Raw genomic sequence first — 70,312 nt, forward strand, 5'->3', positions numbered from 1 at the left:
GAGGCGTGGTCATTGATCAGCAGGTCTTTCACTTGAGTTAGAATAGCAAATTTCCAGTTGTCCAGCACCTGCGTCAGATTGGAACAAGTCTTGCCATTGCTGTGTTCTGCAGAGGACAGACATTTACAGTAGAAGTAGAGCTAAGTATTTACCCCGAACCGTAGAAACGAGAACTGGATTCAAGTGCTTTAAAAAATGAAACCTTTTTCTAATCATTTACAGATTGTGGAAAATTGAGAGTGACAATGCAGCATCCCTGACCTTTAGGGACCCAACGTGAGGTTTCCTCTTTCCACTTCTGAGCTCTGCATGTTAAGATCATGCAGAAAAGTACCAGAATCCCCTTCATCATCATCTTCCTCACCTGAGAAAAACAGAAATTATAGACGTGGGTGCTGCTGAGAAACAGGGGCACTCCTAAGGGGAGGGCGAAGGGGGCCATGACCCCAGTGACACAATTGCTTCCCCAACTCGGTGAAAATAATCAGAGATAGACATTACTGTCTTTAAGAGGCTGTTAGACACTTATTTTTTCAGCTAGCACAAAGGTAGTGGTGTCTCGGGAAACTAGACAACCTAAGGCATCAGTTGGAGGCAAACGCATCACCCTATTTTGTGGAGAAGGCGACTACATAATGCTCCAAATTTAGGCTAAAATTTGGCAAGGGAGCAACTGGCATGACCATTTTCAAAGGGGTCCCTTTAACTCTCATCTCAAGACATCTGAATGAAAATGGGCTCTATGGGTACAAGTCTCCCCTAAACTTGGGAAAAGTTATTCCCAGTAAATGTTTTGCTCCTTACAATCAACATACTCCTTCAAATTAAAGCTGCATGTTTGTGTTTCTCAGATAATTAGTCATTTTAACTTTGACAAAAGGAATCCAAGTGTATTTGCAAGCAATTTCTCAACTCTCATACTGCCATAATTTCGAACTAGCCTATATTCAACAGCACAATGGCTTTTGGTTTTGATGTGCCACCCCAAGATTTTCAGCGGCCCCATCTGGCCACCCCTGTGAAAAATTTCTAGGGGCACCACTGCTGAGAAACAAGTGCACAGGGAAGCAGTAATGTAATAATTAGATATAATTAGATATTTTTTACATACAACAAACCCATGATAGGCTTATATGATATGATACAGTACTATTACACTACTCAATAAGTATCTAAAATTTGCTGCACACTGACAAACTTTAACATGAAAATGCTCCTACATGCCCTTGTTAGAATAATCTATAACACTATTACACTGTGAAAGTAACCATTCAGCACAATAAGTAATTTTACTTTTGATACTTTTACTTAACTGATGTTTTAATTCAAGACTTTAACTTGTAATGGAGTATTTTTCAACAGTGGTATTTCTACTTTTAGCTAATTAAAGCATCTGAATATGGAAAGTGGAAGATACATGTAAGTGATGCCAGGAAAACTTGTTTAAAACATTTTCACATAAAGAAAACCTCTTATGCTTGATAACAAAGTTAGAATTTTACTTACAATAAATTCAACTGAATCTGCAAGTTATTAATCTACATTTTTAATTCAAATAAATAGGAAACAAAGGTTTTTCATGTAGATCCTGAGCACTGCACTTTATTCTACTGTCACTTAAATTTACTGCTCTTTGAGTTTTACTCTACCTGTCTGTGAAGTAGTGTCAGTAGTGTCTTTCCAGGTCACAGCGGCCAAACACACTCTGTGGTACGATCCCTCAACAGTGACACACTGAGGAAACATGACCTGGGCAGCACTCTCTTATAACAGCCTCCCTCATTTCCCAGAGCCATTCCCCCACCTGCTCCCACCCACTTCAGTGATGCAGTGGAGACACACTCTGTTCCTTAAGCATGCACGTGCACAAAGCTGCACACATAACATGGCACTATCAAGGCAAAGCTCCCTGTAACACATGCTTTCCACTACGGTCTCTGATGTGTCTTGCAGACTGTGGATCTGCTGCAGTGATAAATATCCCACAGACCCTGAATGGGAGGTCCTGATAATCCCCTGTCTCTGCTCCATCTATCCCCCCACATGTCTTTTAGCTGCTGTGAGTGGTGTAGGGCAACTGCGCTCGCTATGGGCTCTAATCCAGAGGAGGTGTTTGATGTAGCAGCGTGGCTCCGACATAGCATTCTTACCGCCTACTGTAATAAAATCTGCTCAACATCTGGGCTACGACAGTCAGACGCAGCCGGCAGTGGTCCCTTTAGCTGTCAGAGATGATCAAAACCTGGAGACACACACACTTGATGAAGCTGAAAGTAAGAGGATGAAAACACTCTGATTATTTTTAATCATTTAAATAAAAAAATGAATGAATAATAAACAGCTGTTGTACAGTAATGAGAAAAATATACAGCCCCCGGGGGATTTCCTCAGCACTAAACTCCCCAACTCAGATAAGCTGCTGTCTGATTTGCTCCATCAGTTCTCTCAGTGTGACATTAACCCACCCCTGATGGGTCGAGATCATTTATGTGGAAATAATCTGACTGCCAGTGGAGGACAGATCTGTAATCTGGACAGTTTTGGGCTGGCAAATGCAGCTGGACCCAAACGCAGCAGAAAAATGTCCATCACCGAAGCATATTTTCCTACTTTTTTTAAATACCGGGCAAAAGGAATGCTTTTACTTGACAGCTCTGAAATGAAATACCTTTTGTCACAAGAAATTCCAGCTCTGATCTACTCCAGATAGGAGCTCCTTGTTCCATTTGAAAGACGGTGAATGCTGCTGCATCCTGTGCTGATGACTGCAGACAGTATTGATATATGGCACGAGGCGAGCCTATCACGGCTGGAAAGGAATCTGACTTGGCGATGGTCCCTGCCATCTGCACCAACTTTACATCCACAGACACAACACACTGCACTGTGTGCTGAAGGATGGATATCATATGTACCATACATCTTCAGTGCTGACAATATTACAGAACCAGTTGGATTCTATTCAGAGAGTGGGAACTAAGTGCTCTTTCTATTCCATCTTGATTTATAAACAACAAGGAAACAGCAGGATTCGTGAGATTTGTTAAAGAAATCAGACACTCAGTTGATAATCTACTCTGTTAGTAACCAGTCACAGTAAATTGGTTGGCTTATAAATCTGGAATAGTCATACCCAGATGTTGCCTTTATTTCTAAATGTATATATGCAGAGTGTCTGCAGGTGTCAGACACTTAAATTAAATGCCTTTAAAGTCCTTTTTGAGATCATTTCTAACCAAATTTAACAATAATTTCTGGACAAAACTTTTATCTATTTTTCATTCAAGCATTGCAGGTGAGTATAGGTAAGTAGTATAAATGTAGTCCCTTGCAGAGGTAGGTTTTATTTAGGAAGAACACAGTATTAGGTTCATTGGAAGGTTTAAAGATTCAGAATTTTTATGCAGAAGAGCATGACTCCTTTTGACAGAAATAAATTAAAAGATGGATAAATGAAATCAGATAATATATTTGTCGCAATTAAGACCTCAAAAATTCAAATTTAGGACTACCTTATGACTTTTAAGGTCTAAGGTTGGGTTACATTTGTCTTTTTAATATGACTTTTGTGATTGGATGACAAAAGCTGCATTGAAAAAACATGGCCCAATGCCTCTGACACTGAATTTAAGACATTTCTATGCTTCCAAGGACCTACAGACACCCTGATATGTATTTTACCTTTTGATTATCATAATTCATTGTTCCCCAAGCTTATTATTTTTCTTTACATTAGTGGAAAGGCGCAGTAACAGCAGAATAGTGGAGAGTAGATACCTGAAGGTACAAATACTCCACTACAAGTTCAAGTTGTGCATTCGAAACAATCAAAAGTAAAAGAACACATTATTCTCCTCCGACCCCACTCCATCATTGTCTTACTGTATTTTTATTTTATTTTATGTTATTTCATTTGGTTTTGTTTTGTTTTGTTTTGTTTTGTTTTGTTTTATTTTATTCTTTTTTATTATTTTTTTTATTGTTTTAATGATTTATATGTTGGGTAGTTTAGAACAATGCATCATAGTTTTAAAAATAAAACCTTAATCTCCACAGTAAATAGTAAAACTACAGCTGCCAGATAAATGTAGTGGCGTATAATATTTGCTATGAAATGTAGTGAAATACAAGCATAAAGCAGCATAAAATGGACATATACAAATGTACCAGTGGTCCAAGTAAATGTACATAATATATGATTTCCATCTGTGTGTCTTTGTAAAACACTGAATACATGTGTATATATCCACCTACAGGCACTCCACCACACACTTTCTTGAAAGCTACTTGTGTGAAAACCATGACAAACTATAAAAATAAAGTCCTCTGGAAGCTCAGTGTGACAACTCACAGTTTGTTTTTCCGTTAATACCTATAAATATGGAAACACATTTACAGCAGCACTAATGTCCAGCCTCATAAGCCTTACAGCCCCATCTGGAGTCCACCACTAGTCAGCTTCAGGCTTTGTCTGCAGCAGCGGACAGCGGACTTCCTTCCAGCTCCGTGCAGCTCAGTCCAGCACAGGCAGAGGAAAGAATGACTGCAGCTGACCTGCAGAGCCAGAGAGTGAGATAACCAGGCCTTTGCCTGCATTGTTTTTTAACTCACTGTCACACTTGGTTGCTCACATGCTGCTTCTTACTGACACACAGCAGCACATCGCTTCATAATGACTTTATCAGAGGACGGTATAAGTGAAATACATCAGCTCTTATACTCAAAGACTGATGACAAACAGAAGGTGCACCACGAGGATTCTCATGTTTCATACTGAGTCACATGCAGAGGTTGTCACATGACTGTCAGTGTTTATATAAGGCCAGAGACCAATCTAACTGCTGTTCATACCAGCTTCAAAGCAAACGTGATCATTCCTGGTGAATACTTTCTAAATACAACAATGAGCTAACAGGAATAATTTTGTTGAGTGTAATGGCCTCATATGACTACATACTATAGTATGGAAACACAGCATAGTAGGAAAATAACACTATGTGCGAGAGTGTTGCATAGTCATTTTTGTTTCTGCCAAAACACAGTGATAGCCAAGCAGGAGCCAGCACCTACTATGCAACTTTAACAAGCCTGGATCGTCTTCTCTCACTCCCATAAAAGAAAGGTGCTCTTTATGATGGAGCTGCAGCTGTGAGTTGGATGGACCGAGCAGATTTGCTCACTGTGTTATGAGAGAAGTATTTCACTGCTGGAACGATGGTCTTTTCATAAAACTTGGCTGTCTATGAAGTGGAAATACTTTTGACATTGGTGCCACATGACCAGAGAAAACAAAGAAAAAGGGACTGTGGCATTTGTTTTTGCTTAAGAAGTAGAAAACCTACAACCATCAGAATGCACTGTGCAGCACCGGACCAATAAATGCTCCTCCTCGTGGGTGATGTAATGAGAGCTTGTCTGTTTTGACCATGGATGTACAAAGAGAACTGGATATAGTGTTAGAGGACAGAATACAGTTTATTCTTACGAAAGCTGCTCAGTGATGCATGAAGCCAAAAAAGGTCAACTGCCTGGAGCAGCAGTAGCTCTATCCATAGGGACTTGGGTTGGGTTGCCTGCTTGAGTCCTTGTCCAGACCAGTCCGTTTTTTCCGGATGCGTTTTTTTTTTAACCCGTCATCCAAAAAAAATTGCTACACACATAAGCCTTGCACTCCGATGCCTTTAATTGTTCCATTAGTCACGAACAAAATGTAAGGACACATTTCCTCCTTTGCCTCTCTTCACTGAAGCTGCATGAAGGGTCGGAGCTGTCCTCCCTCTGAACATTACTTTCTGACCTGTTGAACGTGAGCCATCTGAGTTATGAAATGATTCTGTGCGCCCCGTTCCTCCGACTTGTCCTGGCTGTGTCCCGTTGCCACATCTTCTTCACTGATTCTTAGTCAAACGTCTCTAAAGGCCTCTGACAGATGCAAAAAAACACAGAATATTGACCCTGTTCCAAAAATTTTAATTATTGACCAAAGTTTCGGACTCAGTGAGGTCGTATTTATTTTTAGACATGCGACAATTTCAGACAAAAAAAAAAAACGACTCAGTGTGCAAATGCCTTAAGTCTATGGGAAAGTCTTGTGTGATGAACCCGGCAGTTGTATTTCCACTGTTTGGCCACTACAATAAATTGGCTTCAAAGCCCAGTGCATTTCCTGGTGGCCTAGTTTTGACACAGGAAACAATATGGCCACCGGCCGGTAACACACAATCTTGAATTACAGTTAAACAGTAAGCTAAAATATGTTTCTGAAAACATTTTATGTAAGAAATAGGCAACACAGTAATTGAATCTTGATTTATATTTTTATCAGCAGTGTTTATTTTTATTGTTTGATCTGAGTTTTTGTCAGCCTCTGTTTACATAATACAGGAAACAGTATGGCGTCCACTTTCTATTCACCAATTCTCATATTACAGCCAAACAGTGCACTAAAATATGTTTCTGAAGTTATACTGTTTGGGACTCTCATGATCCGCTTTTATAGTCTTCTAGTCTATGGTAGCAAGCATACAAAATTTAGGAGCTCCAACCTGTAGTCCAAGCAACAGACCTAGAGCAAACAAAAATCTGCCTGCGTCATCCAAGCTGGGAGATGCGCAAGGAGATCTGGCCACTGGGAAGATGAAGAACAAAGCATTGTTTTAATGCGAAAATGTCTTTTTCTTTAAATTACTTCGTGTCACAAAATTCAGTTTCATTAGGCTATAAGATGTTTTTTGAAGATCTGCACATATTTGATTTTTTTTCATTGCTTGCTTTAAGTAACAGTCAGCAGGGTAAAACAGTGTGGTGTAGGAGCCCAGCCACTGTTTTAGTTTTTGAGTTTAGCCTTGCACTTTCTTTTAACAACCCACTTTATTTTTTAATAACTATCAAATTATTACATAACACCATGACATCTTAGCGGTTTACGTGAGTGAACCAAAATCAAAAGTCTCTTGTGTTAGTCAGAGTCCCACTCGTGTGTGTGTGTGTGAGACTCTCACACATGCTTTGATAGCCGTCTAATCCCCTCACTGTGACTCTCACATGATGAAGAAATCCCACGGCTCGCAGCAGCCCAAGGCTAAACACTGCATGGTTTCTCCACTTCAGCTCACATGCTCCTCTGTTCGTACTGTAGCGAATGCTCCCTCCATGTCCCACTTTAGCTTGTGTGTTTCTGACCAGCTAAAAGCACAGAGAGAAACGTCTCCAACATGAGGCGATATTTGATGCTAAAAAGGATTCCTCTGCCGTGGTCGAGGAGGGATACCACGCAGAATGAGTTCAGTCCACTCATACCGAAGGTAAGAGGTCACTTTTGAACTTCTGTTTTAGGTCCTTTCTGAGTACTGAGTACCTCTCTGTTTAGTTAAAAGTTTAAGGTGGTGTTACTCCTCAAAAACTTTGGTATTTTGTTTCATTCCTGCGTGTCCAAAGGCGAGTTCTGCTAAAGAGGATGCTGAGGAGCTTGGCAATGTCACCGCTGATTTTCAACAAGCAGGGCCAAACAATGGACTGGACAACAGCTCTGTGTTCACCAGCTTTCCACCCCACTACAGATCTTCTTGGATGGACTATTTCTTAAAATACTTTCTGGTCCTATGCAATCTGGTGTTCACAGTTCTGGGCCTGGTGGTCCTTGGTGTGGGGATGTGGGGCCTCATCAGCAAAGAGTCGTTTGCTCAGGAGAAGATCGGCAATATCGGGACTGACCCAATGCTGGTCCTTGTGATTTCAGGCTTTGTGCTGACTGTGCTCTGCCTGTCAGGCTGCGTGGGCGCCTTAAGAGAGAACTGCTCTTTACTGAAGCTGTTTTCTGCCGCTGTGCTGGTGCTCATCACCGCCCAGGTGCTGGCCGCTATTATGGCCTACAGTCTGCAAGATCAGATTGGAAACTACATGCGGTCAGGGATGTTAGCTGCCATGGTGCGGTACCAGGACGATCTGGATCTGAGGTTCATTACGGACGAGATCCAGTCAAACCTGCAGTGCTGTGGGGCAGATAACTACCGCGACTGGGAGCTCAACATGTGAGTAGAGGGTGACTAACTAAAGAAGCACATCATGACTTGATGTAGGAATGCCTTGAAAGGGTGATATCAGATATTTTTCTCCTTTGTGCAGATATTACAACTGCTCAGCTCCAGGAGTGCTGGCCTGTGGCGTCCCTGCGACATGCTGTGTGGACCCTTTGGAGAACGGCACAGTGTGGAACTCTCAGTGTGGTGTAGGAGCCCAGCAGCTGGATGAGTTTAGTGCACAAAGTGTGATCTTCCTGGGCGGTTGTCTGGGGGGAATCTCACGCTGGGTCGAGCAGCATGAAGGCCTGATCGGGACAGTTATAATCATTGTACTGGGCGTCCAGATTCTGACTCTGTTTATCTCTACACGGCTATTAGAAAGCATCCAGTGGCATAGAGTTAACATGTAATATGGGGTGATGAATTGTGTGCTGACACTTCATGTATTAACTGCTGTTGGATATCTACCTTGTTTGTGACTTGAAGTAAACAAACTGTACCCCCCTCATAGAAATAAAATGCATCATTTTATTTCTATGCTACCCCCGAGACCATAAGAACAAAAACACTCAGATGACTGTGTCTGTCCTGCCAGCGTAAATAAAAAATAACTACTTACTCTAATGAAGCAAATTTCAGCGTAAAACGTCAAGGTGACGGACTGAAGTGCATTATTTGGCTGGCAAAAATCTATACTTTACATATCACAAGTCATTTTCAATGGAAGTTGGTGACACGTAGCTACAAACTGATGCCTGACATTTCATGTTGTGGACAGGCGTGAAGCATGCAAGTATGCTTTCCTTTGTTTAGGTTAAAATGCTATTAATAAGCTGATGGCACACTAAAATGTAAGTGAATTCCACCAGAGATAACAACTCAGAATTGTACCATTCTCATATGGTTCTAAGAAAACTTCGACCAATCACTGCATTCGGTCAATTGTCCTGTCTGTCTTCCCCATGTGGAGGCCTCCAACTGACGTAACTGCTTGCGTAACATCCCCCGTTTGACTGTGCAGGACAGGTAACGTTAAGTTAAGTTTACTTCTAATACATTCTCGGAAGCCATCAGCTGTATTCGGCGTCTGACTTCTGGCAGACGGTGATACAGCCTCTGGGGGCAGACCCCCGATTTTTTGTTTGATTTGGGTGGAGGAGGCGAATTTCCATTTCCGACTTCCATTTATATATAAGTAAATATGCTGAACCATTGCGATGGATTCGGAGTTTGCAGTGATGCCAATTATGTTCCGCCTCGTTAGTTCACCGCACGGACCGTTTAACCTGGCAACGACTGCAGCCGGCTCAAACGTGGTTGGTCAATATCACACGGACTACAAATAGCCTACAACTGGAAACCAGGGCTCTTCCACTCTTCTTCCAGAGGCAAGATCTCCGGGGCTTGCCTACAGACTCTACATTCACTGAATGCAGAGTCTGTATATAGAGACTACTTCTAATATAACACAGCATTCAGTTGCTAATGGCTAACGTTAGCCTACTGTAGCTTAGCCTCTGAAACATTAACGTTATCTTCTTTGTGCGTTTCCACTTACTAGTAACGTTAACACTACTATCTAACGTAACTGTAACCTTATTCTAAAACTCATCAGTCATCACTGACTCCGGTTGAGTTTTAAAACTCTGGGGTTGCGTTTGAGTGTCTTTGTTGTGAACGTTACACTCGCTCTCCTCTTCCATGTATGTAATGTTACCTTGCCAACGCCTACGTCTATCATAGACGTAATGAGGACGTAATGGAGGAGGGGGGAGTAGGCCTTTGGAGGGAGGTGGAGTTGCAGGCGGAGGGGTGCTGTGTGAAATGCAAGAAAGCTAAGAGTAGCTTTAACTTAACAAACTTTTTTTTTTAAGGGACAAACATCATAATGGGAATGATGAAACACTTTTAACACAGAAGCATGGTTTAATAACCGGCAAAGTTTGGCAGAGAAGAAAAGAAAGAAAAACAAGTATTGTTAAAAAAACAAGCTTTATTCTGTTTGTTCTGTTTAATTAAACATGATGCTGACAATTGAAGCCAGTGACCGCGTTCATATTAACCCACAGCTCAGACACATTCAGGTGATGGACATTAAAATGACAGCTTGAAATTCTTATGAAAATACATTTGATATATAAAACAACTTAGGAAAAAAATAGAAATGCAGACATATTTTTACATGTTAGTTCTGACTACATGGGTTACCATTATACAGTAGAAGAGCCAATATTGATGATGCAGTTCCACTTGTTGAATCTGCCTCATCAGTTCCCTTTGGTAGGTATAAATATAATTTCTCATCAAAGGGACTCAGATTATACCATACTGAGCCAGTTCATGTAGCTCTAGATGGCTGTATGCTTCCCATGGGCAGATTACAGTGATATCTGCAAAAGAAAGAAAACAGCGAGTAAGAAAAAGGAAAAGTTGAGTTGTTTGTGTGTACTTTTTCATATTGCAGTAGCCTAACTGTGGCACTCCGGCTTACCAGTGCCAAGCCCCTCCATTCCTGGGATCTCCTCTCCAAAGCTTAGGAAGATAAAAAAAAAAATCAGAATCACAAGTTTTATTGTGGGGCAATGTTTAAGAGACAAATTTTCTAGATCATGTAAATGTAGACCTACCCAATGACGCCCCTCTTGGGAGGCTTGCTCTTGAACTGGCGGGTGCTCCTCTGTTTGAACTTGGGTGCGCTGGCTCCAGGGCCGGAGGCTCTGATGGGAGCTTTGTTGCCAGTCTTTGCTTCAGGTTTGGCCACATCCAAATTCACGCTTTTGTTGCTTGAACTATAACGAGACAGTCAAATTGTCATTAAATATATGTAATGTAATGCATGGAAAAATATTAAGAAATGTAGTTTATTGTGGCTACATCTGAATACATTGCATACAAGACAAACATCTGTATTTTGCTATCGCACTAAACCAGTGGTTCTCAACCTTTTTTGGGCCCCTATCTATTACGTGACAGGTGGAATATCATTATCATTTGTTTCTCAGAGAGACAGTCAAACTAGACAGTCAAACTTAATAAATTCTTGCTATTAAGCACAAACAGCAGCCAATTAAATAGCAGTAATCTGGCACCAGTGCCACATAAAAAGCATTCTTAATAGCTGTTTTAACAGAAAACAAGAGCAGCAAGGAAAAATCTGAGGCAACTGGGGAAAAAAGCAGAAGGATAGGCTATCCTATGTTATCGGCCTTCTTATCTGAAAAGTCTTGTGTCTAGGATCTAGGGGGATATATTGGCAGGAATGGAATATACAGCACATTTTCTCTCTGATCTCGTCACATATCGACGTTTGGTCGTGGACTTTCCATGTCCAGATACGATGTGAAAGGTACTCGCTGACGTTCTGGGATGCCGTGTCAAGTTCTGCCTGTTACATGCAATGTCTTCTTTCAAAATAAACTCCCGTTTTTAGAGGAAATTTACCATTTACATACAGTCTCTTTCAGAATAAACCCACTACATCAGTACAACAATGCAAAGTGGATTTGTTTTTCCTCCAACAACTAACACACGTGGTTAGGTTTAGGAAAAAAAGAACAGGGTTTGGCTTTAGAATCTAACAGGACGTGAACACCGCTGTCTTGGGTGAAAGTCAGTGTTCGTTGGACCCATCCACCACACCTCCAACCAACCCTACTTGGACTTTCTTTCTTGTCCTGCCTAAGCACCAGATTTCGACGACTTTCACGTGAGACCAGGTTAGAATATAATATAATACAATAAGTATGTTTTCTTTAGTGAATAATCACCTGAAAATAAGAATCGTTGTGTTCTTATTACTTCAGGATGAGCCGTTTATATCTACGTAGGAAACAGGTCCTAGTCCAAGGAGATCAGCATCTTGCACTGCTGTGTTTCTACAGTAGCCCAGAATGGACAAACCATAACACTGGCTCTAGATGGGGCCATTCGTTTGCTCACATTTTTGCACTGGTCACCATAGTCAGTCTGCAATCCTCACAGCTAGATGCCACTAAATCCCCCTGAATCTTACACACTGTTCCTTTAGCTTCTGATGGAAACAAGCTAAATTGCTTTGAAAGTTAGTGTGAGCCCTGCACATTTGGTGATTCTCTGCCAGTTTCTTTAATGCAGGTTGCAGACAAGTTAGTTTCAGCCATTGCGGCCTACTTGTAACAGGGGTGCACCTTTCATATCAGCGTATGAAACGGGGCTTTGGAGGTTTCAGCAAGATTTCTGCTCATGTTCAAAACTTTCTGCACATTGTCATTATCTTTGAAAAAGATAGCAATGACTGGTTGCTACTTATAATCAAACGTAGATCAGAAGCTTGTGTTGGGTGCTTGTAGAGAACGGCAAACAACAGGATCAACAGGAAGGCAATCCAGGCCCTCCAAAAAATATACAAAATGAGAAAATTAATATTAAAAGGCCTTTATCATAGTGAGTAAATCATTGTAGTTTTGACCACTGCAAGTCTTCGTCAGGGCTTGAAAAAACACACAACACATATGGCCCCACCTGTATAGTTACAGGGAGCAACAGGAGGCCATCACATGACCCGGATAATGACATAACCACAGAATTAAGTGCCTCTGTTTTTTTTTATTTCTTATAATTTGTTATTCTTTCATTATTTTCTATCTGTCGTGTCAATGTCAAAGCAACATGTTGGCTCTTTTTAAGATTCAGCCACTACAATAAAGGCTTCTTAATATTCCCTTTCTAGTTTCCTATATTTTTTGCAGTGTCTGGATTACCTGCTCGTGTAACGAAGTCATAATATTTTGAGGGACAAAGCCAAAGTCGAAACAATTCAAAGCTGTGTGCAAGCGATTCAGAAAAAAGCCTCGTCTTTAGCGACGGTGGTGATGATGGTGGCAAAAGCAAGTCTAATGATAAATGGGGGAAAGTGCATTAGGATGTAGGACTAAACTGGCATTAGAAACACACACAAACACCCCTCAGGAACACCTCAAATACATCTTAATTACTTAAGGAATGCAGACTCGATTACAGACAGCTCCTGTAATCCCTCACTCACGTTACTAATAAACCATCCATGATGCCTTTAAGGTACGCAGCACCGTCATAATCAGATTACTGTGAGGACATCCTGAATGTGCTCGTGGTCCCAACCTGAGAATAGCTTATTAATTATTCATCCGACAGTCTGCCGGTGACAGGAGTCCACAAAACTGCAGCATCATTACACGGACATAACATTCTGCGATGTGTGATGTGGTGAATACTGCTGAGAACGACTCAAAAAATACATCCTCGGTGGCCATTTTGTTAGGTACACCTAGACAATGTCACACAACTCAGTGCAAAAGATAATGCTCAGTTTGGTTGACACTGTCAGAGACATGCTGATCCAATGATATGTCTCTTATAAGGATAATTACAGGAGGTGTTGCATTGGACTACATTTCACTGAGAGGCGTTTCTAATATTCTGACCGCCTCCAAATATAGTCCAGTAACACCACCACTAGCTATGACAGCGTAAAAAAAAAAACCTTATCTAGCCTTATATAGGCATCATAAAAGTAGATTTTATGGCTAAACAGTTGCATTAGACTGGACAGGTGTACCTAATAAAGTGGCCACTGAGTCTATGTCTCTTCTTGGACACATTCAGGTGTCCCATTTTCCAACATTTTAACCTGTGAGTGATTTTTTAATCCTGTAAACTGATATCTAAACTTGAAATAAATAACACAAATGTACTTTTTTGTACGTTATTGTAGGAAAATTGCAAAATACAGCACGAGGAAATTGTTATTTATATGAATATTGCATGTAATAAATGGACAATATGTCCATCTAAATGATCTGAGTCATTGCTGATACTCACCTCTTGTGTTGCTGTGTTATCTCTGTCGGTAGTGTCATGGTGGTCCGGGCTGCTGTTACATGAGTTGTGCTTAATGAATCCCTCTTATACACCTCTGACTCTGAGAAGATTATGAGGCTCCTAACCAATAAACTGCAGGCCCTTCATCACTTGTACACACACACACAGAGGTGCATACGTAAATATGGAGCAGCACATGCATTAGGGGATTGGCTGACAGGCAGTTTGGGGGATGTCCCTGCTGCTGAGACTGACCTGAGCAGACACATGACACTGGGAAACAAATACAGATGTGTTATTAGAATAACAATGAAGATGTGTGCCGGGACGTCCATCAGGACTCATCTGCGTGTTTCCTGTGGGATTTCCTCACATTATGTCCTCAGTATCTCCCCACCACCTGCAATATTATGCAACGTCTGCAGCCCAGAGAACACACGAGCACGGACAGGGGCAGCATTCTCCTTTCATCAGCAGTCTCTCAGATTGAGTTGCATTATGTCTCAGTGGTAATCCCCACACCTCTCACACACACACACACACACACACACACACACACACACACACACACACACACACACACACACACACACCTGGTCCATTCATCTGATGGTTCGCCAGTGCTTCTCTCTGTAATCTATTCCACTGATACACATGCACATGAGACACGTGTATGAGACACACGCTCTCACTTCCTGGGGTTTATTGACTCTCAGTGTCTCTGTCTCAGACTCGAACACTCTCCCACAGAAACCTCTCTCAGCATCACTGGCTGCAATTTATACCAATATGCCTGACTTGCAGTGGTGAGTTTTTGATGAGGCTGTTTGTTTATGAACATCACACTGTGCCACATGTCTGATTGTACATGCTGAATGAGCTATATGATGCACACAACTCATTGTAGGTCTGCAAGTAATGATTGCCTTGCTCGGTGATCTGTTGATTTCAGTTTTTTAATAATTGTAAAATAATTTTATGCCTGAATCATAGTTAAAAATTATAAAAACGTCACAATTCCTGAAACATGAAGGTGACGTCTGAAAAGTACAAGTACTGTACCTAAGTACAGTTTTGAGCTCTCATACTTGACTGTAGCATTTCCATTTTATACAACTTTAAACTTTTTCTCTCCACTATATTCATCAGAAAACGATATTATAATGTTGCATATGTATGAATGTACCATTAACAATATGTCGAGAATATAATATATATTATAAAGTCATTGCTCCCTATGTGCTATGGTACAAGAGAACATTTATTAAATGTACAGAGGCTTTTTATTAGTTGTTTTTTCCTGCCTTCCATATTTTAATACCAAATGTGTAAATTAAAAAAAAAGAAAAAATAGAGATGCAAGTTTAAAAATGTTCTTGTACCATTAATGTAAAGAAAAATACACAAAAGTCACAAAAAAATATATATTTTTATTGTCTTTTTTTCCCTCCTTTTTATGTTTTAGTTCTTCAGGTTTAGGTTTACAAAGTGTCAGCTGATGTGCACTATAAATACAATTTGGGAATATTAAGCAGCTACACTGTGGCTGATGCAGATTGTCTGCCAATCAATTCAATTTTCAATTCAAATAGCTTTATTGGCATGAACAAAGATATGTTAAATAATAATAAATAGTAAAAAAAAAAAAAAAAGAAAAGAAATAACGAAATAAAAACTAAATAATAAATGAAACAAAATAAATAAATACAAGTGAAAATAAAAGTAGTCCTATTTTACACGTCACACACGGTGAATACATTATATATACATATTCAATACACTGGTGCCACAAACAGGCTCTATATTATACCCCTGCAGTCCATTTTGCTCTTTTTTTATCTTTTATTTTATTTCTTTTTTAAGATTAATACATATTAGTTGTTAGGCAGATACACACTTAGCTGCCAAAGGAGGTGGTGTGCCTTCACCCAGGAGAACTGCCAGTTTCTGCTGCGCGGTTAACGTCAGGAAGTTTGCAATTTCCTTGGTTATTTGTCCAAAATGAAAATCTCTGACTGAGGAGAGCTTTTCACAGCGGAGGACGAAATGCTGTCGGATGTAACAATGATTGTTCATCAGTTTCATTGTCTGAGACAGTTTCAGTATCAAAACTAGTTTAAAACTACAGTTTATTATTATTTAATAATAATAATAATAAAGATTCACTGCACTATTTTATTATCATTAGTCCTATTTTCAAACCCAGAATCAGATCATTGATCAGATTATGACAGTAGCCTGACCTATCACCTTTGTTTGACTTCTTTTAATTTGGAATTGGCTTGTTCCTTCCTACTGTCTCTGAATAAGATAAACAGCAAACGGTATACATGTTAACATAAGGAATTTAAGGGCAGCCTAGTGAATCCCTTTGTCCACATCTGGCTTTATAGTAGTTTACTGGAGTGATGTTTTTGTGGTGCATGCTGACTGCAGCCATATTTTAAGTTATGACTGCTTTAGATAAAGTAGAAGTAAAAAAAAAAAAAAAAAAAAACAGTTTCTGGATGGTCAAATGAACAGCATCTGTCAACATCATTACTGGAGTTAAAACTTCTGGGGCCCTGTAGTATGTGTGAGGGGAACAAACTGAGACAACGCCGCCATCTAGTGGTGACAGATGGAAGCACCTACGTTTATTTCCCAGCAAAGATCGTATGTGTATCACTCTGGGTGATATTAATCAATCATGCGGAATTTCTGCCTCATTTGATACACAATTTAGTGAAGGAAAAACAGAAGTTGCCGTCAACGGACTGTTTGACCTACCTTTATTCAACAAAAACAGGGTCATTTTTTTCTTAAAACGTTTTTCTCTATGCCTCTTTGATGTCAAAGAAACCTCTACGGTATCCGAAAAAAGACACAGAGTGAGAGCTCTTTACTTCCTGTTTCCCTGTCGCTTGAGGTGAAGGTTCGTAGGTTAAAGGCTCAACACGCTGCTCCACATGTGTTATGTTTTGTTGCTATAATTTGTAATGTATTAAAATAAAGTGCAGTAACATGGGGAAGAATACGAAGAACAAAACTAACGAGTCGGGAAAACAAGCTGGCAAGGCCGGACAACATTCAAGGTAACGTGCGGAAGCTAATGTGCAACAGAAAACTGCTAGCTAGTTAGCTAGCTAGGGCAGCTAGCTGTTGTTAGCATTTTACGTCAGTTTGGAGTTAGCAAAATCAAATTAAGCATTGTGTTTAACCTAATTGAGGACGCCTACCTGCCTTATAACATTTATCTCTCTGTCTCCTTCATGCTGTCTGGACTACAATGTGCAAAAACAGTGACAAGAAGCTCAAACGAGATGGTAAACCCAAGAAAGCCAAAAGAGACCACCTCGAACACATCCCGTTTAAACTCCGAGAGATAATGAAGAGCAAAGACAGAATGAAAACGGGGTCTTTGAAGGCCAAAAAGCTCAAAGAAGGTGAGTAGGAAAGCTTTTTTTTTAATCATGTTTCTGTATAACACACTTCAAGCAGTCATGGGTTTGAATTGGTTTTTGTCTTTTCAGCCATCTCCCCTAAAGGTAAACCAGGGGACTCCCAGGATGGAGACATACCTGTGCCACATTTCAAGAGGAGAAAGGAGGAGAGCGTGAAAGCATACCTGCGCCGCATGGAAAATGAAACACAACACGTCCTCTTCCTCACCAAGAACCAGGTAGACAGAAACCCTGAGCGGGATGAAGACAAGGGCAAGTCTGAGAAGAAGAAGGAGTGAGTACACTTTGGCTTGTAATCAGCAAAACAGATATTTTCTTTCGTGCTGATGTGGGATGTCAGTGGAGGCTGGGACCACCTGAGTCAGTCAAACCCCATCCTCTATTTAGGGTATTAAGTGTTAACCATTTATGGGTATGTAATATCTTTTTGTGTTGGTTTGTGGCTAAGTTCTATCATGTCTGACACAAGTGCAACAAAAATACCCACATGGGACGATGAAAACATAAAAATGAAATCTGTTGTTATTTTCGCTTACAGCCTAAATTCAACTAAATGTTGCATTGTGTTTCTTGGGGACTTGCATGTGAATCAAAAACAATACTAAAGTTTGTTAGAAAGAACTTTGAAAAGTGCTGAAGTCAAATGTCTAGTGTGTAAGATTTAAGGGGATTTAGTGGCATCTAGCAGTGGGGATAGCAGATCCAGCTGAAACTTCTCCTGGTTAGTATTCCTTCAGTGTTCATTGTTCAGGAGGTTTTTAGCCAGAGCTGAATTATGTGCAGAGGTCTCTTCCTCTCCAAAACAAACAGACCTGTTATTAAAACCGGTAAAAACACTGGATAAAGCAGTTTTACTTTAAAAAATCTGTGTATATTTGACACTGCTTGTCACGGATGGGCTGCCAACTACAGTGGGCACTGCAAAAATGTGAATGGCCCCATCTACAGCCAGTGTTTAGTTTCCATTCTGGACTATTGTAGAAGCATGGCGGTGCAACATGGCAATTTTCATGGACAGGGACCCATGTCCTAGGTAAATATAGCTCATTCTAAGGTAACAAAACACGACGGTTTTTATTTTCAGGTGATAATACACTTGAGAAAATAATGCTTATGAAATTATCTTCCATTTCTGCCAATATATCCCCCTAAATCCTTCACACTGGACCTTTAAATGACAGTAGAACGTAGATCACAGTAAAACAAAAACGTAAAAGTGACTATAATTCCTGGCTGATATCTGTCTGATTCATTTGATCTTTGCTGTCTGTGCTACAGGTCTGATAAAGTCCGATTACTGAGGCTACAGCAGAAGAAGCTGGACAGACAAGAGGCCAAGATGGAAAAGGAGATGTTCGTAGGTAAGGATGTGAGGGGGCAGTTCTTCATCACAAGCACGCACTGTCCAGATTTGTTCAGATAAGTTCATCAGGAGGCATGCTCCATCTTAAAAAGAACCTACTGGGTGTATATTCCTCACATTTATCAGAAAAGTTTTTATCCAGATTAGCCACAACATCCATCAGTGCTGCTTTAATCACTTTAAAATTAATTTGCATGTATACATGAGAGGTGGATGTAATTGTCAGAGCAGAATAAGATATTAAACTTATTTGTTTACTGATACGATGGCCTTTGTTTTGTAGATAATGTTCCCTTTGGTGAAGTTTCAATGGCCCCGCCGTCTTTGAGCGCCAAACCCAAAAAAGCTCCGGTCAAGTCTCAGGTAACCTGCTCTTAATGGTTTTGTAAGAGGTTAAAGGGAAACTTCGGTATTTGTTAACATTCATGGGCAATTGTGCACACTCGGTTCACGTCCACTAAACGTGTTTGTTTTTGCCACTGACAGGCGCAGATTGTTGTTATAAGTGTATGACAACATTATGGAAAGGACCCACAGAGCAACTAAACGTATTTCTTTATTTTCGCTGATTTCTCTGTTATTGTGCGTAACCAAGTCTTGCTCAAGGAAAAGTCTCATTTTGAAATTTCACTGACTTTTCCACATTGTCAGAATCCGCTAAATATTCAGGCATGATGTTAAGAATCTTTAAGATAACACAAAGCTGCACTTTATGTACTCCAACACAGCGCACTCTTTCTGGCTCTCCTCTCTCTCCAACTCTCACTAAAGCCTAGTTCACGTTACACGATTTTCATCGCAATTTTGACATCGCAGAGGATCTTGAGAGCCACCTTGGGTTGGAGGTGAGTCAGCAGATAGTCTGCCACGACGAGTCCTCGTGTGTGAACAAGCCTACGAGCAAGTCGCCCCCTCATCTGAGATTGGGACTGGATATCTGGCATGCTAGAAAACTGGAGAAGTGTGACACGACTGACAAAGAGCATTAGCCAATGAGAGCGGGGTACGTCCCACATCAGCACGCAGGAGGACAGAAGAAATGTGAGGAGGACAAGCCGCAGGGTTGCCAGGTCCACTTATTAGGCGCGACTTTGAGCTTGTTTTTTTGTAAAGTCACTTACAAATGTTGGTAGTTGCGGGTTGTTGTTTTTTGGGTTTGTTTTTAAAGTGAAGTTTCTTATTTGGGCTTGCTCTCTAAACGTCACCTTTTTCTATATATATATCCGTCTAATAAATTATTTAAAACAATGATAGTCACTTCTTTTGGGCCTGTTTCCATAGCCCTGGTTGCTTGTTTCTCTCCCAAGATCTGGCAACACTGACAAGCCAGCAAGCAACAAAAACAATGGCGGCATCCACAGGATCAAGGGGAGTGCGTTGTGTTAGGACCCAGGCCCTGGATGCAGATCTGATTCAAGACTGGGAATAACATCCATGCCTTTACGTTGTGTCGTCTCCAAGTTTGGTGACGTCACCGTATTATCTGGGGCTCTGTCAGCGAGAGCTCGGTGGAGAAATCTTGTGGTGTGCACACAGGTTGTAAAGATCACAGAAACACATGTTGCCAGGTATGAACACTCAAAAGATTACGATAGTCTTTGCGACGCATTTTGCGGGGTGAAAGTCGTGTAATGGGAACTAGCCTTAACACTTCCATCATTGTTTTTCCTCCATCAAGTCAGCTCTCGCAAGATTTTAGAACAGGACTTCTCCTTAAGCAAGTCTTGGCCACAGGAACAGACAGACAAGGGAAAAAGTAATGAAAAATGCTCAAATTCACAGTAGGAATTTTTCTGTAATGTTGCCAGCCGCTTATAATGACAATTTGAGCCTATCAGTGGCAAAAACGGCAATTTAAATGTATGTAAATTGACATCGCACAATTGCCTGAAGGGTTATATCGCAGCCTGTTTCGCCACTCTAGCTGGAGCAGTTTTTCTTAATACTAAATCAGTTTCAAAAACTGTTTTCTCTATTAGTTACTTAGACACAAAAAATGTGACAATAGTGTCCCGGTTGAAAAATACTGATTACCTTTTAAATGTGTCTTTTCTCCTCTACCTCCATCATTCAGAAGGCATCAAAGGATCTGCTCCTCAACTCTCTCCTGGGCCACACGGCGGTCTCCGCAGCCAAGCCCTCCATGGCCAGGCAGAGAATGATGGAGGAGGAGAGGGAGCGAGCAGTGGAGGCCTACCGCCTTCTTAAGAAACAGAAACAGCAGCAGCACGAGGCCAGGCATGCCAATCTGGAAAAACTCAAGAACCTCAAGTGATGTTTCATGTCAAAGAAGTATATAATTCACTGACTTCAGTCAGCAGTGACGCTGATAAACTGACACGGATCGTGAGATAGTAACCATCAGCACACCGTTTGTGTTCTGTGCGCTGGAACTGATGCGTCAGTGGGGATGTTTACCACAATGTACCAAACTGTTAGGGAAAGGAGCAAACATTTGCATCCGCTGCCCACAGAGTGAGGTGAGTATAGTGACCAACATTCACCTGCAGCTTTCAGTTTCACATGTTCAGCTCAAAGGAGAACAGAATTAACAAGTGGTTAGTGCCTGTCTAAATATCTTATAATGGAGACAAACTAACTAAGAACATTGAGACAGGCGACTGTTGTTTATTTCTCACCTTTGTAACTGTCAGATGTTCACAGGCAGGTGAATTTGCATCTTTAGGTTATCACTACCACATCATTTTTGAAATGATGGACAATAAAATCACTGAGGCCATGTGAAGACAAAGACAAACCTGTAATTGTTTGCTGTGGTCCCACTAGATGGCAGTCCTCCTGTAGAAAGCTGTTTCCATATTGTCCATGTGAAGAGCTGACACAACATGCAGACTGATCGTTTCTGGTCTATTTAAAAGTAAATATGTATTTTTGATGCTTTATTAGATATGTAAATTAAGTATTCAAAATATTGTGGAATATTTTCGTGCCTTGTTTCCCTTTGTACCTCCCCGAGAGCCTGAATCCTTGGATAAATAAATCACTTTGCATTTATTAGAGCCTGGCACAGCTATTTACATTTGTAATCCGGTAAAGATTTACGCTCATGAACAAGGTCTTTGTTGAAACAGTGGACTCTGGGACAAACTGGGCAGATTCAGTTTGTTTAACACTTTCATCTGTCAAATCATCCACGATACAAATGCAAACATTTTGCTGATTTTGTTTATTTCATTATTTAGCAGAATATCCACTGAATAATATCACCAGATGGTTTTACCTATTGATACTGGATCTCTGTTCTGTGGTTTCACAGTCGTTTCTGTTTGATCAGCTTTTTTTGTTTGCTCTGTGTTTGTCCACTGAGGGTTGTCACAGTGACAAGGAAATGCATTAAGTGGGGACAGCTGCTTCTGATTGGTAGTGCTGTCTCTCTTGAGCTGAGCTCTACAACCATTGGTCATCCACCTCTTGTGTCCATGTGCACAAGACAGCTGTTGGTGTTATCTAGGGATTTACAGTTGCTGCCTGTCAGAGAAAGATGCTGTTTTTGATTTCAGCTCAAGTCAACGATCACGATATGTGTTTATTTACCCTCCTCTGCTCAGTGACACCTTGCCAGTATTTCTTTATGAGATAGATGGGTAAAATCCAGCTAGGCTCCTTAGGGTTTATCTATGGTGCTTACCACGGGGCTACAACTAAGAATTATTTTAATTGTCCCCCAAAGCCCAAGATGATGTCCTTAAATGTCTTGTTTTGTCCACAGCCTAAAGATGATGAGTTTACTGTCATAGAGGAAAAAAGAAACTACAAAATATTCACATTTAAGAAGACGGAATCAGAGAATTTTTACTCTATTTTTTAAATAACTCAAGCTGATTAATAGTTGACAACTAATCGATTAATCGTTGCAGCTGTGTCAGTGGTGTTAGACAGTGACCAAAGCTGTTCATGGACATGCTAAAAAAACACTTATCAGATGTTTGAATGCTGTTTTGTTTACATTTGGATACTATTTTCCTGCTTTTCCGAGACTGTGCTGCCTCTCTGCATCTTTATTTGTAGCTTTTTGCATTTGTTTTTCTATCCACGCAGGTGACCGACAGGTGCAGGCCTGAGGCATCGCAGAGTAAAATCTAGCGTTCTGTTGTTCATCTCTGATCAGTCCGATTTCCAGTTTGTGAGCAATTTCCTCTCTGAGCAAGCACTCCTGGCTGCTGACAGCACAGGATGGTGGGAGTAATTGGGAGAGAGCCTACTCAGCCTGCTGCTAGGCAGCCACAGCTCACTCTGAAGCTCTGAAAGTGTGTACATGTGTGAGCGTGTGTGTGACAAATTGTATGTGATTAATTGTTCCTCTCCTTTGGAGAAAAGGAAGAACTCGTAAGTCAGAGCAGTTGTTTCGTGTTTATTTGTCTCTTACCAATAATGTGATGATGTGGTGCGTTTATTTGCAGCCCACTCAGTTTCCTATGTAACTAACATGCACACAGAGAAGGCTCCTTTCACTAGTTCTTCTGTCAGATAATGTAGTTTTTATCAGATGCTCCTAATAGCATCATAATGCCCCAAACTCAAAATGGAAGTGGATCTCTCAGTGGCTCTAATGCCTTATTTCCACCGTATGTTTTGGCTGTAGACTCAACTCACTTGTGATACCAGATCCTTTTCTTTATTTTGTTTTCAACTGCAGATAGCGCCCCCTCAGTGTAGGCCGGATTCTCAGCTGACCGCCATAGCGACGCCACAAAAACTTCAATGCTACACTAGCTGAATTCAGAGAAACGTCTGCACTTTGTCAGTTGTGCGGTGTAGTATACAACTTGGTTTGCAGGCTGCCAAATTTAAAAACGTGGGTGAAATGAATAAATTTGAGGTCGTTATTGACGGTAGCTTAGCTGTTTAAAAAATCAGGTTTGTGCTGGGTTTCTCGTGTTGAATTTTAGTGACGATTCTCGATTCTCTGACCAATCAGTGGTCTTGCGTGTTTTAACTCCTTATTTTAGTATCAGCTCAGCTCGCTTGGATCCTGGATCCAAAAAATTCCAGGTACAGTACTTACCCACAAGTTTTGCTCATGGAAAACCAAAAAAAGGAAGTCGAATTGATTGAAGCTGTGCTGTACCATGCAGTGTAAACAAGGCATATTACAGTCCTAAATTCAATCTCAAAAAGGGCGCCACATGGATTTATTATCAAATTTTTACTTTTTAGGTACTGCATCATTCCCACAGTGTCACACTAAAATGATTTATGCCATGTACACACACATAACATTACAGTATGATAGCCAATGCCTGCAGGGGCCCCAGGAAATGCAGTTAAAGCTTATCAAACCAACATGTAAATAACTGCTCTGAGCAGTATAATCCTCGTGACACTTCCTCTTGCACTAACCCATATCTGCCTCCTCGTGAGTTGACACCTGTTACAGTCCAACAGATCCAACAGACACACAGTAAGAATCCGTTTACAGTTTTAATAAGTTAGAATTTACACCTTTACATAAAATTTTCATAAATCCAAGGCACTACAAAATCATATGGCTTTAAGAGGAAGTCTGAATCACAACATGATTTCACATGTGACAAAGCATGTTTACAACATAGTAATTCCATTCAGTAGATTTATGACATGAAATGAAAAACATTAGTGAGACTCTATGTTTGTGAATAAAAACTAACCAAACAGTTAAATTAAAGACCTTTCCTTTGCTTTAAACAGTTGTCACCTAATACTTGTCTATTGTTTCCTTACCATCAGCTGAATGTAGGTCAGCTGTCACCTGAAAACGTTGCACATTGCTGCACGTAAAAATTCTCTTGATTGTGTTTTTGAGTGAAACAAGATAGAAATGGATTTGAGTTAGAAGAGGGAAGATTTAGGGAAATTGTTTTCATGAATTAAAAATGAAATAAAAGAGCTGAGGCACAACCTCTCCATGCTGAAATCATTTGGCTAAGTATACAGTAGGCTCTATAAACTGCTCATCTCCGACAGTGGTAGCCTTTTTAATCTTCGTCTTTTCAGTCCTTGTTCTATAGAACAAACAAACAATGCACAAACATCTGACAAAATAAAGTACAGGACAACATGGAGAAATGTGACGGACATTACTTGAGAGCCACCACAGTGTTATAATGCAAAGCTTCATGCCAAGACAGAGAAAAGATAGCTCATTACATTTGATACAAGGAACTCTGAGGGAAGATGAAACTCCCTGGTGGAGATTTCACCGCTGTAACAACCGAGTGTGTAGGTGACAGCGCAATCCGCTCTCGACTCACGCCGCCCGTGTGTGTGTGACAGACCTTAAGACGGCGAGGTCTCAACTGAACGAGGCAGAGAGCCGCCACTTCCTGGAACCAGAGACGGGGCTCTGGCTCGAGGTATCATCAAGTCCTGGTCCATCTGTAGAAACACGCAGAGATGTGATTATTTCAGCAGGAGCGACAGAAGAGTGGTGTAAAACACTGTGTACTCGCTCACCTTTGTCAGACCCTTGGCAATCAGGGCTATTTCAGTGGGCTGGTACACACAACTCCGCAGTTGACCGTTATAAGCAGCATATGGAGACACTGGCTTTGTGGGTACTGGGAAAGAAAATAAAATAAATTTGGTGTGATGGTTGTTAGACAACAGCACTTTAAAGTCACCTGCAACACACATTCACTCAAACTGGCTGGTTAGGTGAATCAATATTTGCTGCATGTGTCAGGATAAATCAGAAGAACAAGTTGGATATTGTTAAACTTTAGAAGCGACCTGCTTTGGATATTATTTAAATATACCACATTGACAGTTTCTTTCTGGTTATCCACCCCAACACCAAAAAGTTTGCTCTCAGTTTTTTCCTCTTCCTGCTTAGTTTCTGTTTGTCATCAGCTTCCTGGCCTCAAACCACTGATACTCACTTCAGTTTTTTTTATTTATGTAGTTTTTTTTATTCACATTAATGAACATGTTAGCTTCCACTTCAGTGTAGGTGTGCCAGAGTTAGCTCATGATCACTATGTACCAGGTACAGATTAATAAATTACCTCACATAATGACTTTGTAACTATAATGTAACTGATATAACTGCCTCACAATATTGGCCAAGGACATAACCTTTAGTAAGTAGATCAGACTTTTGTCCTAAAAAAAAGAGGGACATGGTTCCTGAATGGCACACTTATTATTTATCCTGTAGGCAGATTCCCTTCAACACAGACACTAATACATGTGGACAAAAAGCAATTCACTGTCAGTAGCTGTGAACTGTGAAAGAGAACGTGTCTGCTTACATACAGTAATAGGCATCATGCAGATTTTTGGGAGTGTTTTTTGCACACATTTCAACACATTTCAACATGCAGAGCCACAGTACGCTACAGAAGTTGTGATCTGCCAGTTATTTCACAATCGTTTCCTTTGGCTCTTGAATGAACAGGAGATTAATGGTACATCCTGTTAGCTACGCTGTTGCACTTCATTATGTCATACAGCTCACCTGTGCGTGGTGTGTTGCCAGTTTGCACACCACAGAAAGCATGAATAAATCATTTAATCCAGTTCAACTAAAAAGGAGTTACTGACGGAAGTTTGAGATCCACTGATTTAATCTTAATACTATCCTGCAGATTCATTTTGATTTTTGATTCTGATTGTAGTTGAGCACAGTGAGATTCATGTCAAGCCATAATGTGTCATGCTGTACCTGCTGGTGGCTCGTCCATAGAGAAGGCTTTATTCTCCATGTAGACGTGCTCTGGCTCCTTATGGGCGTTGTCGTACACCAGGCTCATGGCAGGATAAACATCCTCTCCATCGAGTGGCTGCTCCTGGTCTGGGTCTGCCTGGGTCAGTAAGCAGATTTCTGGGATGGCGTAGGAGAAGAGGAACACCCAGGCATTCGACACCAGGGCTATAGCCAGAGTAGGATCATCCCAGCTGGGATTCCCGGCCACTTTGTTCCCGTGGAGGTACATGACTATCCAAGCTACCCAGATCACCAAGGTGAAGAGCCCGGTGGCCAGGATGAAGGCTCCATCACGGCGCCACTGCTTGTGCTTGTGTGTCAGTGAGGGCAGAGCCATCAGCACCACGGCTAGCAGTAGAACCATCACGTAGATCAGAGCCATCACAAAGTCCTGGTTGGCAACGCCGCAGGACAGGTCAGAGACGATGATACTTCCAGGTGGGCTTCTGACCACAGTGATGATGAGCCACTCAGTGTTGATGATTACCTCGACCATCCATAGACCCAGGGCTCCCAGGCATAACATCCAGCTCCTGGGCCCCCGGCCTCTCCGCTCCAGCAGGGCGAGCCACAGCCCGTGCATGGCCAGGCAGGCCAGACAGCCTGAGAACAGTACCCCAAAGAGGAACCTCCGTGCAGCGCAGCTGGTGGAGTACCGACCCACGATGAAGGCAAAGGTGAGTCCAAAGAGTCCCAGAGTGAAGACCAGAATGCTGGCCTGCAGGGCCACCATGCCTTTTCTCTTCTTGTGTGTCACAAATGGTAAGCTGGCCATGAGGACGACCAACAGAATAAAGGAAGTCACCACACCAGTAGCAGCAAAAGCCTCCACCACGACTCCCCACACTGTGGTCAGGTCACACAGGTTGTAGTACATGGAGCTGATACTGGAACCACATCCCCTCGGAGCACTGGGCGGTTCCATGGCTTCAATGAAGACTTTTAAAAAGTGCTGCGATTAAAATATAAAAATATAAAATAATTATGTTTTCCTGCATGCTGAATGTATGCATCCCACTGCTGCACATCCAACCCCCCCACTGGGGACCAATAAAGTTATTGATTGACTTGCATGCACCTGAAAACAAACCATGTTTCTGTAGATTACTGCTGTGCCCGAGCACAGTACAACCTACACACTGTACTGAGCCAGCTGTGTGGAGTCCTACTGTGTTATACTAAAATATATGAATTCACCTGAGTCTTTAAAGAATCCACAAATTACAACAAATTGTCTCTCAAATCTAATTTGCACAGTCTTCACTTTAACATTTCAACAGGAGACATAATCAGCATTACCCACCTAAAATCTTAGAGGAAGGTACAATTATTTTGTATTCAACTGTAAGTCCAATAGCCTAATTATTCTACTGTCATTTGGTGATATTTTGCTCTTGACGTCCAAAGATTTGCAGTTATTAGTACAAAATAAAAATGATCGAAGGTTGTCGATGTCAAGTAACAGCCACGCATCTCCAAATTTGATGACTTGTAAAGGGGAACGCAACCTAAATCAAGTATGACAATGCTATTTCCATGACCGAGGAAAGTTCAGTCAGTATTCGTAAACATGAGCTACTCTGTTCCAAAGCCAGAAAACACAGATGTACGTTTTAAATTTGTGACGTCATAAGGAAATGGTTCTTAAATGGTGCACATTATCATTGCACTGTTCAACTGGGCCTGTGCTAAAAGTTATGAATGAATTTTTAATTGACTGACCATGTTATGTGCACCCATTTCCTAACAAAGAGGTAAACTCTGGGTTAAAACATGTAATTTAATCTAATGGGAATTATAAATGTGTGACACATCAAAAGCTGTGATTGGCAGCCAGTGTGAGGGATGACAATGATTAAAAGAAGAAAGCCGTGAGTGGGACAATGGATCGCTTTATTATATCGAGCAACAAAGCACCAGAGAAGACGACCTACCACCATCTCATTTTTCTTTTATATTCTTAAGTCATGATTAAAAGTGACACGTGTTATAGATGCTATTGTGCACAGATATAAATACAGATGTGCCTTGAGATTTTGGCTTGCCCTTTGGTGTTTGAAAACCACTGTCACAGGGTATAAAATTTGGAGCTCCTCCACAAACACGAGGAGATTTCGTGGACACGCAGAATGTTTTTTATTTATATCCAAATGAACTTTATGCTACTGTAGTAATCTCAGCTCTGACACTAAAAATGTACCCATATACTATAACGTCTTTTACAATTTATTGTCTGTGGAGCAGCTCCAGACTTTATATCCTATGACATCACAAAGTTGAGTTTCAGCACTCTAGTTTTTGGATTTGGGAGAGAGGACTGTTTCAGACAACTAGAATAACATGTATGGATTTTGAAAATGGGTGTAGTGCCCCTTTAAGTGTATCAGTTGAGAACATAACCTTTAAGATTAAAAAACAGTCAAGTGGATTGTCTGTCATAAATCTAAAAACAGGCTTTTTTTTTAATGAGGTTATAAAAGTTGACATTTGGTTTATGACATTTATAGATGGTAAATTAAAAGGTCCCAGGATAAAAATCATTTCCACACACAGTAACACAGTGATATAAGCCCACGGTGACTTTCCGTCACTTCTTACCAGGACTGATGACAGACAGCAGTTCCGCTCCAACAGGTGACTCAGGTAGATTCACTGCGGTAAGAATAACACAACCTCGTCCGAAATATTAATTTCCCGGGTGTTATCAGGCTCCTCACAGACCTGTCGACCAATTTCAGATGTGCACTCACTGGATCCACGGGTGTTTTCCCGGACAGTCCTCCATCTGCCCACTCCTTCTTAATTGTTATTGAACCATGTTATAATGAACTCACCGACAGCCGCGTCAAAGTAGTTTCCCCGTTACGTTATAGTAACTCTGTGACTGTACTTGTGTCACCTCAACCCGCTATGTCTCCTCGTCCAGCCTGTGGTGTTTGCAGCTTTGCATATTCTGTGAGATTAGCTTCCGGCCTACTTATTTGTATCAGGCAGCTTAGATCCAAACAAAGGGGCCACTGAGACATTTCCACTTGCACACAGGCTGTGCAACGTGGTCTGGGTTGTGACCTGTTGGACATGTAGACACGTCTAGGATACAAATGATACACAACCCTTTACCTTTTAGTTTTATTAAGGGGAAAGGCCCACATACAGTTGTTTAATTTAAGAATGATTGGATGCTCATTTATGCAGTTTACCTCCATTAATAGCCAATTTAAACATAAATAACATGCATCTGGAGAATCTAATAAAACTGGAGTCCACCATACTCTTTTTAAAGATAGGTACTAAAGTGCAGTCATCAAAGGGAAGACTGTGCCTCCAGTTTGCAGAGCCACCTGGTGGAAAATATTGTTACCAGAGAGATGGACTCCTGTGTTACATAATCAAATCAGATTACACAACAACACAAAACAGATCTTGTTATTGATCTGTTGTGGGCCAAACCACTTAACAGCCATTTGATAAATAGGAACATCGAGCGATGACATTGATTTAAAGCTTTTAAATTATCCCTACTGGATAAAATTGGAAAATATTCCTGAACATTTTTGTTTTTGGAATAACACATCAAAAAGTTGCTGGAATACTTTGTTAAATAGGAAATTATAATCTTTATTATTGTGTTAAAATATACTCAATATCATAGGTTGCTCTTTGTATATTTTAATGTTGTATTTTAGTGTGACAAGGCAATTTTTTGTATGTTTTTATGACACATTTTTATTTACCTCTGCATGTTTGCCCAGACTGTGTGAATATTTAAAGGGACAGTTCGCGTTCCGTAACATTATAAAGCCAAACCCTGTTCTTTTTTCCTAGTCTGAGTGGGCGCAAGTTCGCTGCATAGATCAGCCTCTCAGTGGGCGGAACGAGCCACCCACTGAAGTCCCGCCCTACCACCTCCGGTTGTGTAGCATTTTTCAAGCGCACCGTTGCTGTGGCACCGCCAAGAACGATTGTGATTGGTTGAAAGAAATAAAAAAATCCAGGGCATTTTTTTCTCCAATCTTAAAGTGAGAGTCGGCGCAGCCAGACCTTTCTTTTCTTGAGAAAGGTCTGGTGAGTGAGATTACTTTTTTTCCTGAACCTAACCACGTGCTTTTGTCTTCAAAGAAACTGTGTGTAAACTGTAAATTTCCTGTGAAAACCGAAGTGTATTTTGAAAGAAGACAGTGCATGTAACAGGCAGAACTTGACACGGTGTCCCAGAACGTCAAAACAACCAACGCACCCAGGGTACTGTTGACGTCATATGACCAAACGTCAATACGTGACGAAGTTGGAGTGAGAGTGTGTTGTCAAAGCAACCCCACCACCCAAAAAATAAAGAAATATATGTGGAAAAACTCAGCAACAATGTCTATTTCCAGAAATCATGACTCACTTATGCAAGATAATCCACAGACTTTGTTGTGAGCAGTTTCATGTATGAACTATTTTTTCTTTCCGACGAACTGCACCTGAAAACCACGTGACTGTGCAGAAGGCTGAGCTGTCAAGTTAGCTAGCTCAGTTGTGCTAGTTTTGAAATGTTTTTTTTTTTTTTTTTTTTTTTTTTAGCACCACAAGCCAAGTGCCATCTAGTTCCATTATATCTGAGAGGAGGCAGACATCTCTACAGCCAATATCTCCATTACTAGACAACTCACACCAAAACAATCTGGACTGATAAATAGCACTACGGATAAGAGGAAAAATATGTAGTTTTGATTCTGGGGTGAACTGTCCCTTTAAAGTCACAAAACTTCTCTCATCATCTCCCTTCCTCATTTAGTTGTGAAATTTACAGTTAGGAAAAAGACAGTGTCACAAAGAAATAGGCCAAATAATACCATTGCAACATTAAATATGCTGCCTAGTGCAGTTTGGCAGGCATGTTGACGTTCCTGGAAATATGACCCAACAACAGACTGCAGTTTTATTCATCTGTAGCTCTTTTTATTCATTGTACTCTCGGTGCATTCAATATGTAAATGTGTGTTTATATCCAAAGCCATTTGTGTCATGTTTGGGAGTTGTGGTTATCTAGTGCATCCCCTCTGGCTTCAGCACAAGAGTAAGGTCATCCAGGACACCTTGCTGAAGCTCACTGTGGCGTTCACCCTGTACTAAACGAACTGTTTATACTGCGTGATGGAGCCCCCTGTGGTGCATCGATCCCTCAATGGATCCCGTCCTGAGGGGTGCTCTCACAAACCCAGCAGCTCGTCAATCTGTCCCTTTGCATTGTGGTCCTTTTAGATTCTTAATAGGAGCTGATCTCAAAGGAGAAAGCAATGTGACCTTAATGAAGGGCATGGCCTTTTATAGATGCACACATACAGAGGGCTTTGGGTTCATTCTGTTTTCATCATGTGGCTCAACAGCAGTTGCCTGAGTTGCTTTTATGTATACCCAGTGTTTAAATAGATCACCAGGTAGTTCAATGCATTAAAGTTCACCCCAAAATAAAAAATACATGTTTTTCCTCTTACCTATAGTGCTATTTATCAAGATTGTTTTGGTGTGAGGTGCTGAGTGCTGGAGATATCAGCCATAGAGATGTCTGCCTTCTCTCGACTCTAATGGAACGAGATGGAACTCAGCTTGTGGTGCTCAAAGTGCCAAAAAAATACATTTGAGAATCTCATCAGCAATGTCTCTTTCCAGGAATCATGACCTGGTTACTCAAGATAATCCACAGACCTTGTTGTGAGCAGTTCCATGTAGTCTGTCTACCTAGAGAGGGAAGGAAGCAAGGAAGCAAAGAAGGATTTGTGCATCTGCCCATGGACGATAGGTTCATGCTCGCTATAGTGTGAGATGTTAACATTTAGGGCATCCTTCTCAACTAAGCTATAATGTTAGCTAGCTCAGTGGTCCTAGGTGAGCTGGTGGATGCACATTTCCTTCTATGTGGTGATTTGGTTTGCAGGTGTAATTCGGTAGAAAGAAAATAGTTCCCACATGACACTGCTCACAACAAGGTCTGTGGATTACCCTGAGTAACAGTCATGATTTCTGGAAAGAGACATTGCTGTTGAGTTTTTCAAATGTATTTTTTGGTGCTTTGAGCACCACAAGCCGAGTGCCATCTAGTTCCATTATATTCAAGAGAAGGCAGACATCTGTACGGCCGATATCTGCGACACTCAGCAACTTACACCAAAATAATTTAGGTTAATAAATAGCTCTACAGGTAAGAAGAAAAATATGTATTCTACAATTTTGGGGTGAACTCTCCCTTTAACACAAGTCTCATTATTTAAAGACTCATAGCAAAAAACTCATGAATCTTAGTTCTATGCATTGGTATCCAAACAAATAGAAGATGCCATCATGCATTACAATCCCATGCCTTGTCTATGTTGTCTGGTCCAGTTTGTTGCAGCAGGCTTCATTAGGGCTCCCCGGCAGCACCACTCTCCTCTGAGAACCTGTCAGGTTATTCATAGCAGTGCAGGCTCAGGTTGGGGTCCCGCAGGATGTTTCTTCTCCTGCATTTTTACTGCAGCCTGGCAGCCCTCAGGGCATCACCACAACCCAGTTCACTGTGAGATGATGCCTCTCCTTGTCTGTCTAATTTTGGAGCTATTTTAAACACATTTGTCACATTGCAGCATGTTAGTGTAAATATTCTGATTGGACTAACGGCCTAGTGAGATGCAATGAATATAAAAAAAATCAGATCCATACTTACTTTTTGGAGAAGATTTTAACTGGGGTCTCAGTATTGACTGACCCATCTCTGACTGACAGATCAATGCTAACTGAGGGATACATAAATGGCACTGTAAACATCTCTTTGAGCCATGACCAGAGGCGTTATCTGTTGTTGTCATCGCTGCCATTTCACATTAAAACATACTCTTCTAGTATCCCAGATGCCATATTTTATTCGAGGATGTGTGACTATTCCATGTCATGTGGCTCCCTTTGAGCTGTTGTAGCATTTCATATTGATTATCATAGCTTGAAGGTTAGTATGTTCCCTGCAAGCTGCAGACCATTAGCTCCATATCCAGCTGGAATTCATATCCCACACATTCATTAAACCCTCTGACCTCTGTGAGGTTTGTGATGCAACGGCTACACCTGAAACATGCTCTGGATCGGTAACGTGACTCCATAAAATCCTGACTGGCAGTTGGATTTGATAAACAGAGCTAGCCTTAAATTGATGAGCGGACCCTGCACCAATGAAATCATCCTCCCATTAGTGAGATTAACATGCCATCAGAGGAATAATTGCTCTCAGCTGAGAAACTGTCCTACAAAATGGATTGTGAAATTTGACTGACTGCAGTTTGTCACACATATTAAACCTCATTTACTTTTGGCAGATAGTCTCAGTGGCAACCTACTGTGATTAACTGACTAATTATATGATGCTGAATGTACTTAACTTAGGTATCATAAACAACATTTTGCAGTGCAGGAGATTCGCTGCATTCTGGGTGCCATTAAAACATGAAACTGTGTTAATATTGATTGTTAATAGTGCCTAACCTCCCTGACTTTTAAACTAAAAAAAACAGAAAAACAAAAACCATTAAGCTGAGTCCTTGGCTGGCCCAGTGCCGCTGATCAATGCCATGTAACATCCAAAAGGAATGGATGGAGAAATTCAAAATCAAAGCTGTCGCTATAGCAACGCCCCTGCCAGATTCCACCAATCAATGGAGTCCGTGGGGTTGCGAGATGCGCCAGGGAAAGGCCAGCGTCCTACATAAAGAGTGCGGGACAGGGAGCCGGGCGGCACACACGGGGCAACACACCTTTCTGCACGCACACGACAAAAAGGCACAGCAGCAGGAGGAAGAGTCAGGAGAAGAGTGGCACAGAGTAAGGAAGAGAGGGGGAAAGGACAAAGGAAGAGAGGCAGGGAATAACTGAGAAGATATGATACGCTCATGTGAACAAGGGATCCCTGCCTGGGTCTGTGTGGGCACCCTGCTCCTCTTAATCTGCTCTGTCACAGTTAGAGGAGGTAAGACATCAAATGCCATCAGTAGTTTGAATTGTTTGATTTTAGAGAGTCTATCACTCTTTCTTTAATATCCTACATTGTAAGAGAAGCTGTATTGTTCTATTTCAGTCCAGCTTCCCCCATACTGTCAGTGGGTAGTAGGGCACAGCATGAATGTGTGGCTCGTGCTCAGCCTCAGGGCAGGGGATGGTTATTTATCTATTCTACTCATCCTGTCGTCATCTATCTGTCTGCTGGGTGCAGGGAGAGACAGGCAAGTCCATTTGCTGCCTGGCTTTGTGCCGGCTCAGTGATACAGTACAGTACAAGCGCTGAGGGAAAGCTTTTCTTACTCCTTAATGAAGATCTGACTTTGACTGATTTTGACCAAAGCCACTGAAGGCCACATTCCTTCGCTGACAGATTAGATTTCATTTAAAAATTTACCCACGAGCCAAGGCTCATCTAATCCTATATTTAGGGACTGTGTATAAAATGTTTTATTCAGTGTTTTCAGCTCTTCTCAGCTTGAGTGGAAGAGACACTGAAACATTTTTTATTCATAACTTTTTACTTTGAATTGAACCTCTCATGTTTTTTTTTCTTTCAGAATCAGGAAAAAATCCTGCTTTCCCAGTTGTGATGAATTTGGTGATTTCTTTTTCAATTGGTCTCAGTGTGCCAGAATCATTTGTCAAAACACACCCCCACACCATCCTCAGCTGGCTCAGGGTGCTCGCTGGCTAATTGGAAAAAGGTTACTTTGAAGTGGGGGCGCTTGATTGTGGTAGAGATATGAAGACTGTGAGGCATTCCAGGGAGCCAGTGTGCTCCCCCTGTGTCTCATTAAACCCCCAGTAATAGGCCAACAAGGCTGCTGATGGTTGTGGCAGAATGGAAACAGCAGCGTGTCATGCTGAGTCTTTCATGTGTGATTCTCCAGTATGTGCCACTTGTGCTTGGGCCCACAGAAGCAGCCGTCTGCATAGCGCTGCAAACTCAGGATTTGTTTCTGAGGCACCTGGTGTCGGAGGTTTTCTGAGTCAGCCACCTGGCTCGTTCACTAATAACTGAGACCAGAAGAATGTGCAAGTCTGCTCTTCCCCTGACACATATTATCAGTTGTGGTTTAGCCTAAGAGTTAGGGAGCACTTTTCCACTTCTTGCTGTGTCAAACCTGATTTAAGTTGTAGAACAAACGCACACGAATTCTGCTGTGGGATCTTGGAAAGCAGAGTCAGACTGCTGCAAATTACAGTGATGAAAATAGAAAAGAAGGAAGAACTGTGCTGCTAGTCCATCATCTTGTCCTCTCTTTTCCACAGCTGCCCTTAAGCAGGAGGTAACAGTGGACAATGGGGCCACGGTGCTGAATCACTCCATGAGTTTGGTGCAGCGTATGGAGACCCTGCTGGCCCTGGGGAATGGCAGTGATGTCACTCTGCGGGTGCAGACCATCAACACGGATGAGGTGAAGGTGATCCAGGCCCACAGTCTGGTTCTCACGCTGCAGAGTGACGTGTTTGAGGAACTGCTGCTTAGTCGCAACAACAGCGCTGTGGTTTTGAGAGAGACGCCCGACTGTGCAGCTGTCTTTGACAAGTTTGTCAGGTGAGGATGACTCCGGTTGTGATCTTTTGTTCAGAGTTATTCAAGCTCAGTGAGATGGAAGCATTTAAGAGACAGTGGAGCTACTTGTAGATGCCACTGAATTTTCCACAAGTATAAAATTTAGATCTTCACACACCATTTTGCCTCTCTCCTTGGAGAAGTGAGATGCTCCATCTTGTGAAATATTCTAAAATTACACCTGCTGCTTGAGGCTCATAGTCGAAAATCGGACAGTGTGGGTTTATACAGTGACTCAGATGTGAGGAGAGAAAACAAGTGTTATGCCTTCCTGAAATATATATTTTTTTAAGCATGTCTTAGATGACTATTCCGGCTTTGTTTTTCTCTTGCAGGTATCTGTACTGTGGTGACATCTCAGTGCGGCTAGATCAGGCCATTTCTCTGCATAAGTTGGCCAGCAAGTATCACGTGTGGGCCTTGCAACAGGGTCTGACCCAATATATGACCCAGCATCTGTGTAGTGATTCGCCCTCTGGCCATGTGATTGGCTGGTACAACTATGCATTACAAATTGGGGACATGGTCCTGCGGGACAGCTGCCTGCAGTACCTGTCCTGGAACCTGTCTTCTGTGCTGCAGAGCGGAGAATGGGGCTCTATCAGCGAGGACCTGCTCCTCTCCTTGCTTCAGCGCTCTGACCTCATTCTGCAGAGTGAGCTGGAGCTCTACGAGGCCCTGGAGGCCTGGATTAGCCAGAACCAGCCTGTCAGTTCGACAGTTGAAAATGCCCTAAGGGCTGTTCGATATGGCATGATCCCCCCTCAGCACCTCTTCCGTCTTCAGAAGCAGTCTGCCCTCATGAAGAAGCATTATGAGTCAATCCGTGATCTGCTCTACCTTGCTTTCCAATTTCACTCCGCCTCACCTATCCAACTGGCCAAGTACTTTGATGTCAACTGCAGCATTTTCACTCCCCGTAACTACCTGTCTACCTCCTGGGGTTCCCCTTGGGTCATCAACAACCCCACCCGTGATGACCGCAGTTTCAGCTTCCAGACCCAGCTCGGGCCCAGTGGCCATGACTCCAGTAAGAGAGTTACTTGGAACGCCCTATTCTCCCCTCGCTGGCTCCCACTCAGTGCCAGGTCATCCTATACTGAGCTGGGTGCCATGCAGCCTACGCGCACAGATGGAGGTCGACCTCGCATCATTGTAACACCAGCCACTTCCAGTCCAGACTTTGCCGGTGTAAGTTTCCAGAAGACCGTGATTGTGATGGCAAGACAGCAAGGAAAAATAGTGGTCCGCCATGTCTACAACTTCCACCAAAGCACAGAGGAGGCCGGGGATTTCCTGGTGGATGCCGACCTGCAGCGCCGTGCATCAGAGTACCTGATTGACAGCTCCCTCTATCTGCACATTGTAATAAAACCTCTCTACCATACCCTCCTTGTTGCCAGGAAGTAGCGACAGGAATTTGGTGTGGCCTTACCGTTGGTCATCCACGCTCCACTCTCACAGTCACATGCACATGCTCCAAAGTAAACTCATATCCCAGCCCGTCTTCATGCTTCAGGTCTGTGACATCTCCATTGTTGATTAGTTTGTGCATTTTGTTGTCTTCCATCTATTCAACAAGGAGGTGTTTGATACAGTAAAGGACTCACAATATAACGGCTCAGCAGGAATTATCACAGTAATGATGGTGGGTTTTACAATATTTCATGCATACAAAAAAAACTTTACTGTACTGTATTTGTTCAGGTATTCTTTAGTCCAGCGGTTTGTTCCTTGCATTTATTAAATCTATGTGATGGTTAATGTTGTTTGCATAGGTGCTTTAGAAGTTTTGCTTTAAAATAAAATGTTATTGCTGTTAATTTTTATGCATTTCACCATTCCGCAGTCAAATATAGCTTTCAGTTCATTTCACTTATATCCTGTGACATACTCTTATATACTTGTTTGTTGTTTACATACCAAAATGTGTAAATTAAAGTGCAATCCCATCATCAGTGTTCCTTTGAATAGGCAACTGTAGTTGACTTGCAAGCAGTGGTGGGGAAACTACATTTAAACTGTCTATTAAAAGTAGTTAAATTAAATCTTAACTACATTAAAATAACTTGCTTGTTAAAGTGAAACTATTTCCAAAAAGTAGTTCAACTACATCCAAACAACAGCACAGGAAATGGTCACAATCTGAGTCTAAAATCTCATATTGTTACACGGACATACAACTGAACTCACACTGCTTGAAGTGTAGGTGTGTTAGATTTAGAGGCGGGGGCAGGCCAATCCTCATTGAGGCAGCCTGAGGATGAGTTTTAGGGAAAGGATAGAAAGCAGTTGTGTGGGTGGAATCAAGAAAAATGTTAAACTTATAGGGAAATTCATAGTCTTTGATTGCAGACAACTGTCATTAAATGACAACTGCGGCCAATTACCTGTAGCATTGTGCCATTTTGTATGGCAAAAATACGTCATGACAGTGCTTAAAATATGTAGCTTGTAATTAACTACATAAACTTCATGACCCAAAGTAGTTCATTACCAAAAAAGCTACTGAGATTTCAGTGTAATTAAACTGCCACCCATCAGCCTAGATAAACCAGTAATTGAACTACATGTAGTTCACTAAACCCCAACACTGCTTGCAAGACAGTGAGTCCTTTGGTATTTTTTTTTAATTTATTTATTGTTCCACATGCATTTTAACTAAACCAATATGTGATTTTCATCCAGAAACAAAAAAATATTAATAAAAGACAATAAAATAAAAAAAGTCTGTGTTTGCCTGTATTGAATTTGCAGAAATAAACTTTATTGAAGCAACAATAATGTATGATCTCACTGTAGTTTGATGATTTTGATGAGTTACAGCAGACATGTCCAAAGTCGGGGCCTGGGGGCCAGTTGTAGCCCATGGAATGAATGAAAATGGCCCCTTTTTGTCTTTTAAAATATAGTATATGTGGTCGACTTGTTTATACAAGCAGGATCACTTTGCGTTTTTTCTGTGCACCCCACGATGGTACGACTATCATGCACTCTGTAACCTAGCAGGAGGCGGTAAACAAGAAAAGAACGGTCACCTAACAGCAAACATTTCCTGCTAAATAGTGGACATGGCCACAGCAAAAACGTAACTGCCACATCTCTACCATCTCTTCATTAGCTCCGTGCACTCAGGCCGTTGATATCTCCAGATACACAATATCTAAGTTTGTCAAAAGCCACACACGGGGAGACAGGGCGTGAGGAGGCTTCCGAGGGTAGTGACCAGTTTCTTTGCAGCTGTAAGCCCAGCTAACAGTGCTCATTTTTTTGAGCAATGTCAAGTCAGTCTTAGGAAAATCATTTAAGTGTAGAAGGTGAGCAAGGAACACTATTCTCAAACATCTCCGGGAGATTAGAAGCAATTCAGAACCTCGCCACTCGAAGGCATTCCCAGAAAGTGTGAAAAAAGGTACCTGGGGCTTGCACAGGACACAAGAAGGTTCAGGGATAGTTTTCATTAAACAGAGCTTCCCAGGAGTCAAATATATTCTGTGAATAAAATTATAATGTGTGGTAAAGTCTGATTTCTAGTAGACAAAAGCATATTGGACCAGACTTTCATTCATTCATTCATTTTCTGTAACCGAGTATCCTGTTAGGAGTCACGGGGGGCTGGACCTTATCCCAGCTGACACTGGGCAAAAGGCGGGGTACACCCTGGACAGGTCGCCAGATTATCGCAGGGCCAAGGTATAGAGACACACAACCATTCACACCTACAGGCAATTTAGAGTCACCAAATAAGATAACCTGCATGTCTTTGGATTGTGGGAGGAAGTTGGAGTACCTGGAGAAAACCCATGCTGACATGGGGAGAACATGCAAACTCTGCACCTACCCTGTGTTAGAAGGGGTCTAAATGCCTGCCGTAATATAAGCTGATAACATTTGGTAACCAGACCACCTGTGCAGCTTGTGCAGGAGCAGTGAATAATTTTGCAGGGAAATATGTGTTTATCTCATTGGATGTAATTTTGTTGTTTGTGTTGTTTTTTAAGAGCCCATATGATGCCAGAAGCAGATGATCCTCAGGTATTTTCACATTATCTAATATGGCCCCCGTTTAAAAAAGTTTGGACACTCCTGAGTTACAGGAATTGATGGAAAAGACTTTCGCTTTGTGCCCACGCGGTAGAAAACTACATATCCCATGATGCTCGGCGCAAGGCAGGAAATACGCCATTACGTCGTTGGACCCTTCAGCTGTCAGACTTTGGCCACCCTAAAAGTGCAGGTTTTGTTAGCAAACTAACTCGGACTGTACAACCCGCGCTGACTTTATTCAAAGTTGTGCATTCATCTATTAATCGATTTTTGAGCGCGCGAGCCGCCGATCGAAGCGCTAACATTGCACGAGGACGAACCGTTTGATTTAATCGCTGCTAGTTTTTGCACAAGCCAGCGATCCTGAGCGGGTGTAAGGCTAGATGCAGGGAGGGAGGGAGTAAAAGAAGGCAAAAGTCTTTGTGCTTCCCTTCCCCCTCATCAAAGCAAAGGGGAAATGTCTCTGTCTAAAGGAGGTAAGTGGGTTTTTTCCACTGTTTTTTTGTGTAAACAACCGTGCATATGTGTCAAACATCGAGCTGCAGTTTGCGTGGAAGTAATTTAGCTAGCTATGTTTGAGAAATGTAACCTTGCCAGGTGGAAAGCTGCATGTATGAGAGGAGGAAAAAGAAGCTAGCCAGCATGTCTTGCTTTCTATCATTATGCGAAGTCTTTAGACAGACTGGTGTCTGAAGGTATTCATTAAAGACTCAATGATAGTGCGAGAAAGAGTAGTTTTTATTATTAACATGTTAGCTAAATGCTACACTCGCGTCTTCGTTCCCGTGTTGTTGTTAGCTACCAGCATTTTCTCGACAATAAAGGAGTTTTGCCAAGCTGTAATTAAGAACCAACTTGCCCCTCAGCTGGGAAATACCGCGCTGGGGTTAGTTTGTGTCTCTGGGTGAAGTGAAGCACATTGGGACCACAGGTGTTTGTGTTTTTCGGCCTCCTGACTCATGACTGATCGATTGTGTTGAGTCCTTTTGGTTTGGCCACTGTGTTAGCGCAAACAAATTTATAGCGCAGCGTCCATGTAAATGCTTTAATGCATGTTTTCCCCCTGGTAATGAAAATCCCTTTATTTTTTTAAAAGCAGGTGGCGATGCCAAGGAACCATGGCGCTATCACACACTTGGCTTCCGCCAGTCAGTTAGCGAGTCTGTGCTGTGTAATCACTGTGCACTGTTGAATAAAATACACACCTTGGAAAAATCAAGGTCCCTCCTCTGCGTCACACGGACACACACACACACACACACACACACACACACACACAGCATGATGATGATGTCAATTTACATTTCAAGTTCACCGCTTGTGCTGTTACACAATCATACTAGCGTTACCATGGTCGGGAGTACACATTGTTTTGAGAGGGCTGTGTAGATTGGCTGGGTGCTGCTCAGGCAATCACAGCCTTTGGCCTACCATGGCATGTTTTGACTTGCAGCACCAATACCTAGTGCAGCCTCTCTTTTGTTGACAGTTCACTGGCTGCAAGCAGATACTCTATAGCTGCTACACAGGTTCTGTGCTGTAATTGTTGTGTGCACCAAAGCAGGCCAGAGGTGTCTTTGTAAAAGTTATTCCCATTTTCTGGCCACTACAAGGAGTTGTGCCCAGCTGGTCAAAAGGGAGGAGAGGGCCCTAAGTGTATTGCAGTGCCGCTGTTCATGGTATTGCTGAGGCATGTTTAGAGATTGGGTTCTCCCTAACAGCACTGATAGGGTGGTGTGGAAGATTATATGTGCATGAGTCATCCTTTTCTGTATATGGACCCACTCTGAGGGTTGGAGCTTCCTGATGGTGATTCGCCACACAGCTATTGACACTTTGATCCCATGCACAATCCAGAAATTCTTGTTCACATTACGTATGAATTACTGCACTCTGGGTGGTTTCCACTAAACATCTTTTTTGACTTCCTAGGAGTTACTGCATTTCCTGTAAAAGCTCACCAATTCACTGCTACTGTCTTTAGTAGCTGATACTTATAACTAACACAGCAGCAGCAGCAGCAGCAAAAATACTGATTTAATCAGGATACTATGATTGATACTTACAATAAAAATATCTTTAGTGTGATAAATCTCTTCTCATGTGAGTGCAAAGGTTTTTTTTAATATATAAAATGCATTATGCAACTTGCACCATATTTGGATACAAAGCAAGGTTTCAGTGCACCCATTGATATAAATAGCATGAATTATAAGTGCTGGGATTGCTACTGTGCATCACCCACTCCCTTGAAACGCTTGGTGCCAAAATGGTTTCTGTGTACATGTTTCACCTGTGCAGCCTCCATATACTTTGACTGCAGCCGAGGCTGATGTCATGGCACTATTGTGTCCTATTGGGCTCAGTTCAAGGACCATGCAGGTCTTGCAGCAGAAAGCTGTTGTGAAGCTAGCCTCAGCTGGCCCTAAAGGGGACAGCGAGCAACAAGCAGGCCAAGTGAAGTGACATCATATTTCCCAAAGGGTCCTGACAGTTGTTGTGTTTTAAGCGGATGTGTCCAGTCTGACTGGCTGTGAGTCATATCCCACTCAACACTCCTGGCTACACTGTCACTGCACACACCGCACACTGCTACCTGAGAAATCCACTATTATTTTACAGTAAATATGTCCAGGAGTAACGTAGACTGAATTGAAACGAAAAAAGCACATATTTTGTCTTAAATTTAGTAGTTTTCTAGGTATCTCTTAAAAAGAGATTGTGCATGCCAGAAGTTTTGTTTGTGTGTCACACTAATTTTGGTCCATGAACAAAAGGCTGTCTTATTTGTCAGGTCGTCAGAAGGCTTCGAGTGCTTGTACTTTATCCCACGCAGAGGAAACGCAAAATCTATTTTTGACTGAGCATGTGTGAGTAAATCACACTTCAATCTCTCCCTACCACATGAGACTACTGTAGTCTGTCCAGACACTGTAGGCCTATTTTAGGGCTGCAGCACAAAATGGACCTGTCTGGCATTTCAGCAGTAGGCCATAGAATCTAAAATCTTTTGTAAAACTTCACTTCCCTTCCAGCTTAATCTAGCAAGGAGGGGTTTACCCAATCGTACTTCCTCCACACTAGAGTATTGTGACTCACTCAATGCCAAACACACAACCCCGCAGTAATAATGAGAGCTGTTGCATTTCTTCCAAAGTGAAGGTGCTTGTGCAGTAAACCAGTTTCGCTGAACCGGGGTAGAATAATTGCACAGGCCTGCATGCAGCAGTACAAGAACAGGAAATAACCAGCCGGGTCCAAACTGTTTCTCGTCATATCCCAGTGGGTGAAACTGTGACCAAGCACACACAAACAGAGGTCAAGAAAAGTGCTCCATCTTTCCTGTCGACCTTGCAACAAGAGCGAACACGCTGAACATGAGTGTCCGTGTCCAGAAGAGTTGAGTTGTTTTTCCTGTGTTGCTGCTCATAGGCCTGGTAGCTGTGTCATTCTGGCAGGGACTCGCAGCCCCTTGTGGGAAGTCCCAGAGGCTGCTGGTAAACTGTGTTTATGAATGGACTGCTGTCACTGATTTAACACAGAAAGGTCCCAGAGCTGCACGGTTTACAGCACCATTCTCTAGATATTAAAAAAATGTAAACTCAATTTGAGATTAGGGAAAAATGTGACATAATGGAAAAACCCATTGATGGTTGATTTGATAGCAGTTATCGTAATAGTAAAAAAATCTTCCCTAGCACCCCTCCTCCCTTCCATTTGAGTCATCATACCAATGTCGATTAGTCATTTAGTCCTCCTTTTCCCTGTTGCAGGGCCTCAGCTTCGAGTACACCTAATCTCCAGAGAGATAACAGATCATTTGTTGCTGTTTGTGTCAGAGGCAACTGCAAATTGTTTGCAACCTTGTAAAAACTCCTTACTACCAGAATAGAATAAAATTCCCTATCAATAGATTGATGTGGATATATGAAAACAAGCAAAGTCCATTTAGTTTGCACTTAATGCCCTGAATTAGAACTCCTGATCTCTCATGTGGCAGACCTTGTCACTAAACTCAGAGTAGTGTGGCCAGCGGGTTCATAACAGTCTGTAGATGTGAAAGTCCATTTGCCTCAGTCCTTCTACAAAACACTGCCAATCATACCAGCTTGTGGTTGCTGCTAAATACAGCTTTATTGATCACTGCATGTCTATGATGGAGATGAGATGGTAATGGTTTTCTAATTTCTTGTCTCTAAGGGAAGAAGAAGAACCCCGGGCTGAAGCTGGCCAAAGAAGTGTTTGTGCAGCCCCAACCAGCAGCAGCAGCGTAAGACTCCTTTTTACAGTGTGGAAGTGAGAGCAGCCAAACCATCCTCAGGCCACATCCACACTGATGCATTTTCATTTCAAAACAAAAATAATCTCTGTAAACACAAGTGTTTTAACACTGATTTAGAAATAAATGTTTATCACTGGACAGTAGAAAGCAGATTGTACTCTGCAGCTGGTTGCTTCGTTATAGAAAATACTATTGAGATGGAGGAGAGTAAGACCAGCAGTTTCTTTGCTTGGACTGATAATGAGGTAGAAATGTTATATAAAGTATCACATGAGTATAAAGTGGTCAAGGTGGCGAAAAACAAATCGGGAGTTGTCGCAAAACAAATATAGTGATGTGCTAGAGTGATAACATTGTCGGGAGCAATATCTAATGCTGGTGAAAGCCTAGACAATGGGAAAGGAGTACCCACACAAGAAGGTTGAAATTACAAAAGTTATGTAAACAGAGATGTGATGTTTTGGCTTGACACGTCATGACTAATAAGACATTACTGGGAAGGGAACACAAGTGTCAATCAGTACGTTTACATGACACTTGAAAAAAACAAATTATTGCCTTAATTCGACTATAACTGGACAACTGAAGTGCATGTAAACGCGTTACTCCGACTAATGTCAGAGTTCTCCAACTCCGATTAAGACACCCAGATAATGCAATTGGAATTCGATTTTCTCTGGCATGTATACGCCTTAAACAGAGTTAAACTAGACAATGCATGTGCGCACGCTCCACACCCCCCACGCTGGCGTATGACCCCGGAACAGACAAGACATGCTATTGTTGTAGCCCTCCAACAGCATACGGCGTTCTTGTCTGCCTCTCGAAATCACCATGACCACGAGGGATAGCGTGCACCTTATCTGCACAATCAGTAACGCGTACATTACATACGAGATGAACAAAGCTGTACGATTATCCACCTTGCTGTTGTTCGAAAATGCCAGTCTGCCGCCTGACTCCAGTTGTTTATTATTAAGTGACGTAAGAGGTCAACCGGAAAGGGGGCTGTATTAACCCGCTGAAACAACACATATCGCCACCTAGTGTTAAGGAGGAGGACACGTTCCTGCCAGTAATTAGATTTTCTCAGTTGCATGTAAACTGGGACAAGGACAGAAGTCCGATTAGACTCCAAAATCGAATTTTGAGCATAGCTCGATTAAGCTGTGCATGTAAACGTACTGATTGTCATTGTCAAAGTTCTCCGATTAGGGATTTCAAAGTACAACAGTAGTGTGGACTCTCGGCGTGAATGTAGCAACAGTTATATGCTTCAAAATGAAAACATATTTGTGTAGATGTAATTTGAGAGGATCTCAAATTCAGAGCCAAAGCTCTAAAATGACCGGGGCTATAAGAAAGAAATGCAATACAAAAATGCCAGGTGTTTTTTGAGGATTTTAAGATAAAAAATATTACTTTTAGCACTGACTTAAATAAATATTTGTTTCAAAATAATCTTGTAAGCACAATTTCTCTTAGAATCTGAATTTGCCATCACTGAACATTGTGATTAAAACTGACTACACACGGTCACTCTCTCCCTGCAGGCCACCTCGAGACCTTGACTCAAAAGCTTGCGTCACAATTGGAGATCAGGTAAGCTGTTGTATTCCTCTGAAACATGCCATTGTATTTTTGGCTGTGCTGAACACCCGTTAGTGTGACGCCTGCTTCCTGTGTCCAGAACTTTGTGGTGAAGGCTGATGACTTGGAGCAGATTGAAGAGCTGGGCCGGGGAGCGTATGGAGTGGTGGACAAGATGAAACATGTGCCCAGTGGTGTTATCATGGCTGTCAAGGTGGGATGGGAAGCTACTTCTCAGGTTACTTGATCTGTAAATGAGCCATTTTAAAATAGTACCATGACTCATAGATGTATTCAACATATGAGCTCAACTTGTAAACATTTAGATGAGGTCTATTAGAACTACATCATGTCACTCCAAGGGGTGGTATAGGACAGCAGACACCATTTGATTTTAGCTGCATCTGCCCGCTGATGACACTGGCAGCCAAATCTGTGATGTTTGTGTCCCCAGAGGATTCGTGCCACCGTCAACACTCTGGAGCAGAAGAGGCTCCTGATGGATCTGGACATTTCCATGAGGACAGTGGACTGCTTCTACACTGTGACCTTCTATGGCGCCCTCTTCAGAGAGGTGAATAAACTGTCACATTGATGACTGGTATGAACTCTTGCATACGTTATGTTGAGTGTGTGGTCATCTTGTTTCTTAATTTTGGGCCACATCTGTTTTTCTGTTTTTCCAGGGGGATGTCTGGATCTGTATGGAGCTGATGGACACGTCCCTGGATAAGTTCTATAAGAAGGTTATCGAGAAAGGCAGAGAAATCCCCGAGGACATCTTGGGCAAGATCACAGTAGCAGTACGTCCTGTCCCATATTTTACACTACAAGTGTACATTAAAGGAATAGTCACACATTTTGGAAGAGCACATGTTTTTGCTTTGTGTCCAAGAGCAAGATAATACTGCTGCTATTGAGCTCCAAGGTTCGGGCCCACCTCCTGTGCTCGGACTCATCTCCAACGTCAGGACCCATGGTGGAAAATCACGCGTTTATCACACTTCCTTATCAAAAATAACGTTTACGGAGCAAATTGTTTTATCATCCTTATCGTTAATGAATAATAAATCAAGCCGCCTACTGATTATATATTTAATGCATTGTATAACGTCCATGTCATTGTACAGGTAGGTCTATTATAAACCGACCGATCACGTGGTGTTTTTTTGGTCCAGAATATCCTTTGATTATGTTGAAAATAGGAACTTTTGCGCAACATTTTGGACAGACCATATGCACTGTGCCACAGGAAGTTAGCATAAAGACAAATTAGCTAACAGATCGATGAATGTAATACAGCTCTATATATACATTTTTTGGTGACATCTGTAACATTGGTAGCATACTAGCTATGTGACATAGAGCACGTGCATAGTGGACCGTACTTCTTTCAACAACATTTTTCACAAAACTGGCTACACACCTGATAGGCCGGCCTCCTCCCTTATTTGCCACCATGCATTATTAGTCCTGTTTTTGTACTGCTCCGTGATCATATTCCACAAGATTGGATGTCGGAAAACACTCAAAACAAACTTTTTTGCCATTTCTGTGATGGCATTTTTATCCATCTATAAAAAGATGCATTTCCTTGTGTTGAACACTAGGGGCGTACTCTTTATACTATACGGAAATACTGACGGTCGCAAAACCATTTGCTAACGATAGCTAGCTAAGCTCATTTTGTTAGCAAACTAACATCATTTCAGCTAATGTTTCTGTTAGTCTGTTAACCACTTTAGCATAGCTAGCTAATGTTCGCAAACTCATAAAGTTAGTACAAGTTATTGGCTGCTTTATATTATGTTACCTTCATAAGTTACAGTTGTATAGAAATATAAGGTTGCATTGTTTACCTTGGTACTGTTGGTGGAAGGTGTGTGGCTTATTCAAACGAATAAAAGCATGCCATCATATCCTGGTGATTGTCTTTGAGGGGCGTACACAATATCAGACTTTCTTCTCCAAAGTCGGGACCGAAAAGAATCTAGCGAAGGAGGTGGGCCTAAACCTGGAGGTCTGCAGTCAGAACCTTCTCATTATTTGTGGTTTTACGGAGAGTAAACATGCTGCAGTTATTTCTTGATGAACAATAGCTGGGTGCAGTGACTCTCTGAAGTCTTGTCATACTTGTGAGGTTGTCAGGCAACCAGCAATATAGCTGAGACAACTATGTATTGGTGGATAGACTACTGCTCTTCAGGAACAGTTGCATCATCACGCAACTCCTCCTAAAACCACAAATTACCATTTGTACATTTCTGTAGCACCAATCATTTGTGTTTTTTCCCTTCTACTTGGAAATAACTCTGTGGGTTGAGGTTGCATCCACTTCTTACTTAGATATGTGTTGTTTCGTAAAATATGTGAGACTCCAGAGAAATGACATCACCAGACCACACAAAAAGCAAATATAAAAAAAATAACAAAATTTGTTGGTATTTTCTACATATTGTTTTATTGTGGTTCATGAAAAAGTACATCTACAGCTAAAGTTCTCGAATACTTCTTGAGAATTCAGCCTTTTTCCTTAATTTGCTCCATTCACTCCACAGATTGTCAAGGCATTAGAGCATCTGCACCGTAACCTGTCAGTGATACACAGAGGTAATCACATCATCGGCATACACAGCTTTCAGTTTCCACCTTGTTAGCTTGCTGTGCTCTCTCTCATTATTTTCTCAACAATGTCCCTCTGCAGATGTGAAGCCCTCCAATGTTCTGATCAACACTAAGGGCCAAGTGAAAATGTGCGACTTTGGCATCAGTGGCCACCTGGTGGACTCTGTGGCCAAAACAATGGATGCAGGCTGTAAGCCCTACATGGCGGTAAGTGGGCACCAGGGATGAGACTTCCAGTACAGGCTAGCTGAAATGAAGAACAAGATTGACCAGAAATTTACAGAGAGATTGCCTGTGCCTGAGGTTGTGCAGTTCCAGAAACATTTTGAAATCTAGACCACAGACTGATACTAATCAGGCCTCTACTGTCCTCAGCTTTTAAACATCTTGTGTGGAATATAGGTTTACAAAATTAGTGCATTAGTTTATATCTTGTCAAAAAAACCCACAATTTTAGCTGACAGATTTTCACCTAATTACACCTTTTCACATCTTTACATTCCCTTTTTTAATTCTTTAATTCTTCTCTCTAAATAATGTCAGATTATTGAGATGGCTTTCATCAGTTTGTGTCATTTCAATTCCTTCTTTTTTTATTAATGTCTTGAAAATACATGTTTAAAATGTTCAGCAAACCTTGTTTCTAAAAGGCACAGTGTAATTATTGTTTAAATTATTTTCAGGTAGTGGTGGTTCTTAATCTGTTGCTAATAATTTCCATTTCAGCCTGAGCGGATCAACCCTGACCTCAACCAGAAAGGCTACAGTGTCAAGTCAGACATATGGAGTCTTGGTATCACAATGGTGAGTAGGGTTGGATATCGAAATGTGGCTCTTAAAGCTACAGATGGTAACTTTTATGAAAATAACGTTTTGTAATATTTGCAAATGTTTCTGTGTTTACACAGCACCAAATGAGATGGATAATCTGTAAAACAAAACAACATTTTTCTGCCTGCCCTAAACCCACTAGCACTACTACTGGGTTTAGGTTCACTGCTCATGAACTGAGGTCAAACTGTCAAATTAGGCAGCGCTGATCAAATATGAATCAAGATTCTGTTACTGCATTGCCTGTCTCTTACCTCAGATGTTTTTAGAGAAATATTTTAGTGTACTGTTTAGCTGTAACATGAGAAAGTTTGCTGCGGCTGGTGGGCAGGTCACAAACTTTCTCAATTTACAGCCAAATAGTACCTAAAATATGTTCCTGAAAACATTTGAGGTGAGAAACAGGCAGTGCCAAGTTCGACAGTTTGACCACAGTTCACAAGCAGTGATTGACATGGTTGACAGCTGGGTTAGAGACGACTCCTTCATTTACATGTGGAATGTGATGTGATATGTGTCAAAGTGCATCACAAGGAATGAAATCATAAAAGTATATCCCAGCAGTGAAAGTTGAGCTGCTTTCCGTTTTACACACTCTCGGTTCAGGCTGTGATGAGCGCCTTGTTTGTGGTTTGTTTTTTTGACGGTCATAATGTTCCCTTGTAATATACACCCTCAAGTTGGTCTGCAAATTTCAACAAAAGTATATATCGTCATTGTAATAATTACCACAATGGCTAAACTATGTCAAAAGAGATCTCTTTACAGGTAACTCATATTTCCAAACAGCACTAATGCTGAGTCATAGTGACCTTTGATAGTTGTGATACCTGTGCCATGTTGATTCCACATCAGTAATGGTCCATGCTGTCCTCAGTTATCACATAAATGCCTTACAGATTCATAGACTTTACATACAAGTATAGAACAAAATTCAAACATTTTAAAACCTTTACAGAAAGTTAATATTTGAATTGCAGTTGATAGTGCTACTTACCTAGTGTCTGAAAACGTTGCACTGCAGTCATATAATTTAATTCAAGCATGTTTAGTCTTTGTTAAACCAGCCCATCTCTGTCTCCTAGATTTACCTGCAGTTTATCAGTACATCCAAAAGTGACATTCTAAGCTTTGAAGAAGTCAGACTTAGCGCGAAACGTCACTTGTGGATGTGCTAATAAATTGCACTTACGGGAGCTAAAGTGTGCAGACCTATTTTCATGTTGTCTATTGCTGTCTTTCTGTCCAGCACCTGCCTCAAACATTTTTTTGATGTGTGTGACTGCTATGTTTTTTGTGTCCTAGATTGAGCTGGCCATTTTGAAATTCCCCTACGACTCATGGGGCACCCCGTTCCAGCAGCTCAAACAGGTGGTGGATGAGCCGTCTCCACAGTTGCCCGCCGACCGTTTCTCCCCAGAGTTTGTAGACTTCATCTCCCAGTGGTGAGCCTCGCACCCGATGACAAATTTACTCACTTCTTGTTCGCCTTGCTGTAAAAGAAAAAGTGGCACTGTTGAGGCCCAGCAGGGGTCAGTGTTTGCTCTGTGTTTACTGAAAAGAGGTAGTGTAACTGTCTGTGGAGCTGTCGTGTATGTCACTGGACTACTTTTAGATGTGGTTCTATATGAAGTTATAATACTTTCATATTTTTTATTTTATTCTTTTCTCACTTCTGCGTATCTTTTTTTTTTTTTTTTTTTTTTTTTACAGCTTAAGAAAGAAGCCAAATGAGAGACCAGCTTACACAGAATTAATGGTAAGTAGTTAAGATTTTTTTTTCTCTTACACCTAAAAAACAAACAACACATACAAATATTATTATGATTTATGTTACACTGTCCACTCTGCCATTATCAGCAATCCTGCTGTAATGATCAGTGTGCTCTGGTTCTTGCTTTTGTCCACAAGAGGCCAGGCTTTCCCTATTAACCCATGATGTGTGTATTTCACAAGTAAATAACAACATCATTAGATTCAAGAACACATTTCTGAGTTGTTGTTTTTTCCCCCTTTGACGCAGCAACATCCGTTTTTCACCGAGCACGAGCACGACCCCAAAGACACAGACGTGGCCAGTTTTGTCAAGGTCATCCTGGATGACTGATGGGCTCCCTCTGGGCCCCCGGCCCATCAGGGTAGGCGGGACCTCAGCAAACAAACCAATGGCCTACCTTTTTCTTTTTCCTTTTTTTTTTTTTTTTTTTTTTTTTTTTTTAAACTCACTGGAATGACAGACTCTTACGCACCCACACACAATGAGGGGTGTCCCAAAGACTGACAGCAGCCCAGCAGCACTGGAGTGGGAGAGTGGTGGTAATATGAACTCGTACGGTCAAAAACCAACTGGAGAGGTTTAATTCACTCCTCCAAGCTTCCTGTGTGTGCAATTATTCAACATGACAAATATGAACTGAACCAGATTATTATTATTATTATTATTTTTTTGTCTTCTTCTTTTGTTTTTGCCCCACTGCCCCTTTTTATCTCTCTCTCATCAGAATGGACAGAGCCAGCCATCATTTCTTTGTGACACATATTGTACTTTGAGTTTCATCTGCAAAACCAACAGTTAAATGTGTATGTTGTTGTGTATTGAAAGCTATATTTGCATATGCGTTTGTATGTTTTCTCATTATACAGAGTTTGATACTGTATATCATCGACAAGTGTGAATTTTACCGGACTAGGGCCTTATTTGTCAGATCGCGTCAGGTGAGCAGTTCCACCTGGTTCTGTGCTGAGGTGACTGGTCAGTGCAGGGGCTGCAGGAGGCTCCAGAGCTGAGGCAAAACATTTAAGAAATGTCAAAGGTCACATTCTGGACAGCAGGAGTTGTAAGTAATTTCCAGATCTCTTGGCAGTGTGAGGCAGGAATGTAAAGCATCCTGTATCATCTGATCCCGTAGTGATCCTTCATGCAGCGACCCCTCCGTACTCGTTGTCTTCTTTCTCGGATATTAACGGGTCGGCTTCAGTGCTGCCATCGTCACTACCTGGAAGTATTCAGGGGTTGCCGAATCAAGCTCACAGCTTTATCTCTTTCTGTGTGCCATTTTGCAAATCGTTCTCATGAATTACTGCATTAATTGTGTTGTTTTTTTTCCTCTTTTTTTGGACTTGTTCTGGCCTGCGTTTTGATTTTATTTCAGCCACATTTATCCCTTTTGCCTACCGTTCTCAATTCTGGACTCGGCATAGTCTTTTCATATGAGGCACTTATGTTTTGTTTTTTTTTCCCAGAGATCGTATCATGCATTACACAGACAGTATGTTAAGGAAATAATTTATGTGTTGAAGATGTAAATACTATCTCCTTTTTAATGTAACATGGCACTGTCCTGACCTGGCAGTGCAGATGAGTGGTAGAGTGGTTGGTAGTAGTTAGTTTTAACGCAGTGTGACACGCATACACAAACACTTGTACTCACAGGGCCAGCTGATTATCATACACCTATTTTGGACTGATGTGCTGTCAGGCTCCACCGCTCAGGTTTCTGTGCTCTCCTTCATGCGGAGACGGCCCCGTTTTATTTTCCCCCCCTAGGTCGTGCTCTCCTCGAGTGCCGGACCGAGAGCCTCTTTTCAGTCCACGGTGGGCAGCCATTATCTCTTCTCTCTGACCATACTATGCAGAGCCCCTTCGCCCTGGACACACACAGCAAGAGGCCCTTGCCATGTGGCAGTTCCCCCCCTCCCAAGTGTTCAGAGACTGTGATGATGATAGTGATGATGACTGCCACGCCTCTGTTCATGGTTAGCACTCATCGCCTCTCTGGTTTACACTGTAGTGCGACCTTTATCAAAAAGTCAGTGAGTTAGGAGTATTTATGATTGTGAATAATAAGGGAAAGCTAGCAACACCACAAAGAAGCTGCTATTGTTTTTTTCCCTTTTTATTTTTTATTTTTAGTCGGCCTTCTTTGGATGGCCATTCCCTTGGTGTGTAAAAGTGAGTTTTTACGCTGATCACAATGAGAATGGAACACTTGCTCTACCTCTTACTCCTTCACTCTATTTGCCACCTTTTCATGGGGTGGGACTGACAAACTTGAACTATGGAAAGACAAAAAAATAAAGGCTTTATTGTTCAGTATGTCCGTTTATAGCTTTCCTTTCGAGATTGATGCCGGTCTGGCAATTACAGTAGTTGTTTTTGGGAGGAGTTTTTCCTTATCTGCTTTGAGGGTCCAAGGACAGAGGGATGTTGTATGCTTTAAAGCCCTCTATGGCTAATTGTGATTTGTAATATTGGACTTTATAGATCTAATTGAAATTGAAAATTAATATTTGTACAGCCCTTTGAGGCATGCTTTGTGATTGGGCTACAGTGAACTTTGATTTGACTCATCTGTAATACATTTTGGGCTGCTTTTGGGTATGAAATGTTCTATATAAATAAATTTGCCTTGCCTAGTTCCTGTTCATGTGGGTAATACAGAGATTACAACAATCTCTGAGTTAAAAGGATAAGGCTGGCAATGTTCTACTTTTTTCCTATTGCCATGAAAAGACCAAAACTAACTCTACGAATGAAATATATGAACGATTTCTACAGTTCACGAGAGAGAGATTTTAGCAATCTTATAGGTTTAGTGCAGCCACACTGTGCGACATGATCTAATAAACTTGGGTACGACATCAAGTTTGATGTTTGTAGACAATAGCTTCCCATACTGAGTATGCAAGGATGCTGCACGGGTTATTACTTCTCCAACTGTGAAGCACAACACAGAGGGTCACATTGTTAAATAACCTAAAGTGTTGTGGCCACTATATACTGCGATGTGTCTGCATGAGTGTTTGCTAGTTGCTAGGCCGCTCTCCTGGCAGCTTTTTCCTTCCATGCTTCATCCTTCTTTACGTGATCATGGTAAGAGCTGGAGGACACATCATACAGGCAAGGCGTCCGCCGCAACTCCACAAGATTTTCCTCTTTGTTGGAATCAGACACATTCCTTTTAGCACGTTTTGCCTCCATGGCGAGCTGCTATCCGTCTGTTTGTCTGGGTTGAGTGCCAGTGCATCATTTCGTGCTGCATTTAGGACCACCATTTTAGAGCCAAGACCAAAGATATCACCACTTTTCTTTCATGCTGGTCATATTTTGCCTGGGACAGCACAAAATCGCAGAGTGTACACCAGGCTTAATGTCATTTGCAGAAATCCATCATGCCTCTGAGTTTTTAACGCAGTTTACGTACAGAGTATTAATTGCCATTAAGATAAGATAAGATAAGATAAGATACACCTTTATTGATCCCACAATTGAGAAATTCCAGTGTTACAGCAGTCAGGGATAAAGAGTCAGATTAAGGTATGTAAAAAGAATACGAAAATACAAGAAAAGGTAATAACTAATAAGGGAGAGGAGAAGAAGGAACATTATTTTATTTCAGACATTATCTGTCTCATGTACTACTATATGGATGGTGACAGTTTAAGCAAATATCACATAGTTATTTCTCTAAATATTTCCAACTGTATCTTTAAACTGGGCGTCATGGATTGTATTTCGTCATCTAACTGGTACTCGTAACAACATGCTCCCACTAACCATTTGTAAATCAATAAGTCATGCCATGTTACCTTAGTAAACCATAGTCTGGCTTTGAAGAAAGCATAGATAAGTCAGTTCAGTTTTAAATCAGGTAAGGTTTTAGCAAAAATGTCTGTCTGTGAAGCACTGAGCATACGACTGGATGAAATAGACTTTGTTTATTCTGCATGAGTTGTGGGAGAGTTTGTAATTTTCTGTGGAAGTGTGTGAGAAAAACAAAATTTTCTTCATGAATTCAAGGGAATACTATGCCATGACTAATTGATTTACAAACGGTCATTTTGTGGGTGAAGTGTTCTCGTTAAGAAGTCTCCTTTGTACCTCGCTGTACATGGTCGACCCACTTAGTTTCTACTTCCATGTTGCTAACAGTTCCACTTAAGACTCATTCCTGCAACCGTTCACTTTTATCAAGAGATACTGGAGCTGACTGATCTAGCTGATAAAGGGAAGCCAAGTCTTTGGGTTTCTCTGTGCAGCGGCCTCCAACTCTCTCACTTTTCTCCTCACACACCTGTCAGCGAGACCATGTTTTTCATCCTCTCACATGTGATACTGTAAAGAAGGTATCGTGTAATGAAGATGTGATTGGAGCAAGTGAGATGGAAATGGTACACCTGGCCTCAGCAGGAACGCAGTAACTTAACTCCTCTTACTGGGTGGATATATAACCTTTACCCTCTGCAGGTTATAAGCCTGAACTCAGTTTTCAAATCTAATTATACTTAACCTTTTATAGCACACTATGCTTGTTGTCAGGAGAATTACAGTTTGTATTTGTGTAAATATGCTTATGTAAGACCACAGAAGTGAACACACTTCTTGGCAAGTCGTGATACTTCAGGATGTGTGATGAATAGAAAGAAGAATCTCATTTTGATGGCTCTTTCTGAGTGCTTTTTTGCTGTGAACGTTAACAACAGGGGTTGACAAAAGCTCACTTTGAGCAGACTACTCTGCCTCGAGTGTGTCTGTCAAAGACTGATGACTTCATGCCAGAACGAGAAAACTCAATGCCATGTGGACTGCAGGCGCTGAGTCCAGTGTTGTGCAGAAGAGTGGTGTGCCAGCCATACTAAAGACACTCTTTTTAGGAAAGAAGGCCTTTGATGAGGACTTGCATAATGCCGCTCAAAAGATCGGCGTGCGAGTGGAAAAACAGGCAACATCGAGTTGAATTACTGTCCTGGCTCGATTCAAAGTGGACTGTGATGCAGAAGTGAATCACAACCTCTCTGAACTGCAAATGGGCATTTTAGGAACTCAGCAGGGCAGCAGTGAAAGTGAATGGTTGGGTAATTGTGGCTGGTTTTGTACATAAAAACAAATGAATGCTATGAATGCAAGGCATTAGAAAAGTTGTGGAATGTAACTAAGCACATTTACTAAGTGAACTAAAGTAGAAATTAGGGGTTCTTAAACTTAAGGTGCTTCTGCTACTTTATACTTTAACTCCACACAATTCAGAATTGAATATCCTATTTTATCTGCACGCAGCTTACTGTACACATTAAGATTTTATGTACAAATCGTATGATAAGCTTACAAAATATGATTTAACTACCCATAGAGAATAGTTAAACTAACTCTGCATACCAGCTACAAGAGTGAAATGAATCCTAAAATGAGGAAAAATGCCATGCACACCAAGGCTGCACGCTTTTTAGCCATTTATTTACTGTAGCCTGAGTTTTATCATAGAAAAAGATAGACTTAGTTTAGCTATACTGCCATGAATGTTGCATTTTTAAATAGTAATGGAGGATGTATTGAGACCCTTTAATTTAAGGGACAATCCCCCCAAAGTAGAAGATACATCTTTTCCTTCTTGCTTGTCGTGCTGTTTATCGATCAAGGTTGTTTTGTTGCAAGCTGCAGAATCCCAGCCAACATTTGTATGTGGGGCAATGTGGGTAGTAAATAAGCTGAAAAATGGGCTTGATATTGGGTCGTTCAAGTGTGTCCATATTTGTCCCATGCCAATTACCCACATGGGTGTGTTTGCCCAAGTGAGCCCCATATGGTTCATGCTGAGGCTACCTGGGTACAAAGTGGGTATGGGTCCAAAATGGGCATCTTATATAGGGCCCACTAGGGCAATCCCATCCATGTGGGCAAATGTAATGTAGCAAATATGGAACCCATGGACAGTCCAAGGCACATTTTGAGCCCATTTACTACCCACAAGGGCCCCCAAAGTAGAAGATACATCTTTTCCTTCTTGGCTAGGATGTTGGGGGTATTGGCCATGGGGATGTTTGCCTGTAATGGAACTAGATGGCAGACAACATAGACAAGGCATGGGATTATACTGTATGATGGCAACTTCTATTTCTTTGGATACCAATGCACAGAAATAAGACTCATGAGTTATGTGCTATGAATCTTCAAATAATGAGACTTAAAGGGACAGTTCACCCCAAAGTCTGCTGTTTCATTTTGTTTCCTTTTACCTGTAGTGCTATTTATCAAGAGATTATTTTGATGTGAGTTGCTGGGTGTCGGAGATATTGGCCGTACAGGTGTCCACCTTCACTTAAATATAATGGAACTAGATGGCACTCGGCTTGTGGTGCTCAAAGTGCCAAAAAAAAACCTCAACAGCAATGTCTCTTTCCAGAAATCATGACCCAGTTACTCAAGATGATCCACAGACATATCAGATTACACCAGTCAACCATATCACAGCACAGAAAGAAGTGTGCATCCACTGCTAGCTCACATAGCACCACTCAGCTAGCTAACATACAACTCAGCCAAGGAAGATGCCAATAATATTAACATCGCACGCTGTTAGGAGCACCAGCCTGTCGTCCATGAGTAGATGAATACTTTCTTTTGCACGGTGATATGGTGACATCTAGTTCCACTATACTGGGGAGAAGGCAGCCATCTCTAAGGCCATATCTCCAACACTCACCAACTCACACCAAAACAATTTAGATTAAAAAAAATGGCATTACTGGTAAGAGGAAAAATACATATGTTTGATTTGATGGTTAACTCTCCGTTCAAGTAAAGAATCTGAATCCTCCATCACTGCGTATAAAAAGCATCCCAGCAAGCATTTTTTGGTTTAAAAAACGTCTAATAGCCGTCTACATGAAGACCTGACGTCTAAGCTAAATCACGGCTGAATTTAGGCTGTCAGTGAAAATTTGGTAGACATCTAACCATAGCCAAAGTGTTATTACTGTTGACTCTCCATACATGATTGAATATCATACCGCACGCCATCTGCAATGGCGAAAATTACATTTAATCAATTTCAAAATTAAATCGGCTAGATTTGGGTTACATGTAGCTAGACTAAATCGGAGCTAAATATAGCCAGTACGTTTAAATCACGACTATTGCTTGCTGGGATTATTCTTGGCATTTTAGCTTTAAAAATCAGTCTCTATCTGTTCCTAATAAAACTCAAGCTACAGTAAATAAACAGCTAATAAGTGTGCTTACTGTCACAACCAGGGAATATCACTCTGATCTGGCTTAGCAAGTAAAATATTTCTGTAGAAATCTTTAAAATAGTTAAAAAGTTGCAGCCTAATATCGAAACATTGTATCTGTGTTTGAATCCAGTGTAATAAAACGCATGTAGCTTCCGAACGTGTGATAAAAAATAATAATAACTAGCCTATTTCATGACCTGATTCCCGGAAATAGACGATTTTATGGTAGATGACACTCTTGCTACACTGATAGATTTTTGAGGGAAGGTGTGATTTTAGTGACTGATGTTATAATTAGGTATTCCATCTGATATCCCCACTGATAATCATTTATCCTAGTGCAGTGCACTCCCAGCAGGACAGCTGTTTCTGCCTGTAACAGGTGCATAAGATACAGAGAGATGATACTGTGGCTAGTTATCACACACTTTTGACTTTTCGCAGCTCCCATGATTTAAGTATGTAATGACGCAAGCCAGGGCTCTGTTTCCTCCTCTCTACTCAGCCTTTACTGGGATTTTTTTTTCTCTCAAGTAGGTCTGATCTAACAAATGGGTACAAGTGATTAAATTCGTGCCTATTTTTTGCTCAGAGAAGTTTGGGAACTCTGCTGTTGCCCCAAGGGATCTACAGATGGACAGAGGAGTGCCAGACAAGACATGGTAAGTATGTGTACTCCATTTTGGAATTATTTCCTTAATCCTATGCCAGATCTCACGACCTCCTGACCTGCTTACGTCCTGGAGATGGAAACCCATTGCACGGCACCTCATTAGAGTGCCACCCCATACACAATGTTCCATACAATCATACCACTGTGATGTGCCAATTAAAATAATTATGCATTGTGGTTTCTCAGTGGACAAGTTGTGGGGTAACTTCACCCTCATAAAACCTCCATAACCCTGTACCCCCTGCCCCTCTGTCTTTCTATTCGTTGCCAAGGAAAACATGGCCCTCACCGTTCCCTTAGATGGCAGACCTACGAGCAGCAGATGACATTTTATATGTTTCTCTTCTGCAGGCATGACACAGGGTGGCCTGTGGTGGAAAGTTATGACGGGGTCCCTTTTCTGAGGAGGGTAAAAAAGCCTTTATGGAAGCAGATCTTCCTAGGCCCTGGGCTGACACTGCGCAACCTTATGCAATATGCTCTACTATAGATGGGGTCCTGTTGCACTGTGAGTCTGGGTCTAAGAGGAGCAGAGGGAGGGGCAGTGAGTGTTGACATGGACTTGGACGGACATGACAGGTTAGGAAGCCTTGAGGAGTCTCATTACAGTTGAAATTAGAGTGTGTGTGTGATCTCTCCACATACACGCAAACATGCACATATTGTATAACCTACACAAGAGGAAACGTTATGTCAGAGCCCTTTTCAGAGCATGCTGTCCTTTAGCAGCCATCCTGTCATTTCTGCAAATGGGAAAATGGTTAAATGTTTAATGCTATAAGATTTGTCCTATTTTGTGCACCCCAAAATTAGCTTGCTTAACCCAGCTAGACAATGATCATCAAAGGTTTTATTCCTGTCACTGTGTGGAGAATCTTTTTTTTTTTTTTTTTTTACTGTAACTATCTGCATTTCCTGAAGAAATATTATCATATTTTTGGAAAACTGAAACAGTGATTCCAGAGAGAAGCAGACAGAGGGGTCTACAGTCTGTGTTTGAAGGATATATCCAGGATGTCAAACTGACTCAGCAGCAACAACAGGTTAAAAAGACAAAGATAGTTAGAAGCTAAAGCCGAACTAGAGGCTACAGATCACAGTGTAAAAGTGAACCACCACATCACTGCTGATCGCCACAGAAGACAATGAATATAAAGGGAAACTTTGCTGATATTGAACCAGCTGTGTGTCATCACAGTGTGTGCAGATGAACGGTGTTTGGGTTTGCCCCTGTGCCATTGCTGAAAGTCAAACAACGTTCATCTGCACTCACTGCGATGACACACAGCTGGTTCAATATCAGCAAAGTTTCCCTGCTTCCCTTCACTGGTTTCACTGTTATAATCATTAAAAAGCAAGAGCAGCATGTGTATACATTCAGTAGGCTATATCTTCAGTAGCTAGCTAGCTAACCCTACACTTTTCAGGGTCTGATTTTGGTTTTGGAACAGGGAAGAAACGTATATCTTTTTCCAACCTCTTCAGGTAACGAGTATCATTAATACACGACGTGCCCCAGGCACAACATTTAGCTCCAAATCCACAAAACCAGCCTGAAAATGAAGGAAATCTGGAATGACTGCATTAGAGTCAATGGAGCACAGCTGTGTTGTTGTTGGACCCTGATCTGAGCCAGCCTGATGCTACGTCACGATTGTCCAGTCTGCTTCGGGCAATTATTTTGCAGATTCATATTATTAATAAAAAATACTAATAATCTAACAGAATATGATGTATTAGTATGGGTTATGATACTCAGCAGCATATTGAAAATATTTATAAAACTGAGTCCCACCTTTACCAACTGCAACATGCTTACACATTGATGTATCGCTCATTATCAGAATAGATCTGAGCACCAGCATGTCATTATTTGGTAATTTGTTTACTGCAATAGTGAAGAAGATTCCCAGACTGGGTGATGTGGAACATTTGGTTGACACTGATATGAAATGAAATGAGGGGAAGAAGATAAAGAGGGACAGTCCCTGCAGTAAATTAGGTGATCAGTTGGAGGGCAAGTGCTGCAACTGGTTAACATAGTGAACCGGGTTTGAATATAACCATGTTTTGATAAAATGCTAGTGATATAATGCTAATGCTAGTGTAACTGTAAGTGTGTTTCTGCAATGCTGGATGTAAACTTCCCTCCCTCTATGAAAAGCCTTCAGGGCAGTGCTGTGCTCTCTGGATTCAAAGGATTGGGTGACAAAGCAGACGCTAGGCCATGAATAAATCTGTTGCAGAAAAGAAAATGTCTCAAAGGGACTTGTTCAGGATGAGGCAATTACATAATTACATTGTGGTGACATCTTTGGGAATAAAAAGTGTCTCGGGAATGTCTACTGCTGTATTTTTTTTTCTTTTTTCAAACCTCTCAGACTTCTTAACATAGTTAGCAGTGAGGATTACCATTATGATACAGCTCTCAGATTGCATTAGATACAAGGTCACACTGCAGCATATCAAATGTAAGGCTGGATTAAGCATTGAATGGAAGCAATAAGGGCATCTTGGATCATGAGTCGCACCTGCTTAAGAGAAATTTCTTAACCTTGGTAGCTTGAGAGGACAATGCACTACAAACTGATATCCCCAAACTCTAAATGCCTTCTGTAAACAGAGTTCAAAGTAGTCTGAACTCACTGGAAATACAGCACTCTAGTATTTCACCTTTACAATCCAATATAACTGCTTAACCTAACTGGTTTGTGCTGGAACAATCCCTCTGTAGAGGGTAGTTTCTCCCCCTTGTGATGAAGGTGATACCTGAACAGATTTGATAGTTGAGCCTGGATTAAAACCATGCCGTAATTAAACCCCTGGTGGCAAAGCATCCGTCACAAATCACAAAACCTGACAGGGGATCTGTCTGTCTGCTGTTTCCTATGTGCAGACTTATGACGCGTGTGTGTGAGAGGAAGCAGACGTCACCATATTAAAGCAAATATTTGTGATCAGCGCTTCATAAAAAGCAGATGACAGCGTATTTAATCAAACTGGCAAATACAAGACATGTTGTGTGTGCTCTTTCCTGTTACAGATGCAACTCTGTTGAATGGGCATGTTTTCAGCCTCTTTTCACTGTGTCAGTAAATTACTACTAAAATTCAAAACAGGTGTGTGTGTGTGTGTGTGTGTGTGTGTGTGTGGCAGCAGTCTGCACTGCTTAGTATTTAAAACCCTCTTGACTTCAGTTATGTTTAGTAAAGCAATGAAGCAATGACTCCTCATGGGAAATAAACACACTTAAGTCACCACATACAGTACAAAACATTAATCGTGACCATAAATCAGTAATAGGTTGCTGCCATGAAGGTTCAGAGTTTCATCATCTGGATGATACTGTAGGCTGAACAAGGAGGATATGTTGTTGACTGCATGATTTGGAAAAGTTGGACTATTTTAAAACCCTGGAAAGCCAAAGAAGGTGAAATGTAATATCATTGCCAGAGAAGAAGTGCAGTGGGCCGATGTCAACAAGTCGAACAGCTGCAAGGCACCCTCTCCTGTCACACAGGCACAGCCCTCAACATCCATTGAGGTCAAATAGTGTTTTTACTCAGGACAGCTCTGTTACCTAGTTTGTTCTTACTGGAATCTAATTCACACCCATTTTATGCCTCATGGCTTCGTTTTCAGCCAAAACTAAAGAAGGAGATAAGGATTTTTTTTGACCTCACATCTCCCATTTGCCTGATTACATAAATGTGCTTCAGTGTTTCCATTGATGACCTCCAGCATTACTGACAAGCATCTATCGATCTACCAGTTTTGTTGTGGTTGGCAGCAGGCAAATGTGCAGAGAGGCTGCTCACACCACTCAGACTACAACAAAACATCAGTTAATACGCAAGAGTTTTTGGAGCCTGTGGCAACACTATGGTCTTTGCTTTTGAATCCCGCTGGGTGGGGCTCTTGAGAATGTCAGTCCATCAGTCAGCCCACCACTTTAACTTAGACTGACATATCTCAGTAACTATTAGATGGGTTCATTCATGAAATGTGGCACAGACATGTCATGATTAAATTCAATGACTTTGTGTTCCCCTGACTACGTTCTGTCATCTCAGGCTAAAATTTTCAGTTTGTTCAAACTTTTTGTTTTAACCCAAATACTTTGCATTGTAACAAACATGTTAAACTAAGATGCTGACCATGGTAAACAATGTTGTGCAACCTCCAGGGCTGATGAGTGAAGCCAATGCCAAAGTGCCAAAAATTGCAGTTCATCCACTGGCCACTTGGGGCTGGTTGCAAAACAGAGCAAATCCCACTCACATGTTAAAATAGAATCCCAGTGATAACTTTACAGCTAAAATAAACATGTTTACAGCCTGGTGCAAAAACAGTTTTGGTCTCTATGGCTTATTTCATCATTTACAACTGTAAAGGGGTGATTTTTTTCTGTATCCAGTTTAAATGTTATTAAGGCTTAAAGTTTTGCATAATTGGGAGCGTGGCCACTTTGACTGACAGGCTGTCAGCTCGGCCTCACCACAGGCTGCCTCCTTGCCGCGTTTTGAGGTGCTGGAGCCGGCTGTAAAACTTCCCTTAAGGTGAGAAAAGTAATGTAAAAAACTGTGACATCATCACAATGGTAAGTCTATGGGATCTTGGGGGTGGGGCCAATGGAAGACACATTACACACATTGCACATATTCATTGGTCCACATACTTCAGAAGTAAGGCCAGAAGCTAGGCTAGCAACTCCACTGGAATGAAAAGGTGCCATGGAGGTCTCTTGCTTAGTCAGGATTGAAAGAGGGGGAACTGAACATGAAACACATATACATTTCATTCATGGCCTGGAAGTATATATTCAGCTATCGGCAAAAAACGGTCACCTGTACGGACCATCGCTAGTGTACAGAACACCATTAGTCTACATTAAACCAGTGGTTACCAACTGGTCCAGCCACATGGTCCAGATTTCTCCTCAGTCATCTCTTCAAGATCCACACAGTTTGATACATTCAGCGTCATACTTGCGTTTGGCCATGTCGTCAAGCTAATTTTCTGTCTCTGTCAAGTAGCTGAACCTTAGTCACTCACTCTACAGCAGGAAACAGCACTTCAAAATAAAAGCTCTGTGCCAGAAATTCACTACACAAATTTGCTAGTCACTTGCGGTCCATTCAGAATGGACCCGCGACCTACTTTTGGGCCGCAACCAACCAATTGGGGACCACTGCATTAAGCAATATACCTGCTAAAAGTCAACATACTAGTGTTATCAGCTCTCTCAGCTGTAGGCCTACTTTTTGTTTAGGCTAAAACTAAGATGGTGACCTCAACAAACATACCTGAAACATAAACAAAGGCATACGCCTACGTAACCTCACAGAGCTGCTAGCATGTGTAGGCTACTATGGTTGTGGACTTCATTTCTTATCTTAGTATATCACTAACATTCATCTTTTGTGACAAGGAGTAAGTGAGACTCTGTCTTTGCATTCAAGTTACAGAGACTCTTGCTGACCTGTTCTGTATTTCTCTGTGTCAAGACACTTTGAACCTCAAGATGAGTTTCTTAAGTTCTACAAAAACATAAAAAACAAACATGTAGGGATCAAACCAATTCTACAGAAGCCAAAACATGCAGGTGCTTATATTTCTGGAAATGGTTTTTAGCCTACTGTAATGAATCTGCTCTTATTGCCTGCACTTGGCTAACTTCATATTCAATTGACAGGATCCATTTCCAGGAAAGATTACATTAAGTGTAAACAGTATTTCTTCAGTCTCTGCACACCTGTTACTGTTGACACAAGAATGAAGTCATTATATGAGTGTTTTTCTTTGTTGCCATCACATTGCTCCTGGTTTCTCATGGTGGCGAGTGAAGCTGGCAGCAGAGGACAGGAGAAGCAGTGCCCCCCTAAGCCGGGCTGTTTTCCTGAAGGAGAGCCCAGCTGGTCCAGTGGAAACTTGCTCGTCCCCAGTGAGAGTGAGTGTAGAGAGATGCTTCTCATCAAGGCTGCCTCGCTGCAAGTCTGTGCCTGTTAATGCAAAACAACCAGGACTAAAAAAGCTTCAGACCGCTGGGGCTTCGTTTTATATATAACCCTCTTTTAGTCTTATGGATGTGATGAAGCCTGATCCGATCATGAAGCCGTCACATTGTTCCTCTGAGGGTTGTTCATTTTTACTCAGCCACTCTTACAATACCATTGCATCATACTGTAGCAAGAGATGCTGAAAAAGTGCAGTCAGGTCAGATGGTCAACTACTAAAGTGTCTTTTTTAAAGCTTTTGGAAACTGACCAGGTAAAATACAGATGCCAGGACGAAGAAGAGGAACCACAAGAAACTTACAAGGATGTCTAAGTGTGTCTAAGGAAGATTATAGTGTGTTGTAGTGACAGTTGCAGGTGTACAGTATAATGGGGATTAAGTTCCACACTAGGAAAGTGGAAGGTCTTTCTTTCCAATCATATGATTCACTTGCAGGAGCAAAGCCAACCAGCCGGTCTTGCTCCCGAGGTACTGCAAGATCAACTGGGGAGTGATTAGTGTCCATAACCCCCAACATGCCCCATTCACTTTTTTCTATCAGTGATAGAAAGCAATCGTCCCTCATGAATGGGATGATATATTGTTCCAGAAATAGACTTGGCAAAGCATTTGACTTTTGTTCGGATTATTTCCAAGTCTGCCAATATCTAAATGACACAAATAATCCTGGCTTCTGGGAAAGAGATGATGTCATATGCTGTGTCTTTCAATCTTTCAAGTTGGCAAAACAGTGCAGAGCGTCACATGCACGCAGAGCCACAGCATGACGAGAGCATGATTTAAACTAAAACTCAGGCCTGACACTTGGGTAATTCATCTCGTCTTGATATAGGCAGCTTGACTTTTAATCGGCAGGTGCTCGTCTGCTGTTGTAAGCGATGAAGGAAAGTCAAGAGATCAGAAAACATTGTTGATTACCTGAGCGCACAGGTGTAACGCTGAGCCCTCTCTCTGGTGCGAGGACGTCCTACAGTGGCGTGCCGCGCTTCTCCTGTTACCTGCTCCTCTCAGTGTACATGGAAAACTTGCCCTGTTTTCAGTGCTCTACTAGAGTAGAGATGGCTTCCATTACACTTGTGGTTATGGTACACCGCATTAATTAGACCGCAATGGAGACCCGGTCCTTTCTTTGGCATCGTGCCAGGAGAGTATTTGTGCTTGCTGTTCCAGAAGTGCACAAACATGTGTCAGTGTTGTAAATTACACTTGTTTTACAACAGTTGCTGTATTAGGCACTGATTTAGATATATATGCGGCAGAGCCTTCAGATTCCCTTAAAGCTGATAAGGCTGATAATAATACTGTTTCATTTTAATCACTGCCCATTCAGGAAAATTGCCCATTATGTTATCCTTCACCCTCTCTCTCCTTCCTCTAAGGAGTTTCTAATCAGAAGTCACGTGTCATCTCCTGCAGAGCTTCTGCTGTATTGTTTTCCTTATGACAGACCTGCTTAAACCAAACATAAGCCACCTCTGTAATCTCGGGACAGGCGGGACAGGAGAGAAAATTGTGTTGTGACGTAAGGAATAATCTTCTTGTTGGGAGAAATTGCATTCTGAGCAGACTGAAGAAATCGCTCGTTATTTTTAGAATGGAGAATCTGTTTGCTTATTAACAGCTAAAATGTCATTCAATAGAAAAATGCAGTCAAGTGTCCACATTTTGGTGTTTTCCTTAACACAAGAAAAAGTTGCTTTTGTTTCATTTTGAAATGAAAATTCCCTGTGCTCGTCAACTTCCCGTTTATGGGATTTCGAAGGTCATGTACGCAGCACAGGATGTGATGTTCACTGCACCACAATGGGAACACCACAGACCCGGCCCTACTGGTACATTGTAGACCCAGGTAGCTCAACACCATAGGAAAGTCTGCATCAGCATCCCGCAGACGGATGGCAGAAAGGCCACCGTCGCTGTAAACATCCACTCGTGAGGGCTGAGGCAGAGGAGATAATCTCACGTAGAAAAGGGAGAAGATGATATCGACCATCTGCTTCGTCTGGTGGGGATTTGATTGGCTTGCAGCAGCACAGCAGAGCAGTAGGGATGATTAGGCCTCCCTGGTGTCCCATTCCTCCGGGTGCCCGGCTCAATGTCACCACTGATTGGATCCTCTAATCTTGTTCTGTGTGAATTAAAGCTAAAGTGGGGAGGAGGATGATCACATTCACTTTGCCTTGTGTCCTGATTCTGTGTGTGTGTGTGTGTGTGTGTGTGTGTGTGTGTGTGTGTGTGTGTGTGTGTGTGTGTGTGTGTGTGTGTGTGTGTCTGTTTGTGTATGAAAAAGAGCTGTGTGTGTGTGTTGCTGTAACTCCTACTTCCACTTCCCATGATTAACAGTTACAGTATGAGACAGTTGACCTGGCCTTGGACAGAGATTCATATCTTTGACACAATTTCTACCTGACGTTAACAGGTGATCTGAAATGCTAATACAGCAAACAAACCAGGTGCTCAAATCAACATGCTCTCTGTGGTGACAATACACTGCATGTTAAATCTTTATCAGGAAATGTAATGATAAAGTAAAAGATAAGGGTGGTCCATTGCAACCTACAACAATCATGGTTTGCTATCATGTTTTTAAGGGGTGGAGATTTCATGAAATACCTCCTACAGCCTTTACTATTTTAGTGGTGCAGCGGGGTTGGGAGCCAAAACTCAAAATTAGAACCGAATACAAAACACCAAGTACCGGGTACTTGGTCTTGGTAAAACCTCAGCCCTTCAGTAAGAACCTTTTTTTGAAGAGTGCACCATAGCAGAGCTAAGTGGCATTTTTGATTTGATGCTCTGCGTCTGATAAGTACCCACATATCTGACATCATACATCAAATATATGCCCCACATTATGCACAATTCTTTACAAGTAAATTGAACAAAGCAGTCACAGTTACAGCCATAGGGAGCAACAGACATATATTATGGCACATGAAGGCTGTGCATTTCCCACTTGCTTGCCAATATGAGCCCTAAAAATAATCAAACATGTCATACTATCATAATGCCCATCCCCATCTATCTTTGGACACTGAACAAACAAGAATTTGATTCCAAGTTTCTCTCTGTCTCTCCTCCAGAGGGATCCACACAGGAGATGACGTCGCCGGTTGCCCAGATATCGTTATAGTAACCCCTGGCTGTGGGCCTTTCTTGGCTCTTTTAGGTGTGGAAGCTGCTTCGTCCTGAGGGGGCTGACGTGCACCATATTTAGTGGAAAGATGTCAGCTCCATTCACAAACAGCAAAAGCAGTTTGGTTCTGTGATCACAGAGCCAGCAGGAGAGCAGGTATAGAAACATGCCTGTGGCCGAAATGAATCCTCAGGGGAATTATGGGAGTATGTGGGTAGGAAATTATCACATCAGCGGCCAAACTCCCAGTTGTGAATGTGTGTAACTGTATGAATGTGAAGCATGGTATTCATCGAGTTGACCTATAAAGTTTTAAAGATTTCAAACTTAAATAAAATATTCTTTGATCATGTTACTGCCAGTATAGGACTATTTTGCAATCATCAGCAATGCACTGGTGGTCCTCTGTGTATTAACATAGTAGCTGGCAGGCAAGACCAATTTGGCGGTAACCTTTATCATTGAAGGGCTGGATACAGTTCAGAGGTATCTCTCTTCAGCTGTTGTCATAAACAAGCCTTCTCAAGTATCTCCTGTCCTTTAAATTCTACATCCTTAAAATCACCCTGGAAAGACCTTTCAGTGCTCTTATTTATGTCACGTTACTGTCCAGGCTTTACTCACTGAATTTTGGTATTGTGAGGGGAGTCTTGGCAGGGACACTGGCAGGACCACATACGGAACAAGAACAAAATAACAAAAAAGTCCCCCACCACTCATAAATGTGTTTTTCTAATGTTTATGTTTCCTGAAATATCTGAGCTTGACCATATCGACTGTATCTGTGCACATTTTGTCACTAGAGACTTATTTTTATTAAATTTCTCTACTTGAAAGGGGCAATTTCTGTGCAAATTCATAAAATCTGAGATTCAAACATACCCTAGGCAAGCTAGATAATAGATGTTGTTTCTAATAGAGTGCTAACTAATGAGTTAGCAAATTAGCACCTCGGTTCACTCGTCTCAGAGTCAGTGGGTTTTCTGAATGGGTTTCTAGTTAGATGCCTGAAATACATAATAAAAAATAATAAAAAGCTTTGTTCAACAACATAAATACCTCAACTGTGAATTTTGAAGCTTTTACATGTCTTAAAAGAAGCTGACTACAAAGCGACATCAGGTCAAACACTTTACAACTCCGGTCTGGTTGTGACAATGAAGTCCATTTGTCTAACCGTTAGCTTTTTTCTTCTGACGATTACTTTCCCCTTGAAAAAGCATAAAAGTTTGTGAAGATTGCGGAACAAAACTGTTAAGTATCATGAATTTTAAAAATGTCATCCTTGCACCACATACGAAAAGGCATTTGCTGTCTAATTGGGAAACACATGTCGTCGGGTAATCAGAGGTCGACACACAGTGGCAAACCTGAAACCCCCAGCGCATAGCGGACCTATCAGTACAGAGAGCAAGAGTTTGCATTTGCATTATGAGAGTTTTGGCAGCAAACAGGTAGAATGAGCAGTTTTTGGATGTAACCCGACCCTGAAGTTTCCTTCCACTTTCTAAAAACCCCATCATGGTGTCAGCCACAGCCAGTTAGCCTACAAGCTAACAAACAACATGAACAAATAAAAGATGCTAACTACACCTACCATACTGATACAGCTGGTCTCCAATTATGGTGCTCAACAGACTTCTCATATGAGTCAGGGTCTAAGTGAGGCTCAAACATATATAGCTGAATCTCTATGTTTCCTCTTAACAGTAAAGGCCCTGACACACCAAGCCGACGACCGGCCACAAGTGAACGTCTGTCTCCCTGGTCGCCCCATTGTGGCCCGCATCGATACCCCTGCTCATCCCCCATCTTTCGTTTTTTTTGGCCAGTTGAGCATGTTGAATAGGCATCAGCGACAGTAAAGCCCATTGGTGAAAGAAATCTCTCTGATTGGCAGGTCAGCTCAGCTCACAAGAAGAGAAATGGAATTGAGGAAAGTAAACAAAGAGCAAAAGTCAAGAGGGAATGAGACCAAAACAAACTTGTTATATGAGGCAAGATTATTTTTCTTCAGCCATGGAGTTCTTTAGAAGAAACATTTGGTGATGGTTCATGTTACTGTTCACTGGAGTACAGTAAACTTACAACATTGGATTGTATTTTTATTTTGCTAACTGGCTAACTAGCATCAAGATGGTCTTC

General features: G+C 41.6%; 6 protein-coding genes across 7 annotated transcripts; 4 read left to right on the forward strand and 2 right to left on the reverse strand.

Annotated features, from left to right (window-relative positions):
• The first annotated feature begins 7,140 nt into the window (after positions 1-7,140).
• Positions 7,141-8,764, forward strand: LOC125879507 (tetraspanin-10). Its single transcript, XM_049561436.1, has 3 exons — positions 7,141-7,304; positions 7,438-8,030; positions 8,125-8,764. The coding sequence occupies exons 1-3, from the start codon at positions 7,215-7,217 to the stop codon at positions 8,429-8,431; spliced, it is 990 nt and encodes a 329-aa protein (XP_049417393.1). The 5' UTR covers positions 7,141-7,214; the 3' UTR covers positions 8,432-8,764.
• A 1,176-nt stretch (positions 8,765-9,940) lies between these two features.
• Positions 9,941-17,146, reverse strand: LOC125879517 (retinal cone rhodopsin-sensitive cGMP 3',5'-cyclic phosphodiesterase subunit gamma-like). 2 transcript variants are annotated; one of them, XM_049561455.1, is made up of 5 exons: positions 17,078-17,146; positions 13,860-13,911; positions 10,649-10,810; positions 10,513-10,553; positions 9,941-10,411 (listed from the first exon to the last, which is right to left on the reverse strand). In XM_049561455.1, exons 2-5 carry the CDS (start codon positions 13,895-13,897, stop codon positions 10,335-10,337), a joined length of 318 nt encoding a protein of 105 aa, XP_049417412.1. In that variant the 5' UTR covers positions 13,898-13,911; positions 17,078-17,146; the 3' UTR covers positions 9,941-10,334. The 2 variants fall into 2 exon arrangements, with proteins under 2 accessions (XP_049417412.1, XP_049417411.1); XM_049561454.1 differs by lacking the exon at positions 17,078-17,146 and having other exon boundaries at positions 13,860-14,123.
• ccdc137 (coiled-coil domain containing 137) lies at positions 16,766-21,659 on the forward strand. Its single transcript, XM_049561437.1, has 6 exons — positions 16,766-16,933; positions 17,142-17,284; positions 17,372-17,576; positions 18,581-18,663; positions 18,949-19,028; positions 20,740-21,659. The coding sequence occupies exons 1-6, from the start codon at positions 16,863-16,865 to the stop codon at positions 20,938-20,940; spliced, it is 783 nt and encodes a 260-aa protein (XP_049417394.1). The 5' UTR covers positions 16,766-16,862; the 3' UTR covers positions 20,941-21,659.
• A 228-nt stretch (positions 21,660-21,887) lies between these two features.
• Positions 21,888-29,284, reverse strand: LOC125879504 (G-protein coupled receptor family C group 5 member C-like). The gene is made up of 4 exons (XM_049561432.1): positions 28,969-29,284; positions 26,329-27,322; positions 25,119-25,222; positions 21,888-25,040 (listed from the first exon to the last, which is right to left on the reverse strand). Exons 2-4 carry the CDS (start codon positions 27,293-27,295, stop codon positions 24,942-24,944), a joined length of 1,170 nt encoding a protein of 389 aa, XP_049417389.1. The 5' UTR covers positions 27,296-27,322; positions 28,969-29,284; the 3' UTR covers positions 21,888-24,941.
• Positions 29,285-34,036: 4,752 nt separating this feature from the next.
• On the forward strand, positions 34,037-38,635 carry btbd17b (BTB (POZ) domain containing 17b). Its single transcript, XM_049561423.1, has 3 exons — positions 34,037-34,345; positions 35,650-35,935; positions 36,289-38,635. The coding sequence occupies exons 1-3, from the start codon at positions 34,258-34,260 to the stop codon at positions 37,361-37,363; spliced, it is 1,449 nt and encodes a 482-aa protein (XP_049417380.1). The 5' UTR covers positions 34,037-34,257; the 3' UTR covers positions 37,364-38,635.
• A 1,512-nt stretch (positions 38,636-40,147) lies between these two features.
• LOC125879506 (dual specificity mitogen-activated protein kinase kinase 6-like) lies at positions 40,148-53,973 on the forward strand. The gene is made up of 12 exons (XM_049561435.1): positions 40,148-40,476; positions 44,201-44,270; positions 45,836-45,884; positions 45,973-46,086; positions 46,327-46,446; positions 46,559-46,675; positions 48,431-48,482; positions 48,577-48,704; positions 49,224-49,301; positions 50,634-50,773; positions 51,042-51,087; positions 51,352-53,973. The coding sequence occupies exons 1-12, from the start codon at positions 40,458-40,460 to the stop codon at positions 51,433-51,435; spliced, it is 1,017 nt and encodes a 338-aa protein (XP_049417392.1). The 5' UTR covers positions 40,148-40,457; the 3' UTR covers positions 51,436-53,973.
• Positions 53,974-70,312: the final 16,339 nt, after the last annotated feature.

Source organism: Epinephelus fuscoguttatus, linkage group LG19, assembly GCF_011397635.1.
Source record: "Epinephelus fuscoguttatus linkage group LG19, E.fuscoguttatus.final_Chr_v1".
Taxonomy (NCBI): domain Eukaryota; kingdom Metazoa; phylum Chordata; class Actinopteri; order Perciformes; family Serranidae; genus Epinephelus; species Epinephelus fuscoguttatus.

Excerpts from the sequence above, each read along its gene's own strand:
- LOC125879517 (XM_049561455.1), bottom strand. The coding sequence starts at position 13,897 with ATGACACTACCGACAGAGATAACACAGCAACACAAGAG. Across the intron at positions 10,811-13,859 it reads ATAACACAGCAACACAAGAG|TTCAAGCAACAAAAGCGTGA; the intron begins GTGAGTATCAGC and ends GTCTCGTTATAG. Across the intron at positions 10,554-10,648 it reads CCCAAGAGGGGCGTCATTGG|CTTTGGAGAGGAGATCCCAG; the intron begins GTAGGTCTACAT and ends TATCTTCCTAAG.
- btbd17b (XM_049561423.1), top strand. The coding sequence starts at position 34,258 with ATGATACGCTCATGTGAACAAGGGATCCCTGCCTGGGTCTGTGTGGGC. Across the intron at positions 34,346-35,649 it reads CTCTGTCACAGTTAGAGGAG|CTGCCCTTAAGCAGGAGGTA; the intron begins GTAAGACATCAA and ends TCTTTTCCACAG. Across the intron at positions 35,936-36,288 it reads GTCTTTGACAAGTTTGTCAG|GTATCTGTACTGTGGTGACA; the intron begins GTGAGGATGACT and ends TTTCTCTTGCAG.
- LOC125879506 (XM_049561435.1), top strand. Across the intron at positions 49,302-50,633 it reads GGAGTCTTGGTATCACAATG|ATTGAGCTGGCCATTTTGAA; the intron begins GTGAGTAGGGTT and ends TTTGTGTCCTAG. Across the intron at positions 50,774-51,041 it reads GTAGACTTCATCTCCCAGTG|CTTAAGAAAGAAGCCAAATG; the intron begins GTGAGCCTCGCA and ends TTTTTTTTACAG.
- LOC125879507 (XM_049561436.1), top strand. The coding sequence starts at position 7,215 with ATGAGGCGATATTTGATGCTAAAAAGGATTCCTCTGCCGTGGTCGAGG. Across the intron at positions 7,305-7,437 it reads TCAGTCCACTCATACCGAAG|GCGAGTTCTGCTAAAGAGGA; the intron begins GTAAGAGGTCAC and ends GCGTGTCCAAAG. Across the intron at positions 8,031-8,124 it reads CGCGACTGGGAGCTCAACAT|ATATTACAACTGCTCAGCTC; the intron begins GTGAGTAGAGGG and ends TCCTTTGTGCAG.
- ccdc137 (XM_049561437.1), top strand. The coding sequence starts at position 16,863 with ATGGGGAAGAATACGAAGAACAAAACTAACGAGTCGGGAAAACAAGCT. Across the intron at positions 16,934-17,141 it reads AAGGCCGGACAACATTCAAG|TGACAAGAAGCTCAAACGAG; the intron begins GTAACGTGCGGA and ends GTGCAAAAACAG. Across the intron at positions 19,029-20,739 it reads AAGCTCCGGTCAAGTCTCAG|AAGGCATCAAAGGATCTGCT; the intron begins GTAACCTGCTCT and ends TCCATCATTCAG.
- LOC125879504 (XM_049561432.1), bottom strand. The coding sequence starts at position 27,295 with ATGGAACCGCCCAGTGCTCCGAGGGGATGTGGTTCCAGTATCAGCTCC. Across the intron at positions 25,223-26,328 it reads TATGGACGAGCCACCAGCAG|TACCCACAAAGCCAGTGTCT; the intron begins GTACAGCATGAC and ends TTTCTTTCCCAG. Across the intron at positions 25,041-25,118 it reads TTGCCAAGGGTCTGACAAAG|ATGGACCAGGACTTGATGAT; the intron begins GTGAGCGAGTAC and ends GTGTTTCTACAG.